This window comes from Dipteris shenzhenensis, chromosome 1 (genome assembly GCF_047967505.1).
Source record: "Dipteris shenzhenensis isolate YYH24624 ecotype China chromosome 1, Dip_SZ_1.0, whole genome shotgun sequence".
Classification (NCBI taxonomy): domain Eukaryota; kingdom Viridiplantae; phylum Streptophyta; class Polypodiopsida; order Gleicheniales; family Dipteridaceae; genus Dipteris; species Dipteris shenzhenensis.
In genome coordinates this window covers 65,284,038-65,356,126 of record NC_141596.1, presented here as the reverse complement: position 1 = coordinate 65,356,126, position 72,089 = coordinate 65,284,038, and the positions used below count along the sequence as shown (strand labels likewise).

The window sequence follows — 72,089 nt, the reverse complement described above, 5'->3', positions numbered from 1 at the left end:
TATTATCCTAAAGTTGCAGTAGTAATGAGGGCTTCCATTGCATGAGAAGATTTGTGACATAAAGCATTGATTCTTACACCAAGAAACCTTCTTCTATGCTACCTTTTGGATATTCTTTTTGCCTTATAAACCCTTTCAACACTTTCATGAAATGCTCCAAGAAGAATCTCCATTGACTATGCATAGTCCCTATATATGCCTATTGATCCAATAGACGGACAACTAGATGTAGTTCAATATACAAAATCATTGTTGGAAACAATTTCTCAATCAACATACTACTGTGATGGCCTAAATTCATTAGATCTATCAATGAATTTGTAAACTCCTTTGATGATATCCACCTAAAATATCCTCAAGATATTTTGAAATGTAGAATGGAAGAAAACAAATGCACTTCAATGGTGGATCAAGATCTTTAGAAACACAGATATGTATATGGAAGAAAGCAAATGCACTTTAATGGTGGATCATGATTTTGAGATGCACACATCACAAAAGAGCATAGCTTATTGATGGAAATCCTAAACTCCTCCGTTTGATGACCTTGAAGTGCTATTGGAAGCATGTACTATTGCAAATACAATGTATTAATACATGTGCAATGATAAAATATGCTAAAGAAATAATTATCTATCCTTGAAAATATAGTTTTCATCCAAAAAATTTAAAACAAAATATCCTAAGCATCAAAATAGCTAGATTAGAAAACGCTAGATGTTAAAAAAACTTTGAAACTAGTGTAGCATCGTATAATATGTCAATAAAATAGTAAAAAGTTTTCAAATATCGATGGTTATTGTAATTCTTTTGAGTGTAAGGCCCACTTTGAGGGCTTCACTAATTTCACTTGCACCTAAATTTTTATGTTAGAGCATGGTAGGGCATGATATTTACAATGTTCATGTGCTTAGTCACATGGGCCTTTATAGTCACCTTAGTTTCATCATTTATAGCCAGTACTATGTGTTGTTGGATGTGCTTTGCCCCCTATGGACCTATATATAAGGCCCCATTATTATTAGAGATAAGTTAGAGCCATACAAATTATTATCAATTAGGTTAACTAAACTAACTAGTTCGGTTCGTGTCTAACCGACAACTACACTAATGGGACTAGTTTAGTCAAGTCGACTGGGTTAGCTCAACTAGTCTCTCTTAGTTACGACTTTAAGTCCATTCACACCTAGTTAGGACTCAAGACACCCAAAAAAGGCCTAAAATTGACTCAAATTTAAGGTTCATAACTTGCTCATTTGGGACCCAAATTGCACCCAGATTGAACCATGGCTTCACACACAGAAACACCGCATGCTACGAGGAATTTTAAATCGCACCTAGTCTTCACGCATGCAAAGTCCAATCTCAAACAATATAATTTTCAAGTCTTTTTACCATTGTTTTTAGTCTCGATAGTCGCCATTACGTAGGCATTGATTTTGACCCATCGATTGCATATTGTTTACCATTATTAGGCAATGAAGGTCGAAATCAATTGCAGATTTCAAAGTCAAATGCACTCACTTTGAAAGATATAATTAAGCATTGTGTATGCAACTTAGATCTGCACGAAGACTAGCACTTGCATACTTTCATGAGCTTTCTTTGGCCCTTGATGATCTCCAAGAATTCAACCTCTCACCATTGACAAGCAGCATGGAGGACCTAAGGGTTGAAGAAGAAATAGGCAACGATGATATGCATCCTGCAGATTACTTTGGTGAACAATGCAACCGTAGCCACAACAATAATGGCAAACAACACTTTGGTAAATTGGAAATGCAAAAGCACAGTGGATGAGGGGATCCTGCCATGTTTCTTCAACTCTTTGATGCCGCATGTTGTGCTGGAGGTGATCAGTCAAATGAAACCAAAGCTGCCCGGTTCCCGATGGCCCTAATCGATGAGGCTTCGGAATGGTACCTCAACCTTCTCATAGAGGAAAGAGCTACATGGGCATTGCTATCTGAGAAGTTCAAAAGAAGATTCCAAAGAGAAAGGCTACAAGATGACCCCGCATTACAACTAGGCAATATAGCAATGTGCAAGAAAGAAAAGGTCAGAACATACTTAGGAAGAATGAAAAGATTAATAGCAAAGTGTGATCCCCATCTGGATGACAAGTACCTCATAGCATGGTTTATCTCTGGCTTGAAAAAATCCATTCGCAAGGACATGAAAAAAGTTAGCATTTATGCATATTTCAACAACGCTCATGAAGCTGCAATTGACATTGAGACAACATGACCGATTTTAATAGCGACAATGATGGCTATAAATCAAGTCATCGCGACAAGAAATCTTTGAAGAAGCCAAGCACTTCCAACAAAGATCGCACCAATAAGGACAAAGTGGAAGCCATGGCCCTAAGAGTAAAAGATGAAATGATGCAGGCCATCAAGCAAAATCGATGTGTCTCTTAGCCACCATAGTACCCATGGAGAGAAAATGTTTGGTGACCACACTGTATGGCCAACCATACAACCCATGAATGCCCAATCCTGAGGAACAGACTAAACCCACTAGAAGTGGCTCATCAGCCCCGACGGTTATGGTGTCCCATTTGCAATGTTGCAGGCCATGATGTAAATACATGTTTCTATAATATGAGGGTAGCACAACCTCGGCCCCAATAATACCAACAGTTGTCAATCCTAGTGTATAGACAAATGGCACTGGCACCTAATGCACAAGTGCCACATCTCAACCCACTCTCAATGAGAATGTATCTCAACTAATGAGGAATCCCAATCCTCCACAATATTCTCGGGCTCCCAATCTTGCTCCAATAGTTCCAGTGCAACAACTCTAACTTGAAGAGCTAGAACTTCATTATGAGTATGAAACAAAATACCCTATGTACTACATGGATGGTGCCAAAGGACTCATCCTAGTGTATGCTAATCAAGTAAGGTCCTCCACTCAACACCCATCAAGTGTTTTGGTTGTGGAGAAAACCACCGCATAGTAGAATACCCACACAAGGGTAACCCCATTACATTCCAACCTATGTGCAGGGAATGCAGAGTTGGGCATGCCTACATAGACTGCCACTAAGAACAAAGCCTCAACCATTGACGAAAGTAAAACTTGATGTACCCCTGGGGATGATAAGTGTGCAAAATCATAGTGTGGCAACACAAAGTGTGGCATCACAGTGAGTCTTGATCATAACAAGATAGTAGAAAGAAGCGGCATTGCAAAAACTCCTTTCTGCTCAAAAAACAAAGAGCCCTCTAGAAAAACAAGCCATGCCAATCCCACAACTCAGTGAGACCATGCCTAGCACATCCACGGAAAGTGCCACCCAAAGAGCTAAGGAAGCATACCCTAATGCTGAAACTGAGAAGGCTCGTTATCAAGCCTTGAAGCAATGGGTACAATAGGAGCAAGAAAATTTTGAGATAGACAGATGGCAATAGAGCAAAGGTTAGAGCACCACCCAGCATTAACACAGTGATTGATCCCAACAACTTCCAAAGGGTAATGGAGCAATAAACAAAACATCCCCAATTGGATGGCACTACACTAGCCAACTTGATAAGCTGCCCCATCACGATGCCAATTGGGAGCTTACTAAGAAATTGCCCTATAATGTGGGAGAGTTTCAAGGAATGGATCGAATCTTCACATTACTTCCCCCAACCTGAAGAAGAGGAAAATGTTATTTTAGTAAAATTCAGTGCTAGGGATGATGGATCCAGAGTAAACATTCTAGCAAGAGAGCTATATGATTAATGGGGCCTACATCTGGTGCAGAAGGCCACATTCAACATCTATCTAGCCGACCACACTAAAATGAAGCCATTGGGTATTGTTGACGATGTGTCAACAAAAATCGCTAGAGTTAGGTTCACTCTCCTATTTACTATCTTCGATCTTCCCAATAGAGCCACAACATACCAAATATTGTTGGGAAGACCATGGCTTCAAAAAGTGTCGGTACTCCATGATTGGGGGATTGATAGAATCATGATCCAAAATAGAGAAACCGCTATCAAGATAAATCTGGGAACAGGGAAATCAAACCCACTATTTCTAGAAATGTTGAAGACACTTCCTCCAATATAGCCACCAGTCATAGAAGGGGATACACAAAGTGACATCAATAATTGGATACAAACGTTGGCTACAATAGATAATTATAAAACAACCATCCAATGTTGCCAGATGCGGATGCCCAAATGATACAACTAGAAGCACCAATCTGGGATGATGAATCCAGAAGTAGTGGAAATGCCTATCTTCATGGCAAGCGTCAAGTGGGATAGTGACCTTGAAGAGGCCATAATAGAAGGCTACGGTGCAGACATTGATTGGGATATAGAAACAAAAGTTGACAATGCCACCTTGGAAGGCCAGGTATTTGACAATGACTTGGCAATCCTGCAGGCACTCATGGTCATAGAATAACCCACGATAGACCCTCTAGCACTAGCCAATAGCAATCAGTCCAAGAAAAAGAAAGAGGGTGTTCAACGCCAAAAAGGCAAGATAGAGCACTTCAACCAATTCAAAAGAATGCAGACCAGAGTGGTGGAATTGTACTTGACTAGGCCCACAAAAGCACCCGAGTCCCCAAATTTTGAATGGGATCCTAAAGGGCTTGAAGGTGCCTGTATGGCCAAAGAACCACTCCTTGGGAGTGCGACTCCTATTGAAAATCCATCACTAGTATCACAATGCAAAAAGCTTAGAAAGTTCAAACCCAATGTGAGAATGAAGAGTGAAATGATGAATAGTAACAAAAAAGAAGAACAAGGGAACATAGGTGAATTGGACCAAATATCTTCCAGTGGAGCTAGCAGCTAAGCAAGCACCTCAAAATGCCATGAAAGCCTAAGGGAGGTTCTCAATTACTTCAAAAACTACACCAAGGGAGAAGCAACAATAGCAATGCCTAGACCACTCAGGGAATCAGAGCTCATAGAACAGAGAATATTGAGGATACCCTAGTTTATGAAGGACCAGCCACCAAGACAAGGAAAACGATTCCTATCTTGGACAGAGAAGAAGAAAATCCTAGATACATTGGTGAACAACTCACTCTAAAAGAAGAAAAAGAATTAAAAGCGCTGCTGATGGAATATAGAGATTGCATGGCTTGGTCCTATAAAGAAATGAAAAGGATTTCCCTTGAAGTTGCAGTATATACCATACCAATAAGGAAAGATACAAACAAAAGGTATGTAGACCTTACAGGGCAAATCTGAAGTATGGCACCCATGTCTATGAAGAACTAGAAAAATTAATGGATGTTGGTTTCATTTATGAGATAGAGCATACCGATTTTTTATCACCAATTGTGATTGTTCCTAAGAAAAACAAGAAGCTTTGAATATGTGTGAATCTCAAGAATGTCAATGCAGTAATGATCAAAGATCATTACTCCCTACCATTGAATAAAATAGTTTTAGAAAGGGTAGCAAGAGCTGAAGTGTATAGCTTCGTGGATGGGTTCAATGGGTACAACCAAGTACAAATTGCACCTCAAGATTAGGCAAAGACAATGTTTTCCATAGAATGGGGCATTTTTGCATATAGAGTCATGCCATTTGGCTTATGCAATGTCCCATCTACTTTTCAAAGGGTCATGTACACCACCTTTAAGGAATTTCTCAACAAGTTCCTACAAGTCTTCCTCAATGACTTGTGCATACACTCAGGAAAAAAAGATCACTTGAAATGCCTTGAAGAAGTGTTAAAAAAATGCAGGGAGTATGGAATCTCTTTGAATCCTCTAAAATGCTAATTCCTAGTCACATAGAGTAGTCTTGGGACACATAGTCTCTCGACATGGGATTGCAACTGACATGGACAAAATAAAGATCATCATGGAACTTCCCCCCCACTAAATGCCAAGGGAGTACAAGTCTTCATGGGCCATGCCAGATACTATAAAAGGTTCATACTGAGGTATGCCATGATTGCAAGACCCCTATATAAGCTCCTAGTCAACTTCATCTGGATAGACGAATGCGAACAAGCATTCAAAACCGTCAAGTGGAGATTGATCACAACCCTTGTTCTAATGACACCAAATTGGGACATAGAATTTCATGTACATACTAACGGTTCTAATTATGCAGTAGGGAGTGTGTTATGTCAACTTGGCAAACACAACAAAGACTACCCAATATACTTTACAAACAAATGACTAAATGATGCAAAGGTGAATTACACCACAACAGAAAGAGAAGCCTTGGCAATGATCTACAGTGTGAAGAAATATCTTCTACATAGATCATCAAGCCTTATTATATCTTGTGAATCGGCCATGTACCACATGTCGGATTACTCTATGGCTTCTACTACTACAAGAATTCAATTTCAAAATCATGGTGAGAAAAGGAGATCAACATTTTAGTGCCAATCACATGTCACCATAAGGAAAGGAGAAGAGCCAGAAGGAATAGAAGATGACCTACTAGATGCCACATTATTTCAAATAGACGATGTGCCTGATTGGTGTGTAGACATCATTGGGTACTTAATGGCAGGAAGACCACCTCTAGAAATGAAAGCAGTGGATGCCAAAAAACTAATTCTAAAAAGCCGCACCCTATCAACTCATTGCAGGGCAACTATACAAGATGGGCAAGGACTAGGTTTTAAGGAGATGTGTGATGCCACATGAGATCATGCCAATTCTCAACGAAGCACATGAAGGCATTGAAAGTGGACATTTCCAAGGGGAAGCAACAGTAAGAAAAGTCCTCCTTGCAGGATACTGGTGGCCAACACTTTGGGCAGATGCCTATGAATATGTCAAAAGTTGTGATGTATGCCAATGGACTACTAAACCACAACACAAAGACTTCAATCTCCTAACAACAGTTGTTGCACAAAAACCATTTGAAAAATGGGGGATTGATTTTGTGGGTCCCATCCATCCAGCAGCAAAGGGAACATATGCATGCTACATCATTGTGGCCACCACCACTGATTACTTTACCAAATGAGTTGAAGCTAAAGTAGTCAGAAAGGTAGATGCTAGAAGCACAGCAAGGTTCTTGTATGAGAATGTGATTACCCCATTTGGATGTCCCATTGAAATTGTGTCAGATAGAGGCACACATTTTGTCAATGAGGTGATCCAAGAACTGTCTGGATTTATGGTGATCCACAGAGAGAGCACACCTTACTACCCCCAAGGGAATGGACAAGCCGAATCCACCAACAAAATATTATGCATTGTCCTCACCAAGGTAGTAGAACCAAAGCGTTCTGATTGGGCAGAGAAACTAAATGTAGCCTTAGGGGCATATCGAACCACACTCAAGGTCAGTACATGAAATACTTCTATTCAATTGGTGTACGGCCTTGAAGCTATGGTTCCACTAGAATTTGTAATACCTAGCCTACGCATTGTAGTACAAGAATGTGTGGGAGATCATGCATCGCTGAAAGAAAGACTCTACTAATTAGAGAAGCATATAGAGACCATATTAGTTGCCTATCATGCCATGATAATAGAAAAATGAAGAAGGAAGGCATGGTTTGACAGAAACCTCAAAGACAAAGACAAAGACATCAAGGAAGGTGATTTGGTTTTGTTGTACAATACAAAGTCCATGAGGGCAAGCTCAAATTTCTAGGTGAAGGACCTTATAGAGTCAAAAAAATGAACCCCATTGGAGCTGTGCTATTAGAAACACTAGATGGAGTCCAGTTCACAACAACAATAAATGGGAGTCGACTGAAACACTACTACATCAACATGCAAGCCATCCCCAACAATAATTAAGATTTCGGGTCTCCAAGTTTTTCATAGTTAGGACTAGATTGTATCACAAGCTCTCACTAGCATATGTACAACTTCGCACATATAGGTAGTTTCAATCGATTTCAACCTAGGGCTCAGAGGTGAGGACTGTGCCCTATGATTCCCTTCGCAAATTAAGCATATAGGAGGAATGCCCACCTCACTAGTCATGCATAGTGCACCCACACATTTCGAGCACCATGAATAAATTGCACAAATAAAAGCCCCAAGAGATACTTGCTTTGATCCACACACATGGCACCCTCATCACAAAAAGAGTAAAATGCATTAGCCACCCACAAAAGAAACAAGCACACTTAGCACATGGCACTATATTGGCACTGTCAAACTAGGACTTGATTTATGTGTGAAATGCCAAGGTAAATACAATCCAACCAATAAGATGGGAAAAAGGCCTACAACGCCATCAACAAAGCAACACCATGCCAAACGGCCCAAGCCTCAACCTCAATAGCCCTCGTCAAATCACCAACCTGAAGAAGGACACGATCCAAAATCACCAACCTAGAGGTTAGCACCAAAACGACCATGGCTAGTGGTTCTATACAGTGATACTGATGAGCAAATAAATGCAACATGCCAAGAAGATATGCCAAGAACCTAAGGATCCTAGAGTGAGGAGAAATTGAGGTATAGTAATCGACTATGCAGGATGCAAGTGTAGAACACCTTGATGACCAAACCAACAAAGAGCTAGCAACAGATGAAACAATACAGCTTTTATGGCATCGAGTGTCAACATTCACCATGTCACTCGATGCTTACAACTTCTTGTAGTCAAAGGGTCTAGGAAGTCTTTTTGTGAAGCTAAAATCCTTCTTGCCAACACCTGCTATGACAGAATACATTTGTCAATTCATTACATCATATAAAAGAAGAGAGTTGGAGAAAGATAAGTACGGCACAATAACATATAAAGAAAAGCCCTTACAGATCTACCTCTGTAGATCTACTATGCAAGAGGCTTTCTCATTTCTAAAGGCACAAGAAGAATATCCAAAGAAACATTTGGATGCAAGATTCTCTTAGATTCAATATTTATTCCCACCTAATACAAAGTCACAAAGTGAGGGAATATGCCATGATATGATTCTAGATCCCATATGCAAAGAGGCAGCTAAGTTTTTGGCTAACATTTTCAATCATACAAGAGTGAGAAAAAGTGATATGTCAGTAAAAACTCTTACACTTCTTTGTAGAGCAAAACTACAAGACTGGGCTCAACACATATCTTGTTGCTAACCAACTATGTATCCACCACACATAATGGCAAAAGCTACATTGCCCATCTATTGCCCATAATAATTGGGTTTGCAATAGAGTAAGAGGAAGACTCCACACCCCTCTCAACACAAGATAAAGAGGACTTTGAAACATTGATATTATCACTAGAATGGAAATTAGACCCTCCACCTACTCTCAATGCAGATAACATGGATGGGCTATAATCCGAACAGATTCTAGAGAATGACAATGTGGAACTCTGCTGTGGAACTCTGCTAGAGAATTCTGCAACTCAGTACAATCAAGCGTGGATATCCAAGAGGAGCCCATGCCACATAATGACTTTACAAGTGAGCCAAATAGCATGCCTCTTCAAGAATCACAAGTCACCAACGTTGATGACTCTACGACTCTAGAGTCACAACCCCCAAATGTCTCTAGTGATACCATACAACAAACTATTGTTCAAGGAATATATCAAAATTCCACACGGGCACATGGAGTCAACTGTATGTCTAATATAACAAGGACATAGCACATTGCAGATCATAGCATCACAGTCAACAGTTACAACAATGGTCACAAGTATTTGCTACCATGGCATCAGATGAGCAGGAAAGAGAAATGAAAAGGCAGATGCTCCCATCACTCCAAACCAAGTTGCAAAGTGCCGAGACTGAAATTATTAAGCTCAAGGAAAGCATGGCAGAACAAATGCAACAACAGCTCCTTGTACAAAATGCTCTAGCAGAAAGTAGAAAGGATGCCCTATAAGCCACGGTTTTTCTCAAGAAAAACACCTACAACTATCTGATGCCTTGATAAAAAAGGAAAAGGTCAAGTTATTCCTCTCCCAAATGCAAGTCACTTGTGATGATATCAAGAAGGAAATGGTGCACTTAAATGAAAGATTACTACTTAAAGAGGATCAACTCTATGCCATAATAGACACAAACAATGAGTTGCAAAATAGCCTCAAAGAAGGTAAACATCAAATTTAAGCACTACAGAAGGAATGCATGGCATTAAGAGAGATACTTGTGAACACCAAAATAGAACTGGACGCTCAAGAGCAAGAGATACTCCAACTCCACATGCTTAATGATCAATTTCTAGAGCATCCAAAAGCAGCTTAACAATTCAATAGTCTAAAGCTTGCATACACCTCCACATTGGGTAAGTATAAAGTAAGACACATGCATAGAGTGCCAAAATCAAAAGGCAATGATTTCCAAGTTGGAACTTCAACTACTAGGTCAAGCCAATGACCATGCAGAGGGGTCAGCACAAGATCTTTTGCTATAGGGCATCACTACATTATACCAAGAGCTTGTTGCAGTCCTCCAGCAAGGGAAAACCTAGAAGGAGGAATACACACACTTTGGAAACAATTGCAAATCAAGATATTACATGTAGTATCTGGTCTTGATTGGACCAGACCAATAAGCACAAAGACTCTTCAAGACTTATGCCAATAGATGGATGAAGACAAGAAGAATGTGTTCTATCTCTCAGTGCATGCAAATCTCATACGGTTAAAGGCAATACTACTATATGAATGGTTGATGGGAAGCCCCCCTCTTCGGGTAGTAGCCGGCCTCCTACCCTTACTGCAATAATCATCAGCAACTTCCATAGGATATAACTCCTAGAAAAATCCAACATTAAAGTTGTCAATGCCTACCAGAAGTGACAAAGATCTACCAGAGGAATATGTGGTCTACCTTCAATCTAATCTCCCCTATCTTGCCACTCTGTATTCTGATCTACTCACATCTCTCCCTAACTCCAGTACTATCCTCCATACCTTTCTAGGAATTTACACTAACCCATATTACTTGCCATGCCTCTTTGCCCATGCCTCTCAACACTATTGCCTAATCCAAGAATCTAACTCCTATCATCCAGTTTCAAGCAGGGGAAAGAGGTCGCAAAAGTGCATGACACAGTGGTGGGGAAAGCAATACGGTGAGGGTAGGCTAGGTTGAGAGGACTTGGGAGTTTCTGGGGGAGCAAAGGTCTGAAGTGAGGATTTAAGTAGTTGAAGGGATGAGGGTAGTCGAGGAAGTCAGGGGGTTGAGGCAACCCGACAATCGGGGAACCAGATGGTCGGTGGGGTTGGGGGGGGTTGGGAGGGATAGGTTAGGTGGGATTGGGATGGATAGGTTAGGGAGAGTAGTTTATAATTTCGAATAAGATAAGAAAAGGGCTAAATATGAATAAATAAGGAAAATGAGATTAATAAAAATAGGAGAAAGGAAAAGGAGGAATTAGGACATTAAGGCCTTTTCCCACTAGCAGTTAGGTTATGTTCTTGAGCTTAACATAACTATTTCTATTAAGTTAAAGTCAACCTTAAAATGGAAATAACATTCCCATTGGTACCCATTATGTTATGTACTAAGTGGTCTTAAATAAAACTTTCGGGGTATTTTTATACAAAATCATTTTTTTCATCAATCCAAAGTCAGTTCTTTAAAGCTAAGGTCACAATGGATTCTTCTTTTCAAGTCCTTTCAAACGAGTACTCATGTATAGTTCCGTGTTGATTTTGACCATGAAATTTTCTTAACAAGATTCTTGATTGAAGTATCATTCCCACTAGTCACCTTAAGTTAACCATTAAATTTTCACATTACAACTTCTTTCTCTTCTTGAAAGTCCTTAAAGTACCTATTTTGAAGGGGTTAAATTTACAAACATTTTAAAAAGCAGTTAGGAGACTTAACTACGTTCTAAAAATGTGAATGGGAATTCACACTAATGTGGACAATCCGTTAAGAGCCTTAAGTGGTGCTCCCTAAATAGGCCTTAAGCAAGTAAATAGGAAAGGGAAAAAGGGGGGAAATAATTAGGAAAAAGGAAAAAATTAGGAATAACTAGGGGGAAAAAGGGGGGCGAGGGGCAAAATATAAAGGAAACTAAAAGGGACCAACTAGGAATAAAATAGGAGACCAAAGGTAAGAAAATTAAGGACAATATTAAAGGAAAATAAGAAAAATTTTAGAAAAAAGGAAGAAAGAGTGAGAATAAATTAGGGAAGGATGAACAAATTGGGAATAATTAGGGGAGAAAAAAGAAAATAATTAGGGAAAAGATTAAAGAGGGGGGGTTCTAAGGAAATTTTTTTTTAAGGGCTAGAAAGAGAGAAAGAGAGAGAGAGAGAGAGAGAGAGAGAGAGAGATAGAGGGGGGGGAGAGAGGGAGAGAGATAGATAGATAGATATATATATATATATATATAGAGAGAGAGAGAGAGAGAGAGAGCATGTGTGTGTACACATGCGCGTGCATGCATGCATGTGTGTGTGTGTGTGTGTGCACGTGTACACATGTGCATGTGCATGTTTGGGCAGATTCCACTTGTCCTTGCTACCACTCTGCTGATGAGCCTATATAGCATTCTCTTTGGGACTACAAATAGGCGAGGATCCTTTGGAAAGGGATCTAAGCACCGTTATGCATTCTCCCTTCTTCATGACCTAGGGCCCAATAGCATGGCTTTCTCTTTCAGGGCCATAGGCATTTTACATGAGACATGAATCTTCTAGGGCCCTTTCCATTTGATGACATTTGGTTGAGTCATGTTCTTTGGATTATGTTCCTATCTCTCTATACAAACTTATGCATGCATTCGTGGATACTTCATGGGAGATTTTAGTGAGCATAGTAGCATGGCATATTTGGATATCCAAATGTATAGAAGCTTTGGATGCTTCCCAAGTCCACACAACATGTAAACTAGCTAGTATTTGGACAAACATGGTACACATTTTTATAGCCATTTTGGGGATATGTAAGGGCCTTCACAAGTAGCCTACACTAGGAGGAATGTTTTATTGAGGGAGTTGAGTGGCTTGCCTTTCTTCTCAAAAGCCCCCATAGGGTTGAGGTGGCAATCTTAGCCTCTACCTTGACCATTTTTTGGCTCTTTCATTATAAGAGCTTGATTTTTTTTGTTTCTTCATGCATCGCATGATGTACTTCTCCCTTGAGCTTTGTTCTTGGAGTTTGATTCATACTTAATAAAAGTCTCTCTAAAAAAAAAAACAAATTAAAAAGTATGAAGATGTGCTACTAACCATAAGGATGGCTTGTACTTTTGCTACCTTTTTCCACTCCTCCTCTACCCAGAGCCTTTCTTATTCCTTTTGCTATCTTAAGAGATCTTGCTCCCGTTTCTAGCCTCCTCTCTCTGTCTCTAGGCTTCTTACTCTGCTTGGAGCTTTCTGGCAGCCTAAACTTCTTGTAGCTTCTTGGCTGGTTCATCTTCATGGGCCTTCTTCGCTGCCTCTTCTTCCTTTTGTTTCTTTGTCGGCGTCGATTGGGTGGATGGTACTAGTAGTAAGCCCACGTCTCTATCCGCATCACCATATTAACCTTTTGGATGCATCACCAGATTAACCTTTTGGAATGGGGTCATTGGAAACGTGATGGATGATGGGCATCAAGAACCCCTCAAGAACATGCGGTTGCCAATCTTTTTTCCATGGTGGCAGATGCTAATGATTTTTCGATTAAAGAAATGTGCCTTGTTGGTGGGCTTTGGCTTATACAATCATAGGAGGAAGCTAGGGAGGACGGCTGAATGATGCTCCATCATTTGTACTTGTGCAAGTAGCGTGATGACTCAAGTGGCTTTTGCCAATTGCAGATCCCTTATCAGATTGAGTGGTACCCCTCCCCAATGGATTTTGTTGTTGTAGGGGGCCACTGATGCCAACCTCTTCTCCATGGCTCTTGGAATGGCTGGGAGATTTCGGGCAGGTCGAACGCTCTTTGAATCATCTCCACCATGAAATGGTAGTAGTGGAGTTTGCCATCTGCATGCACCCAGCTTGTCGCTTTGTTGTAGTTGGCTATGAACTCCACGGCTTGTCGGAGATTGAGGTGGCTCACTGCTGCGACTGTCTGTAGGTCTTGGAGGGCCATGTGGGCTACTGCATTGTGGTAATACAACTTATAATCCTTGACATTGTACCGGAACTACGAGTGCAAGACTATTCCTTGCAGCAGCTCTAGCCACTCTTGTCCCAATGGTGAAAATCTTGTCACCTTTACTCCATGTTCTGAGAGGTGTGTACCTCTACAGTATCCTAAATCCTTTGATTCCAGAGGGTCTATGTGGTAGAATTCTAGGCGAAGGACTCCAAATCTTGGAGTTGCTCTTGTGCCATTTGTCTTGGCCATGGGACACATATGGTACAAGAGGAGGAAGCTGTAACTAGTTGATGGAGAATGGAGGTAATCTATACGAGCTCTTCGACTGAGAAGAGATTGTGAGCCGATACTCAATGGGAGGAGATGTTAGACATGAATGAAAATGTCGAGTGGGGTGGTTTTGAAAGATTTTGGGAGTTGTGAGAATTCAAAGAAAATTTTGGCAGATTTTGGTACAACAGAAAGTGAGCTCCTAAAAATGAGGAAGGTTGTTTATATAGGGCACCTAGTAAAGCATTGAGTTGCTTTAGCAAATAGCACAACGACTGGCTGTATTATAGCAAAGAATAACATTAATTTGGATTTATAGCAATGACAACATTATTAAAGCAGCGATGGGTAAGCATTATTAAAGTAGTCTCTGGCTTTATTAGGATGGTATGTTGCTGTGTTAGAGGTAGGCGCTTTATCCATATAGCAATGGGTAGCGGTAATTATGGCAACAACTGGCGTTATCTTTTAGTGCAATGAGTAGCATTATTATTAGCACAGTGGGCCAGGAGCCGTTGCATTATCCTTATAGCAGTGAGTGAGGTAGTTGTTGCATTATCGGTCATTCGTTGCATTAAGATTATAGGAGCAACTCAAGTTTTGAAGACCCTCGTGATGATTTTGACTATGGGACTAACCTTGCTGGACTTCACCTTGGTGCATATGACGTGGTGCGGACAACATGGTGAAAGAAAAGTGAATAATATGACCCTGGCCATGTGTTAACGTGTGATTGATTTAATGATTAATGATTAGAGTGCGAGTGGACACAGGATGCCTACACACCTAGCTAGATGGACTGAGCGATATAGAGTGGTGGATTAAACAGTGGAAGTCAAAGACTTGACTTGACCCTGCTCTATTCTGTGACGTAAGACTTAGACTTGCTATTTTCACCTAGACCCTGTACATGGATGGTAGTGTTAAGTTTGGCAGTACCTAGCATCCCTCTAGGCAGCATTTTGCTCAAAGCACCTGTGAAGAGTGTGCATGAAGCTTGTAGAAGTGGTGTTGTGTGTTTGGTGGTACGAGCTTCCAATGATTGGAGAACCGCTTGGAGTTCATCATAGACTTGAGGAATCCATTGGTTTTCAGGTGTCTCGGCCAGAGCATTGCCATGTGCCTCAAATGTTATGGTCGTAGAATGAGTGGTGAGTTCTTGTGGATCCACCACGTATGTTGCCTTTGTAGGCATTGATGCTAAAGTTAATTGTGGTGCGGGGTGCCTTGAAACCCATCGAGCCTCAATCTTTGTCTTGAGTGTAGTTCCTGTGTTACTACCCCTTTTTTAGGGATAGCTTCTTGTGTGTCTGTCGCTACTCAACCCACTGATTCCTATAGCATAATGACTCAGGGATACAAGGGTGTGTCCTGTGGCTTCACCTTTGTTGTAGTACCCCTTGTGGCCCCCACAGTAGGTTCTTGTGGTACTACCTCTCTTTGAAAGGCAAGTTCTTGTGTAACTACTAGGGTCTGGGCCATAGATGATATAGGGCATTGCATGGTATCTCCCTAAAAGGTGCGTACTTGGGATTCCTTGAAGGTGTTGCCCTAATAGAATCCTTGAGCTTCCAATAATCGCTTCTTCAGTATCCATCTAGAGTGGCGCTTTTGCTGACCCTTTGGTTGTTGACATCTACTTGTCCTGTTTCCTTTCAAGCATGTAGCTTTAGCCTTTGTGGATGTAACGGGAGAGTGGGCATCCCAAATTGTACCTTGGCTCTTTCTTGGCAAAACCTGGGAAGAGGAAATGGTGTTAGAGTCCTTTGGGAGCCAAAATGAGCACTTTCCTCTATGTGCCCGTGATGCCACTAAGGTTGGAATATCATCCTCCTTGGGTATGGCTACAGTGGGAATAGCGCATGGAACCGTAGGCTCAATCAGTTGCTCACCAACCTTTCTTTCTTCAGACGATGACATAATTGAAGTCTTGGCATCAATTGAGATCATCGAGGTGCAGTCGTTATAAGTAAGGGTAGCTCTTGCTCTGCCCCATCAATCTCGCAATTGACTATCCAACACCATATCCTCCCTAGAATTACCTGTTCATCCATGGCACCTACTAGCATAACATAAAATCGACTTGCCACACAATGGTTGTTAACAGACAAAGGAATTTCAATATAACCAATAGCAGGGGAAAGATCGCAATTTATGGCACAACAATAATAGGTGTGGGTTTTAGGGTTACCTTGAAGGTCAAGATCTGAGTACACATGTCATAGGAGATCATATTATGGCTGGCACCTAAATCAATGAATGCAATTCTATAGGACCCTTGGTGCATGATTTCTACCATCCGATAGGGACCCATGCCACAATATTGTTCTTGTGCTTGGTTTTTCTAATGCTATACAGAAGAATGAGATCACATTCCTTTAAGTTCTTATTGCGCAAGTTGCGATCAAACTATTTTTTTCAGTGGAGCTTCTCCACTTTCATGCTGTAGGCGGCGGTCCTTAGCCTTGTATCATCAACCTTTTCGAGTTGCGTTCCCTAACTGGCACTCAAAGTTTGGGCATGATAATTCGATGGGCATTGCTACTTCCACCCCGAACGCAAGGTTAAAGGGTGTGTAGTTTGTTGCCACCTTGTAGGTTGTTTGATAGGCCCATAATGCGGCAATGAATTTATGCTCCAAATCACTATGGCTGGCCTCAACCATGCATGCCATGATTCGACACAAAAATTGTTTGAGCTTTTGACCTAGCTGTTTGCTTGCGGGTATTAAGGAGTTGACTTCTAGTGTACTATAAGAAACTCACTCATTAATATTCTAATTGCATCATTCACAAAGTGTGTCCCTCTCTCACTCACAATCTTGAGTGGGAGCCGAAGCAAGATATCACGTTTTCATATAGGAAATTCGTGGTGGCCCTCGCATCCACTTTCCTGGTGGCCTTCCCATTTAGTGAAATAGTCCGTGGCCACGATAATAAAGCTGGCCTAGGTGCCTTTTGCGGTGGGACTAATAGGACCAACAAAATCACTCCCCCACTTTTCAAAGGGCTAATTAGTGAGGACTCCAATCAATGACATGTAGTCCCGGCCATGAGGTATGGAGAGACATTGGCAAGGATCACAATGCTTGATGAAATTAACGGCATCTACAATGAAATTGATGGCATCTATGAAGAGTGTTGGCCACCATAACCTAGCCTGTAATACTTTATGAGCTATAAGTTCTCTAGTGAAGTGGCAGCCAACAATGCCACAATGAGATTCCTCTAGGACTTCCACAAATTCATCTTCCTAGATGCATTGACACATAATACCATCTTCTCCCATTCGGTAGAGTTGTCCAGCTATCAGTTCGTATGGGGCTACATCCTTAATTAGTTTTCTAGCCCTATCATTATTGAGTGTTTTGTCTTGGGGAAACCCATTTGTTAAGACGTGTCCAATTTTGTGTGCCCATTCAAGAACTAGGTCTACTAAGAATAGTGGGGCATCTAGGAGATCATCTTTGACTCATGTAACAAGCTCACCATTAGGGATCCGAGACATGTAATCCACCATGAAGTGTGTACATCCCTTTGTGAATGCTACCATAAAATCAGTTTCCAAAAGGATAAGCATCCATCGAGTGATGCGACCTATCATGCATGGTTTATTGACTAAGTAAAGGAGGTCCTAGTGATCAACTAAGAAGACAAACTTGTTTGCTAACAAGTAATGCCTAAAATTTTTAATTGCATAAACCATTGCCAAGCCTTCACATTCAGTGGTGGTGTAGTTCATTTCAGCATCATTCAACTAGAGACTAGCGAAGTATATTGGATAATCCAAATTAAACTCACTTGGCTATGCCAATATGCACCCCATTCCAAATTTTGAGGCATCAATGTGAACATGAAATTCTAAGTCCCAATTGGGTGCTCACAAAATAGGGGCTGATGCTAAGACCAATTTAAGAGCCTCATATGATAACTGACACTTTTCTATCCAATGGAATATAATCAGCAATTTGTACAGGGCGGGCAATCTCTGCATAATTGTAAATAAATTGATGATAGTAGCCCGTATGCCTAGTGAACCACTGTACACCCTTTGCATTTGCGATTGGAGTATTAACCCATGTTTCACCTAGAACTAACACTTTAGGGGATTGAGGGAGATTCTATAGAGATGATGTTTTTCAAATACCAATCTCAAATACTTCAGATGATCATCCCAATTAGAGTGAACACACATATCATCTAGGAATACTTCTAAAAAAGGCCTCAAGTATTTCATGAATGTAATGATCATTAGCCATTGGAATGTCGTGGGCACATTAGTGAGTCTGAAGATCATCACCTTTGAAGCATTAAATCCCCATGAGGAATTTAGTTTTATGGTGAATTTGGGTGCTATGGACACCTGGTTGCACCATGAGAATCCATCCCAGAAACTATACGCTTCTTTGCCCATGACTCTTTCTAGGACGTGCTTTGTAAATAGTAGTGGGTAATTATCCTTATGAGTCAAGGCATTTACCTTCTTGAGATCAATGCATACTCCAACTTTGTTGTTCTTTTTTAGCACTATAATGATGGGAGAAACCTAGTCTGTATGCTCGATCTCATAGATGAACCCTGCATCGATCTGCTTTTGTATTTCCTCTCAGATGATCATTGCATATTTTGGGTTCATGGGATAGGGTTGCTATTGTACCGGTCTAATGCCATCCATCATAGGAATAGTATGTTGCACTACTTCCAGTGACATTCCCTTCACATCTGTGTACTTCTAGGCAAAATAATCTTGAAAGTTATGCAACAAGGCAAGCAAGGCCTGCTCTTGCTTAGAAGTTAGGTCATCAGCTATGTAAACTGACATAGGGTCCTCTCTTGGACGGACTTCCTTGACCTTTGCCGGACCGTCATACCCATTTTGATCTCCTTGCTTGGCACACCTCTTAGCCTATTCCAATAGTATCCTACGGTCTTGTACCGTGTAGGCTTTAAAGTGGTTGGGGACCTAACGCAGGTCACTTTCTTCCTCATCCTCATCATCTTCTATGGCTTTTGGAGCAATTTTCTTTCCCTTACATGTTGTCTTAGGGTCTGTGGACTTTGAGGCCTTGGTCTTGCGCGGTGGTTTATCCTCTACAAAGGGCAATTCTGTAGAGAGTGCCTCCTCCACTTAAGGTAAACTAGGGGGGCCTTTAGTCTATTCAATTGGGCTCCCTAGTTTGATGAGAATTCGTGATGTCCCGTAAAATGAGTGCTCATCTTGGTCCTCACCTTTACATTTTTCATTGAAAGTGTGGAAGACATTCATGAGGGTGGTTCCCGAAGTCGTATCTGACTCGGTTGCAAACAAATAGCCGATCATGGGGTGTGCCTTCTAGTCTATAGGTTGACCCTCAAAATTTGCCTGTCCTTGTGCAAATAAATCTAATTAGAGGCCCATAGGCCTACAACGTGCATGAAGGGTCTTCCTAGGATAGCATCATAGCCATCTGGTGGCCCGTGGAAATCCATCACCACAAACTAGACTCGGTAGGTCAGACCAAAGGTTTTGATCTTTATGTCCCTTAGGATCCCCACTAGATGGGCTATCACACCATCAGCTAATTTCACAATTAGATTGTTGCTTTCCATCTTCGATTTTTCCCATTTTGCCTAGCATTGCTTCGTGATGATACTGATACCTGCTCTGCCATCCAAGATAGCTATGGCCTTCTTGTTTTGGCAAAACATCAAAATTATGGCGTTTGGGTCATTGCTCTCAAAGTACTCTCTGAATACTGGCCCAGCTTATTGAATGGTATCTTTAGCACATTCGGCTCTTCATGCAGGACTTTGACAACATCGGTGTCCACTGTCCACTTCTTTTGGGTTGACCATTTGCCCATTCATCCAATCAGAGAGATCTCTCCAGAGGATGGGATTTCCTTTTAGTAGGGATGTTATGGGCATCTTTATCTCTATGGATAAGAACGCAGTGGGCCCAGCCACATCTCGTGGCTAACCATTTGGTTCTCTACCCTTGGACTTAGGTTCTTCAAACCCATAAAAAGATGCTGTGTCCTCTTCCATGGCTTGAGGCCAAGTCCAGTTCCTCTTCAAACACCTTTTGTCGTAGTAGAGACTTCCGAAGTGCTATTTGCAATGATCTCATCTACCTTATCTAGGGTGGGAAGGGGCCTTGCAGCTCCCTTTGGCACTTGATGATTAGGGTGAACGGTGTCCATATTCTTAAGAGTCTTAAGCCATTGGCTCAAATCTCTCCTGGCAATTATGGACTAAACTTTGTGTCTCAACCAGGCGTTACTTCTCAGTGTTTGGGTCAAGGTATTTGTTTTGACAACCCACTAGGCTTGAATCCCATCTCCACAGCTGTGTCTCACTAGCCTTGCCTCTTATCTCATACTATGGTGCGGTGGTTTTCATGTTTGATCGGCCAGGTCCTGATGATGTTGAGGTGGAGACTGTTGCAATCTCTTCATTTGAGCCACTTTGGATAATGACTTGGTTTGAACCTTCCCCCACTTTAATTGCATTCGCCCAACCCTTGCCCTTAGACTGGGATGCAGCCATCCTTTCCTTATTGGCCTGCTTGCGGAGCTCCTTACTCATGGCCTTGGCTTGGGCCCACGTGATCACATTCAGTGATACTAAGGATACTCGCACCCTTTCAATACTTAGCAGGTTAATACTATCTTTTGGGTTGGGGGCCAGTCTAGGGGTCCTTCTCATAGGGTTCTCTTTATAGAGATCATCCACCCTGCAACTAGAACACAATGGGGTATTTGAATTGGTTGTGATCGGCGCAGATGTGGGTTGATCATCCTTGTATGGGAAATCCCTAAGCAAGTGAGGCCCTTGGCAGTTATAATAGGCTATGGCCTGGTTAGCAATAGTTTTGTATGGACACTCACTAGCACGGTGTGGACCTTGGCAAGTATAACACTAGATTGCTGGCTTGCGATTCATGGCATTCATGTCCTTGATGGCTCGTTGCATTGTAGGAGCCGTTTGATACACCAGAATGCTTTGCTCGTCATGCATCACATAATGAATGATATGACTAGTTTGATACAGAGGAATCTCATAGGGAGATGACTCAGGTGCTGGTAAGATGTAGTCAGGGTCCTCCCACGTGCTTGGTGGCTGCTCAATGATTACCTGGTTTATGGGAGTGATCCGGGGCAGTGGGGGTTGTGGACCTAGAATAGGTGGCAAAAGTGGCAAATTTTAGCTCGTATCAGCCCTTGGTTGACCTGGGGGGCTCCTTGTAAGGCTAATTGGCCCTGGATAGTGGTTTCTGTTGTTGGTACATGGCTGGGGGAATAGGCTTAGAGTAACGACATTGTGAAGTTTCATGATTTCCCTACCTAGCACAATGAGCGCAAAAGAGTGATGGCATTGCCATCAGACAAGGACACTCATTTGTTGGGTGGTTTCCTGTGCGTATCCCACACCACACATTGTCTCATCTTGGAAACAAGTGTGGATTACTCAGGCCTTCTTTGCCCAGTCCACCCTTGACTATTGGGCTACTCGATTCAAAAGGTATGTGGCTCCCTCATCCATGTTTATGCCCTTAGTTATTTGGGAGGCTTGCTTACCATCGATAGAGCTAATGGTCTTACTATAATGAGAAGTACTAATGAGGGAGCGACCAGTGACTTCTTGGGATGGGCCTTGTCCTTCATGTTATCATCCAAGAGCACGACAGTCTTGCTACACAGCTCAAAGGATGTGGGATTTAGGGTGAATAGATGGTCATGTAACTTTGCATCCCTTAATTCGATGAAGAATCGAGGCAACAGATGCTTGTCCTCTTGTGTGTTCACAATGAGAATTTAGATGTTTGATCCTTGTAATCTATTCTTGGAGGGTTTCATGTTTCTTTTTCTTAACTTCATACAACTGGTTGATCGAGCTCCACTTTGAGCCTGTGGGAGTGAATCTCACTATGAAGGCCTTCCGTAGGGTCTCCCAATTGATCTTTTATTATGGCCCTAGAGCTCTATACCACAGGCCTACCTTGCTGTCAAGGCTAAGCCCGAACGTGTTCACTTTGTCCAGGTCACCAATATCTCCAAAGGCCTTGCAGGTCTACTTGAACCTTTCTATTTGGGAGACTAGATCTCCTTCACCTAAGAACTTAGAGATGAAATTGGAGATTGTGATCGGGCAATTGCGTGAGGCATTAATATCCCTCCCCATGACTACTGGCAATTCCATCCCCCTTCCTAGCGATTGTACAAGGATCCTCATCACCTCATCAATGAGTACTGTTTCTGGCATGGGCGGAGGTGGTTGAGGGTCTGGCGTAGTGCCAAAGTTGGATGGTCCTTGGGGTTGATTATAAAAGTTTGTCGGGTTGATAGGGATCGAAATGGATTATCTTGCCTCGTGGGACATAGAGTTGACATACGTGGTGGACTTGAGTCTTATTGGTCTTACTGGTATGCCCTTGGTATGGGTATATTCACATTTGGAATAGGCCTATAGGATGATTTCATGGCGAAGGAATTACTCTCTGGAGGTCCTCCCCAAGTTGCAAATAGATTGGGACAAGGGGCCATTGATATTAGGAAGGTGTTATCCCAAAAGTCCATCTGATTGGCCCTATGTCCTTTAAGACTAGGAAGCCAATACCAGGGTGCCTAGGAATGAGATCTCGGTGGCCCTCTCAAACCTTAGGTGCATGTGGGGTTAAAGTTCACTGTGCCTTAACCCCAGTTATGTACAATACTCAAACACATATATAAATGAATGAAAAAGAAGATTAGGGTGGTTCTGCACCCACCAAAACTTGTGTGGATCTTTGTCTCTCTCTCTCCTTCTTCCGTTCTTGCTTCCGTTGAGAGCACTCTCAACTGGTATTAGAGCCCGGGTGATCTAGCTGAGCGTGCGTGAATGCTTGGAAGCTCAGCAGCTCTGTGGGAGGAAGGAGAAGCTCTGTGGGAAGCTTTGTGGGTGACTTTACTTGCATCCGAGTGTGCAGAGACCTTGGAGGAACATTTGGAAAAGTCACTTTGGCTTTGCGAAGTGGTTTTGAGAGCCTGTTAAGAGCTTTTCAAAGAAAAAGTCGTTTTTTGAGCTTTTCCCTGTTCCGTTCGATGACAGAGACTCCGTATTGACTTGTGGAGGCACCTATTGCTTGTTTTTGGTGTCCACATTACTTCAGGAGCTTGGAAACACCTTCATTCTTGAATCTGAGATCATTTCAGTGGATTTCTGACTCACTGTGTCAATTTCTGCGTTTTTTGCCCGGGTGTTGGAACTCAAGTTTGGAGCAACCATTTGCAGATCTGTCAGTTTCGGTGGACTCAGGAGGTCCTAAAACTTCTATGTTGCTCATCATTCGCACTCCGGTGGAGTTTACAGATAGCTCTGTTTCCAAAAACGTTTTTCAGTCCGTGTGTTGGACCCAGTGATTGAGACCACGGTTTCCAAAACCGTCTGTCCCATTGCGTTCCGGACGCCCAAAAACCCCTACCTATCAGTTCTTGCGTGATTCGGTGGAGGATTTTCAGAGTTATAAATCTCTGTGTATTCGATTTCGTCTCTCTGTTATGCATTTTTCATGCTAAGGTTTTGAAACCTTAGATTTATGCCACATGGCAGTGGATAAGTGTTGACTCCCATTTCTCACTCATCGGTTGGGATTTTGGAGTTCTGGCAGAAGAGAGATATTTGCAGATTTTCTTGCTGAGTCCGATTATGCAATGGCGTCCATGTTTTGAAGCATCTCAGGTTCTATTTTCAGTAGCGCTCATTACCGTGGGACTATGATTTCTTGAGCATACCTTATACAGATCACTCTGGTTGCAGTTTGAGCAGGTGCGCTCATTCGTGGTATGCATTGGGTTGCAGTGGATGATTTATAGGCCATTTGGATGCATTGCGGTCCTTGTTGGATGCGCTGATAGGCCCAAATTGCCTTGTGGGATGCTATTTTTATGGACGCTTTGCACATGGATGCTATTTTATGCTGAGGGACAGCTTTGACACATTGTTGGTGATGCACTGATAGTGCTATGCTCTCTTGGATGGGATATAATTGATGCATATGCCAGTGGACAGTGTTTATGCTTGAGTCATTTGGCACTTATTGGCATTTCCTTTTGGGCCAGATTTGCTCATATGGATGCATAGTATATGCACATGAGTCAGATGCATCTTTTGATGCTTTGAGTTTTGAGTTTTGGTGATATTTCACTCTATTGTGACATACATATTTGGGTGCACTTGGTATTTGGTGTGATTCTCTCTTGCAGGCACTAGCATTTGGGATTTTGCTTTATTTGCATCATGGCATCCTCTTCCATGTCTGAAAAGGAGTTTTTCAGCATTAAAAAGTTTGATGGGACAAACTTTTCTTTGTGGAAAGAACAAATAAGGGATGTGCTTATTCAAAAGAAGCAGATTAAACCCTTGGCAGGGATTGAAGCTAAGCCTGCAAATATGTCTGAGGATGATTGGAATGAGTTGGATGCATTAGCAAAGTCTACTATTAGACTTCATCTTGCAGAGTCAGTTTATTTCACAGTAGTAAATGAGCAGACTACGGAAGATTTGTGGAAGAAACTGTGTGCCACTTATGAGAAGGAAACTGCCTCTAATAAAGTTTACCTCATGAAGAGGTTGTTTGAGCTGCAAATGAAGGAAGGGGTCTCCATTGCTTCTCACTTGAATGAATTCAATATTATTTTCAGCCAGCTTCAGGCTCAGAAGATGAATTTTGATGCGGAGACTAAGGCAATATTTCTCTTATGTTCATTGCCATCCTCATGGGATACCTTCCGTACAGCTGTCAGTAACTCTGCACCTGGTGGAGTACTGAAATTTGATGATGTTGTGGGTAGCTTGTTGGCCGAGGAGATTAGACGGAAGTCTATGGATGGCAACAAGCAGGATGCAGCCTTAAATGTGCAAAGGGGCAGATCACAATTCAGGGGGAAGTCCCAAGAAAGAGGGAAGTCTCGTAGCAAATCCAGGGCACGGAACATTGAGTGTTATCATTGTGGCAAGAAGGGCGATATGAAAAAGGATTGCTACAAGCTGAAAAGAGAGCAAAAGGATAAGAAAAAGAATGCAAATTGGGGTGCAAATCAAAAGGAAGAGAGTCCAAGGGAGGACAAAGGAAAAGTGAAGATCGAGGAGATCAATGCAGTCACACGTGATAGTGACAATGATGTTCTCTTCATGTCTAGTTTATCTGCAGAGTTGCTTACCACTGCAGATGATGCATATTCCCAGGATTGGATTTTGGATTCTGGTGCTTCATTCCATGTTACTCCCCATAGGGAATGGTTCTCCACTTATGATAGTGGAAAGACAGGTTGTGTGCATCTTGGAAATGACTATGCATGTGACATAGTGGGAGCAGGTGACATAAAGTTTTTCTTGTGCAAATGGGTCTGCATTTGTTTTGAAACATGTGAGACATGTGCCTAAGCTGACCAAGAGTCTTATTTCAGTGGGTCAGCTAGATGATATTGGTTTTCACACCACTTTTGGCTTTCAGAGTTGGAAAATTCAGAAGGGCTCTATGCTTTTGGCCAGGGGTGCCAAGTGTGGGACTTTGTATCCCTTACATGTATCAGGGGTATTTGATCATGTTGTTGCAATAACCGAGCAGCCAAGCACTTCTCTATGGCATTGCAGGTTGGGGCACATGAGCCAGAATGGAATGAAACTCTTATGCCGTTTGGGTTATGTACCGCATTTGAGTTTCTCTGATTTTGAATTTTGTGAGCACTGTCTCTATGGGAAGCAGACTAAATCAGCCCATAAAAGAAGGGGAAAGAAAGAGTTTGAAATGCTTGATTTGGTGCATTCAAACGTATGTGGTCCCATGCCTACACGGTCATTAGGCGGGGCTGAATACTATGTGACATTCATTGATGATGCAACTAGGAAAGTGTGGGCTTATGCTATAGCTCGGAAGAGTGATGTGTTCCAGGTATTTCAGAAATGGCTGGCCTTGGTTGAGAATCAGTCAGGTAGAACGCTTAAATGCCTACGGACTGACAATGGTGGAGAGTATCTCTCTCATGACTTTCAGCATTTCTGTGATACTCGTGGGATTAAGAGGGAGCTTACATCCCCTCGTACTCGAGAGCAAAATCCAGTTGCAGAAAAGATGAACCGTACCATTCAAGAAAGGTTGCAATGCATGCTTTCCAATGCAAGTCTTTCTAGTGGTTTTTGGGCTGAGGCAATGAAGACTGCAGTGCATGTGATCAATAGATCACCTAGTAAGAGTTTGGATGGTGGTATTCCTGAAGAGGCATGGAGTGGAAAGAAGCCCTCTTACTCTCATTTGCGTATATTTGGGTGTGAGGCATATGCACATGTGCCAAAAGAGCTTCGAAAGAAGCTAGATCCTAAGTCTAGGAAATGCATCTTTCTAGGTTATGGTGAAAGTGGAGAGATGGGCTATCGTCTCTGGGATCCAGAAGCAAAGAAGTTCATACGCAGCCATGATGTGGTCTTCAATGAGAAGAAGATGCATAAGGCACCCATGAGGGATGTGGAAATGAGGAGAATCACTTTCCAGGATGTGAATCCACCTGCATATGTTGATAGGTAGCAAGCTGTCCATGCACCAAATGTGCAAGAAATGGTACAACCAAGTACTCCCACAGGTATACAATCAAGGGTAGATGATGGATCATCTATTGGTGGAAATGATGAGCCAAATGTGGCTGATATGCAAGTGGGACAGCAAGCTGAAATGCCCTTGAGAAGATCATCTAGAGTGTCTAGACTGCCTGATAGGTTTGTTCCAGGGATAGACTATGTGATGCTTACTGATTGCGGGGAGCCTTCTTGCTACAGAGAGGCTATGATGCGTGAGGATAAACGTAAGTGGGAGTATGCTATGCAATGAGAGATGAGTTCACTTATGAAGAATAAGACTTGGGACTTGGTTTCTTTGCCACATGGAAAGAAAGCATTGCCATGTAAATGGGTCTACAAAATGAAGGTCACAGGTGATGATGTGCCTAGGTACAAGGCCCGTTTGGTTGCTAAAGGGTTCAAGCAAGAGAAGGGTGTGGACTTTGATGAGATATTCTCTCCGGTTGTGAAGATGACCACACTTAGATGCATGCTTGGACTAGTGGCATCAGAGGATATGGAGCTTATGCAAATGGATGTCAAGACAGCTTTCTTGCATGGGGATTTGCATGAGGAAATTTACATGGTGTAGCCAGAAGGCTTTGAAGAAAAGGGCAAAGAGCATTTAGTTTGCAAGCTGAAGAAGAGTCTCTATGGTCTTAAGCAAGCACCTAGAGAATGGTATCAGAAGTTTGATGCTTTCATTCGGTCCCAGGGTTTTAGAAGGAGTGAAATTGATCACTGCCTCTATACTAAAAGGGCTAAGGATAGTAGCCTGATAATCCTGGCACTATATGTGGATGATATGCTATTGGCTAGCAAGAATACTTATGAGCTAGATGCATTAAAGGCCAAGTTGCATGAGGCCTTTGATATGAAGGATTTGGGATTTGCAGGTCATATTCTTGGTATGCGCATCACGCGTGATCGGAGTAGGAAACTCCTTTGGCTTTCACAAAAAGAGTATGTTACAAAAGTATTGCAGCGTTTCAATATGGAGGGGGGGAAGGCAGTGAGTACTCCATTGCCTCCATATGTGAAACTGAGTCATACAGATAGTCCCAAATCAGATGAGGAGAGGGCCATGATGGCCAAGGTTCCTTATGCATCAGCAGTTGGGAGTCTTATGTATGCTATGATAGCTACTAGACCAGACATTGCATTTGCAGTGGGAGTTGTTAGCCGGTATATGGCTAATCCAGGAAAGAGGCATTGGGAGGCAGTTAAGTGCATCATGAGGTACATGAAGGGTACCAAGGAGATGTGCATTTGCTTTGGTAAAGGAGACACGCGTGTACTTGGGTACACAGATTCAGACTATGCAGGGCATGTGGATAGTAGGAGATCCACTTCTGGTTATGTGTTCACCTTTGCAGGTGGTGCAGTGTCGTAGATGTCTCGTGCACAGAAGTGTGTTGCTTTGTCTACCACAGAGGCTGAGTATGTTGCAGCCACAAAGGGTTGCAAGGAGGCTATATGGCTTGATCGGCTAGTGGGAGATTTGGGGATTCATACAGGTGTACCGACATTGCATAGTGATTCCATGAGTGCTATTCAGCTAGCACGGAATCCGGTCTTTCATGCAAAGACCAAACACATTGAGGTCAGGTACCATTTCATCAGGGAGGTACTTGAGGACAAGCGCATAGAGCTTGTCAAGGTTCATACAGATGGTTCATACAGATGATAACCCTGCAGATATGCTGACGAAGAGTCTACCTAGTCAGCGGTTTGAGTATTGTCGTGTATTGATCGGCGTTGGATAGTATGCTCACTGGTTGTTCTCCCTTAAAGGCACATTGTCCTTTAAGTGGGAGGTTGTGGGGTTAAAGTTCACTGTGCCTTAACCCCAGTTATGTACAATACTCAAACACATATATAAATGAATGAAAAAGAAGATTAGGGTGGTTCTGCACCCACCAAAACTTGTGTGGCTCTTTGTCTCTCTCTCTCCTTCTTCCGTTCTTGCTTCCGTTGAGAGCACTCTCAGTGCATGTGTCACCTACTCCACCGGATCGCCCCATTGGGATCAGTATCTGTATCTTCCTGACCCTTAAGGCATTAGCCGTTGCTGGGTTAACCTTAGTGACGTGGACTGCATAAGGAATCTAAGAATGAATTGGGCATGTTTGTTTTGTGGATTTGGTTTCTCCAATTCTAAAAGGGATCCATACAATATTCGGGAGGGCATGTGTGATCAAGGGGTGTTAAAAAAACCCCCTACCTATGGATTTTATAACCTATATACACCCCTTCTATTAATTTTGAGATGATTTAAGTATCCCTTATATATGAAAATTTTCACTTTTTGAATTAAAAAACCCCTTATGTATGTAAAATTTTTGTAACTCCGTAAAAATATTAAACCCCTTCTGTTGAGTGCACGTGCTATCTTATATATTTCTTAGTGAACCCGCCCTGCCCCCCGCCCAAGGTGATAGTTGCATAATTGAAAGATAAGGAAGTCTTTCACATCTGTAGCATTGCACGGGCTGCATACTAATATGGAGGAAGGGGTCAAGCTGGAAACAAATAGTGTTGTTAAAGACCACAAGATGGAATGACAATAGGAAAGGATAGTACATTCATTAGGAGAGTAAGTGAGCCCATCCAGCTGGACTCTTCATAGATTGAAAGAACATGGAATGGGCCAATTGAACCAGATTTTTCATCATGGGAAAATGATGACAATGATCAAACCCTTTCACCATGGGAATATGATGACAATGATCAAACCATTTACAAGGAAATATATCATAGGCCATTACATCCACGCTAGAAGTTGATGCATCTACAACGCCGTTACATGATCCTCCTTGAATTCAATTGATTGTTTCACTTGATAGAAGTGCTGAAATATTAGATGTTGGTGAAGATGGAAGATATTTTTCAGGCTCTAATTCAGCATCGCGTGATAATTTTGAACGGATTTTGACTTTCTAGCATCATTGTTAGAGGCTGCCATGTGGAAGAAATGACAAAAATTCTTAATCCAATTGTGCAACTTGAACGATTTCACCTTAATGAGAACTAGAATAATGACGTAGCATCGTGCGCGTTCTCTACTAGTAATATTTAATGGCAAGTGCATGTGAAGAAATTCAGTGAAGAATACCTTCTAAAAATGGTTATTTTTATCATACTCAACAAATAACAATCTATTATGACAACTAGTCAGCACCACAAATTTTTTTTCCATGTTAGCATCATTAAGAAATTGACATCAAAAGTGTATATATGTTAATAAAAATAAAAAATTGAAACATTCACCATGATATGAAATTTTATATTCAAAATATTTAAAGTTTGACCTAGCTTTACATCTTTTATTCCAAAATTTGAGAGAATAGATATAAAGCCATACTTTTGCTTTGTCAATACTGTGAAAACTAAAAAAATAGCAAAGAAAACTTTGCCCTGTAAGCATCTGTTGTTTGAATGTTTGTAGGTGCTATCACATTATGTAACTTCCTCTTATATAGGTCCTGGGGCCTTTTAGGATTGACTCCTTTGAGGCTCAAATTACACTCATGATGCAATGGGATTACCTTCTAAAAGCATATCCTCTAGAGAGTCTAGAGAGGAAATCCATATGGGGAGTCCATGGATTTTAATTTTACTTAGCTTCTCAAAAATTGTTTTAACGCAATTGATCAATAAACTTTCAATCCTTGGATTGATAATTAGACTCAGTCTGTTCTTAAAAAGATAATTAGACATAGTCATGGCAACCACTTTATGTACCCACTTTTGGTCTTTTAAACATTAACATTGATTAATTAATTTACCACTAGTGAAAATGTCCATCCCACAAGAAAATTACATGTGCATCGATTATCATGACTTGTCAACAAGCACAATAATGAGATCAACCAAACATTATGACCTCTTCCTCTCAGCCTTGGGTGCAAGAAAATTTGTGTGCTTCAATTATCATGCCTTGACAAGAAAAATAATGAGATGCACAAGATGTTATTCCCTCCTCCCTCCCATTCTTGAAAGAAAATGGACAAGAATGGATCTAACCACTTTGTTCTTCCTTATACCCAATGATTTATGCATTCCTTTCTTTACATTGTTTTTGTATTTCTTTGTCATAAACTATTACCCTCTAGTATCTCTTTTTATTCATGAGGTCCTTCCCTTATTTGACACTATGCAAAAGAAAAGTCTTTAAGAGAGAAGTCCCTACTTGTGCCAAAAAGTCTCCTTTCGCGTGTGTGAACTTGATAGCCACTCCCATTCACTCATTGCACACCTATCTTTGATGTTACTCAACTTTGAATAAATGGATAGTCCATGCATAATTCTGGCTTAGGTCACATCCATATGTGTAGTATAATTTTAGCCCTTTTCTATTTAGCACTTCTATCCCTCTTAATTTTAAGAGTCAAAAGGCCATTCTATGAGCACATGCAATGAAGGCCCAATGCAAAACCTACTATGCTAAGCCATCCTAGAAGATTGACTAGCAAAGTTGTTGGGAGAAAAGATACTAAATATAAAACCTCTCTACAAAGGTTCTGTTAAAGTCACAACTTAGGAAGGATATCATGTTAAATACATTTTACTAATTGGGGCAACAAGGCCAAAGCATGATTTGGATGTAGGCAGGTTTTATGCAACAACTTTTAAGGGCAACCTCTAAAACCAAGGGAATAAATTTAACGTACATAGTCCATGCACTACCTTAAGCTTTAAGCTAGTGCATGGAATCTATAACGTAAGTAGCATAATTTTATTGGGTTTTTTTTAGAGTGGGCCCTTTTTTATTCAGTTCTAAGATTGTCACAAACAAATCATGCTTTCACCCAACCAGCTTAGGTCATTTATGTTTTCAATCAAAAGTACACTTCTTTTATCATAGACCACCTCACAAGAAGCATCTTAATACTGCCCAAGGTGGGCATCCTCCCCAAAAAAAAAGAAAAAAAGAAGAAAAAACATACTTAAACATCCCCACGATTCTATTACAAATCTGTGGACACATGTATGTGTGGGCAAAGACATCTTACTATAACTAAGAGGCCTAACATTCCATAGGGTAATAATTACGATTTTTGCCAACTTTTTTTGTGATCTTGTAATCATCTTCCTCTTTAACATTATTTAAATGTGATTTCTTGTGGAGTTTGATCCTCAACACATTTCATGCCCTTGGATATTATCCTTAGGGAACCCACTACCCAAAAAGAGCAACATTCTCTCCCTTATCTAGACTTCCACACATGTTTAAATATTGGTTTTTAACAACATTACTACACTAAATATTTTTTAAAATTGTAGACGCACCGATAATGACAACTCAAAAATATTAAAAAGTACTAATATCTAGTGCATACTTTGTTTATGTGTGAATTTCCATTTGAAAGTTAAAAACCTTGGAAATACAAGTTTTGAAAAAATAGTAAACATCTAGCTCAAACCACGTGTTGAGTTTTACAAGTCTTTGAAAATTGTTTAAATGAAGTTGTGAATTTGTTCTTATGCTCTAGCCTTAAAGATTGTCTCTTTGCCTTGCATTGAGGCAAATTCCTAAAACACTCTCTTTTGTTAATTTTGCTTAGCCAAGCTTAGGCAACCCCTCACTTAAACAACAAGAATACCTTTTGAAATCAACTAGGCATGCCACATGTGTCACATGATGGTTGTTCTCCTAATCTTACACAACAAGTAATGGTAGTGGGGTAAAAGGTTTTTATGACATGGATGTGTTTGGGTACGGGGAAAGAGTAGAGACACTTTGCCACCTCATATGAAGTGATGACCCTTGGAGGAGTACATATGGTGTATGCACCACATGGTTGCCATTACCTGAAGTGAAGGATGCTAACACCATCTTACATGAGCACAACCCACAACTAGCCTTAAGGAAAATAGATCCCCCCCTTCCCCTCACCCTCTCCCCCCCCTTAACACACACACACACACGTGCGGCCAATTGCGAGGGGCACATTGCTCATGGGCTATGCTGACAGGTAGCAAGAGTCTTCTCGAGGCCGAACTACATGAGTTGCTGTTGCTGCACAATAGATGAAGAACCCTAGGGGAAATTTGTGAAAATTTGGCATTAGGATGTTGGTTGTATGGACACCTTGTCTTCTAGGAGATGTAGGCATAACATGGTTCCCATTATGTGAAACCAACGCACCCGTCAGCACACACAGGGTGAATTCACCCGAATTGCCGTGGTGGTGCTCCATAAAATGCCATTAAGAGTGAAAGGATTTCAATTATGCGCCCTTTGAGAATGAATGTAAAGGTGAAATGGGCAACAAGCTCATCAATCTTGTGTCTCCAAAAGGACGTGCAAAAGTCAAGACTCCACACTTACAGGAACGTTCTTTCCAATTAAAGTTGTTGTGGTCGGCGAAGACGCTTCTGCGCAGGCCTCTCAAATCTCTCGTCAACACACAACCATTGGAAATCTCGCCGACGGATCGATCGATCGATCGAGAGAGAGAGATTGATTTGAGCGAAGCATTGGAAATCGAGAGAGAGAGAGAGAGAGAGAGAGAGAGAGAGAGATTTGAGCGAAGCATTGCAAATCAGAGAGAGAGAGAGAGAGAGAGAGAGAGAGATTTGAGCGAAGCATTGCAAATCTCGCGGAAGACAGCGTAGAATACAAAGACTTATCTCCGAGAGAGAAGGAGCTGAGATCGGACGGCTTCATCTCTGCTGGCGAAATTAGATCTGTCCAGCTTCGGATCTATGCTGTTCTTCACATAGGCTCGATCACACTGCGCTCTGTAGGCACAATTCACATTTCTGCGGCATAGAATCCAAAGCGGCTTGCTCAGAACGCATCCTCAGCGCTTCCGAATCGCAACATTTGGCATCGCAATTATTGTCAGAATGTGCGAGATGGTATACTGATCCACGATCCCCCTGGTTGTTGCTATGCAGGAGCACGACCTTTTGCAGTCCTGGAGATGGCAAGTAAACGAACAGTCCATGACAACTCAAAGGTTTTTTCGCGCAGTTTGAGAAGATGAATCGGTCGACAAGGGTTTTTCTTTCAGATCGCTACAGATTTGCTGGAATTGCCCCAGAAATCTTCAATCCATATCCATATATGGCTCTTGTAGATCGCCGACCGTTTCTGCCGCGCCCGCTACTTTTTTGCTCCATAACTCTCAAGTGCATCCCTCATCTCCTCGTACACTAGTGATCCCGTATTCAGACCTTGATTCTCGCTACAGATTTGGCCGCATAATCTTTCCACTAGACGTTCTCGGATTTGTTCCACTAGCTCTTCCGACTCAAGAAATCGATTGCCTGATTAGTCTTCTCTTTCACATGTTCAAATTTTCGTCTGGAAATGACTCCAATGGACGACGCCCTTTCCTTGGAGGCGGAGGCAGAAAAGGGCCTGGTTACGAAAAAGAAAAAGAAAATTTCGTTGTGGCAGAAACTCCAGAGGAAATGGGTTTCCATGGTGCAGCCTTTGCGGGCTTCCATACGGCTCCGAAGAAAACTCCGTGCCTGTTTTTGGTCCCGGCAGAATCTGCATTCACATCACAAAAGCTCGGATCATTGGCATTTCTACCCTGAAAAGAACCGACTGCAGAACGGCAAACATATACAGCACTCACATGTGCAATTTCACTTTCCCCATCCCAAAATAAGGATGCAATTCCATGGGCCTTGCGTTCTTCACTCGCATCCACGTCCCCATCGTTTCCACTCTGAAAACAGGTCAAATGAACAGAAAGAAAATTCCCATTCCCTTCCGCTTCCAAACGATGTTCCAAAGGGGTTCTTGGCTGTGTACGTGGGTGAAGAACATCAGCGGTTTGTGATCCCTGTGTTTTACTTGAATCATCCCCTTTTCGGGGAGTTGCTCAAAGGAACACAGGAGGAGTACGGCTTTGACCAGAAGGGAGCTCTCTTCATACCCTGTGAGGTTTCGGACTTTGAGCTACTACGATCTCGAATTGGAAGAAAGCATTGTTGCAAATCAAGGTATTTCAGCTCTGAAATCCAAAATGTTTAATATGTTGCTGCATCCACATTTTGTTGTCTGGTTACAGATCTGCTCCCATGATTAGCAGCCGATTCGTTCACATGCTGTGAGACTTCTTTCTTCACATCTTCTTGACTGATTCTTCACATCTTCTCCCTTTAGGAGTTGTGTTTTTAGCCTGCCCTTCATATGCTGTTGCTTCTGACAAAGCTCTTCTTGACAGGTTGCTTCTGTTGGGCTGGGAACAATTGTTTAAAGTTGTGTAGTGATTGTTGCTTGTTCAGGAGAAGGCAATGCGTGACAGATGGTGACCAGGAAGAGCATGGACATGTGCAGCGTCTCCTTCCTATGAATTACAGAGGTGCTCTGCATTCTAGTGGCAGGGGCAAACCGTGCATGAAGCAATTCCCCTGCTCCTAATAGTGATCAGGGCATGAAGAAACTGGTCCCTGTTGGGGTTACATTCTCAATCCTTAGCCTAGCTAAAGTGTATATTTAGTTCATCCACAAGATCCCCGCACATTAGCATTGGGAGATTTCTTATAATGTCTGGTTAACTCTTTATAGAAGGCTTCTATGTGTCTCATCCATATCTAAATTGGCTCCATTTGCAGCTTATATTTCCCATTGTTTGAGACTATGTGTGGTCTTTCACGTGCTGCCTATCTTCAAAAGTAGAATATTTAGGATACCAAGGACATCGTCCTCACTCATAGTAATGGGGTCAAGAAGCTAGGTCATAGGAGTGATAATTGGAGCTGACAATCCTTGTTCACAAATAGAACATGATAAATCCTTTACGTGAGCCTACATATTCATTTTGGGAATTCTCAATTATTTGTTTACTCTTATTATGCCTTAAATGATTTCTCCCGCTTATTATACCTTTTATGTGGGCATCCATTGCTACATTAGTTCAATGTGTACCTCTAATGCCTTGATTATGCTTGTATTTTCCATGTATAGTCTATCCTCAAAAGCATATTTGACTAATATATCTTAGGATCATAGGATTGTTTTATTGACATGACAAAAGCAATGATTATGTTCACAATTTTGGATGGAGATGTACATTCACTTGGTTTTCATAGTTATATAGGTGACTTTCGGAATCCAAATGAGAACCAATTTGTTAAAAGTTAAGATCATAAAGATTGCATTGAGCCACATGCATGTCATCTATGCATTGAGCCACAAGGTTGGAGATAAAGTTTTTGAGTCTTGAGAGCTCACAGAATTAAGACTTAAATGCGAGATGTGAAGGCTATTGGCATTTTTTCAAATACTAAACTATAACTAAGGGCAAGATAAAGCAACATGATTATATAGAAATAGCTGAAGCATCCTCTCTATAGCCACCAACCATATGAAGAAAGAGACTTGTAGATATGATAATAATTCGGATTTCATGAAAGATCCACATCATTGGAATATTTGCAATGACAATACATGGAGGTCCTCCTGGAAGTCCTATAGATATATTTGCAAGTGAGAGCTAGTGTCACTGTGTGGAGGCTCATGTGTGTGTGTATTTTCAAGTGCTTAGTTGATCATCCCTATATACATGTGACAACATATTTTGAGCTGCAACTATGGTTTTTATTGTATCTTTAAAAGAGAGAGTATATGATACATGTGATATGTTTAAAAATGGTGGAGAATGGAAGAAATGAAAGATATATCTTCAACTTATGCTCCTAGAGTTACTCGGTTAGAACATTATTGAAACCATCAAAAAACACAAGAGATAGTAAGAGCAACATACTGAGCATGGGTATAGATAGGTTTTGTAAGTCTTAATTGCCTTTTATTGCAATTAGTAGTAACCCAAGAACATGGCTAAAAGGAGAAATCTAGCCAGGTTTTTAAAAAAATGGATGGTTTGAGGTGACGTGGGATGTTGGTTCAAACTATCATACATAACTTATTAACGAATCGTAGTATGTTTTTGAATATAGGGCACCCTTCAGGCATTGTGACTTGCAAGCTTATTTTTAGGCAAACTCAAATTAAATTGACATCCATGCTAAATCTATTGATTTTAAGAGACCAAGCCACTTTGAGTTGTTATTCTAGTTCATTCATTCAATCCAAGTGGCAAAAGAGAAGGGGGAAAAAATCACTCCATAATGCCATTTGTTAGGCATTTGTTTGAGACTCCTCACAGATAAAAGAAATAGTTGCGATATCCCATGCTTTGGGTTAAGTGGATGGTCCTCTATTAGTCAAATAATGTAGCTACACCTCCACACTATGTGATGGGGTGTGTTTGACCTTCTTCAAAGTAACCCAAATGGAAAGGTTAGAGTTAAAACATGAAGGACTCTTATGCCCGTACACTAGGTGAGCCATCATCTAAGAGGGTAAGTGACCCTATGTATGGAGAAGGGAGTTGGTCATGACATTTCATTCATTCCGAATGTGATGATTTCTATAAATAATTAGGAACCACTCCATCCAAATGCAAGAGACATACCACAATCATAAAAAATCAAGCAAAAAAATGATTTACCAATGGAGAACTTTGCATTAAAAGAACCTTGTGCATGTTCAACATTCATATTAGTTGCTTTAAGAACTTGCATTCTAACAAAGTAGGAAATAGAAACTGCTTTCTATGTGCTAGCTAGCTATAGCATTACTTAGTGCCACTTGATTTTAATGGTATGAATCAAAATTTTTACACATATTGATTGTAGTTCTACCCCTCTCTTAGGGTTTCTATTGGAAAATGTTAGTACCAATAAAATACATCATTATTTAGGCTCACGCACTTGTTTGCAATTGTTATCACAAAGAAAGTTTGTTAGCTACTAAAGCAGTTGTATATAAGGTAAAAATAGGTACAAAATAAAAGCGGGTATATATTTTCATGTATAAGGTGAAAAAAATTCCCATGTACTATTGGAAGGACCCTACTAATGCACCTATGTATAAGGTAAAAATAGGTACAAAACAAAAAGGGTATATATTTTCATATATAAGGTGAAAAAAGTTCCAATGCAAAATCCTATCTAAACAAGTAATTCTAGAGTGCCAAGTCTTTTAGCAATACCTTTGCTTATGAAGACTACATAATCCCACATAGCAGATGCATATTATATGTCTAATAAGCAATATTGTGCATCTGTCTATTGAAAAAACCATTATTGTTCATTATGGTGCGTTTGCTTATTAAAAAGACTTCAACAAAACCACATCATACTTTTGTATATATCCATGAGTGAATTCAAATAAGTATAGTATTATTATTATTATTTAATATCATTTATTGCAATCACTAAGTCCAATAACAATATATTATTTAAAGACTACTACAAAAGAAAGTACTATATAATAATATTGTTATTATTGTATGAAATAATTATAATATAATATATAGAGTATCTACTTTGAAAATATATTCTCGTTATTATCTACCAATGGGAGGGGAAGGGATTTTCTTTTTTAAAACTAATTGCCCAACATGTAGCACGTGGGGTCCACCAACATGTAATGTGTGCCACATGTTGGCCTTCTTAAAAAAAAAAAAAACTAACAATGGGAGGGGAGGGGTTTTCTTTAAAAAGAAACTAATCATCCAACATGTAGCACACGCCACATGTTGGCTTCCTTTTTTTTTGGCCAAGGCAACATGTAGGAGGTAGTGAAGGAGGAGGAGGAGAAGGCAGTACAAGGAGGTGGTGGATAGTGTTGCAGGAGGGAGGAGAAGGCAACGAAGGAGGTGGTGGAGGAGGAGAAGGACATAATGAAGGAGGTGGAGGGGAGGAGGAGGAGGAGAAAAGGACTAGGGAAAAGGGAAGGAGGTTGTGAAGGAGGCAGCAGTGATAGTGAAGGTGGTGAAGAAAGAGGTGGCCATGAAGCGTTTTTTTACAAAAAAAAATAATTGCCCAACATGTAGCACACAATACATGTTGCCTTCCTTTTTTTTTGCCAAGGCAGTGTGTAGGAGGCGGTAAAGGAGGAGAAGGAGAAGGTGGTAGAAGGAAGCAATAGAAGAGAATTGGAGGAGGGAGGAGGCTATGAGGGAGGTGATGAAGGAGGAGGCGCCAGTGAAGGTATTGAATAAGGGGGCAATGAAGGAGGATGAGGAGGTGGTAAAGGAGGAGTAGGAGGCAACGAAGGAGGCCATAAAAGAAGAGGGAGGTAGCGAAGGAGGCCACGAGGGAGAAAGAGGAGGTAGCAAAGGAGGCCACAAAGGTAGAGAAGGAGGTAGCAATGGACGCCACAAAGGAGGCAATGAAGGAGGAGGAGACCATTGGAGGAGATCAATCGAGGAGGGAGGAGGAGGAGAGGGGGAGGGAGTACCTTAGAGGGGCAGGGGGAGAAAAAATCTTGAAGTCAATGGGAGCTTGAGTGGTAAAGATTGTGATAATGATGGAGTAGTGCTATGAGTTTTGTATAGCTTTTAGGGTTTATTTTTTGTTTTTTGTTTTTTAATCTTTAAAATCTACATAAGAGGCACTTCTTCTTCCTCCTTTATTCCATCGGTGAGAGTTTCTATGCATGCTTACAATGTATATATCTATTATGGAAAAAAAGAAAGAAAGTACAAGTTAATGGCTCTTAAACATAAGGTGTATGCTCTTTACTTATAAGGTCTATTGTTTTTAGAAAAAAATTCAAATCTCAAGTCTTCTTGACATATAACTCATTGTAAGGGAAAAAAAATGAAATGAAGCAACAAGTTTATTGCTATCCAACATATGGCATGTGCCACACCTATAGGGGGTCTGTTATTTGTGGGAAATAATTCGAAATCTCTAGTTTTTTAAAAATGACCTCATTGTGAGGATTAAAAAAAAAAAGAATCAAGCATGTACATTTTGCATATGCCACACCTACACAGAGAGAAGTCTCTTATTCTTGAAAAAAACATCAAAAACTTGAGCTAAAATATGCTTCCAACTTTGGAAATTCTTAAATCACTTTGATACCAAAATCTCATATTTGAATTTTTAAGATTCAATTTGATAACAAAAAAAGAGGGTTTTTTCAAAACACGTTTCTAGATTTTAATTTAATACGATTTTAATACCACAAAATGAGGTCTTAGGGCTTAAGGTTTAGATCTTAACCAAGTAACTTTTAGAAACATTAAATCCTATTCTATTTTTCCATTGCTAATCTATTTTCTCAACGTAGGCTTTCATTTTGCAAGAGGGTTGTTGCATGGGAGAAATGAAGTGGTTGCCTTTAGACAAAGTCTTGATCCCATGAAAGTGTGTCATGTTTTTACATTGTGGTGATAGAAGATGTGTGCTGATGATCACCAAGGTAATTTTCCCTAAATTATGATTAAAATATTGACATGGAGACTTTAAAACATGGGTGATTTGTTACAATGTGAAATTATTGATATGTAAGCAGAAAGAATTGTTTGTCTAGAGAAGTATCAGTAGTTGGAAAATTTAAGGGCTATGTTCATAATATACTTTGTATATCAATTGAGGTATGCTCATAACTTTGTATATCAATTGAGGTAATTAAGTTGGCATGTCAAGGCATAATACAAAAAGCAATGGATAGTAGTTCATACTTACAACTTCATAACACTATCACATGGGGGGTACCTTTCTTAAAAGCACCTTTGTGTAAAAAGGTCCCCTTCAATGTGATGGAAGACAAAAGGATGTACTACCAAAATAATGGAAGATGGTGAAAATCCTACATCACAAAAAAAAGACACGAGAATGTACTACCAAAATAATTGAAGATGGTAAACCTTGGATCACAAAGGAAAGGGCTTGGTGGGGTAAGTGATGCACTATAGGGATTGATGATGTTAGTAACATTGACCATGAAGTTATTATTGGAATTGAGGATATAGATGTTGCTTGTGGGATAATTGATGCACTAATAGGGTTTGATGAGATAGTGATAAATTTAGTGACATTAGCCATTAAGTTCTCACTAGAATTGAGAATATAGATACCATTTTTGGGATAACTAATGCACTAACAAGGATTGATGATAAATTTAGTGACATTGGCCATGAAGTTCCTACTAGAATTGAGGATATAGATCCCATTTGTGGCATAAGTGATGCAATAGCAAGGATTGATATATTAGTGACATTGGCCATGAAGTTCTTATTGGAATAGAGGACATAGATGTCAGTTGTGGGCCGATTGATAACAATAGTGACATTGGCCATGAAGTTCATACAAAATTGAAGGATATAAATAACACAACTTCTATAAATAACACAACTTCTTCAACAAGTAAGATTGAGTAAAGTTCTTCTAGTGTCAAAATTTTCCATTGAATGGCAATACTCTAGACTAGATTCTTGTATCCCTCTCCTAGTCCATTCAGGATGACTTGAACCATTTCTACTGGATTCATAGTCTCTCTTGCTGCTCTGAGTTGATTGTTGTAGTCTTTGATCCTGAGTACGTAAGCATGACCAGTTTCGCTGCTCTTGCAAAAACTTTGGTTGATTGGTTTTCTGAGTGTGAGAATCCTGGAAGTGTTCTTTGACTCATAGAGAGCTGCGAACATATCCCATGCTTCTTTTGATGTCTTGATGGTGTTGAGTTGTCCTAGCATGACATCTTGCACATTTTGCTTGATCAGATGATATGCATACTTATCTTTCTTATCCCATTTTGCCTGTGCTCGGGCAATGGCAGGATCTGCTACAAGTAGTGCGAAAACTGTTTGTGTAGCTTGAGATCCCACTATGGATCCCGTTGCTGGTGGTGTGACAATAGGTGGAGTAGAGCTATTGATGTGGATGGATTGTCCAATGGTCTAGGTGTAGATCCATCGACATACTCCCATTTGTCCTGAAGTACAAGAATGGTCTCCATTTGGTATTTCCATGTGTCGTAATTGGAGTTGTCTAGCTTAGCAGATGCCTACAGATTGAGGTTGCTAGATGTAGACATGGTGCACGAAATGTACTCAAAGTGTCGTGAAAATCACTGTCGGAATGAACTGCAAAACACTCACTGTGGCAAGTGAAATCTGAGCTGTCGGCGGTGAAGGTAGAATTGCAATATCTAATCCGATTTGAATTACAAGGCTTGTGTCAAATGATGCCGGGAATAGCCAAGAGGCTTTACAAGGCTTGAAATAAAGTGCACAATGCTGTGAAGTAGCCAAATAGGCTTTACAATGATGGCATGTGTGTGTGAAATCAAATCATGTGCTATTTGCCCATTGATCAATCGGTCAATGCCTCTGAACACTTTGAAGTCTGCTCACTGAACTGATGAACGTCAGGTTTCAGGTAATGTGATGATGTGAAACCGTATGTGAGCGTAGGGACTGACTTCGAGTAGGAACTAGTCGAGAATTTTGGGCATGGCTTAGATTGGCAACTTGGAGAAATTCAAATCGTCTCCTCTATGGCGATCTACTCTACTTTGATCTAGATTGACCCAAAACAACCATCCACTTTCTCTTGTTCTCCGGTGCCATTCTCTCTTCAACAAGCATTCCTCTACTTTCACCACGACGAGCCATTCCATTCTCTCTTCGACAAGAATTCCTCGTTGCATCACTGTTGTTGTGATGCTCTTAAACTTTCAAGACAATAATCTCCTTTCACCTTTTATTCGCTTGTTCTCAGTTTTGTTCATTTTTGTTAATGTCTTACTATTTTGGTGTGTGTTTCTTTGACTTTGCAAGTATTAGAGTGAGGATTTGAGATGGCAACCAAAAGCTTTGGTCATGCCACTAGGAAACGGTTTGTCGCTCTACTTGGCGAAGATGTGGATGTACAAAGTATCTCTTTGCCACGAAGACCTACCTCACTAATCTTATGTGTAGAAGTTTCCAATATTGTGAATGTGGACGGTAGTTGGAAAAGGATAGCAGTGGCAAAAGGAGATTGGGTTCTAATGCAACACAACAAGCGGAGAAAGCAACAATCACCTAACAATTTTTGGCTTCTTGGAAGGGCAGAGTGAAAGAATTTAGAGTAAAAAAGGAAGGCACAAGATGCATCAGAGAGGTTTGGATACAAATAAAGCTATTGACTCCAGGTATTACTTGCAACCAAAAAAAAAAAAGTTGACATTTGATGTATTAATACAAAATGATTACAAGTATCATCTGTTTTTCTATTATTGCTCAGAATCTCTCTCTTGACTTTTTTATAGTGGAGACTCCTTCTGAGAATCTTCCACATGCTGCTCAGGTTGCTGCTGCTGTGGATCCTGCTACTGTACATCCTGCTGCTGCACATCCTCCATCGGTACTGCCTCCTCGTGCATCGACTCCTGCTGTCCCTACCTCCTCGTCCATGGTCTTGGGCTTGGGCTTGTGCTACTTTGATGTCCCTGCCTCCTCGTGCATAGGCTCGGGCTTTTGTGGTAGCTCTGCCTGGAAAAGATCAACTGTAGGTTCTCCTTCCACATCCTTCGAGAATTGTTTGACCAGCTCAACAATACTGACACCTTCTAGAATATCTTCTAGATTGCTAGTGATAGGGACATTTTGAGCCTCTTGTTCAACCCAGAGATCCTCAGGGCCTTTTGAGCCCTCTCATATATGGATTGTTTGGTCTGGTGCTAGACAAGGGGAAGAGACCTCTAGCAGCTTTAATATTATCTTTGCTATGAAGCTATGTACATATTCAGAGCCAAAATTATCCTCTTTCATCTGCAATAAAAACAAAGAATGTTTTCAATCTTTTTTATATCAATGCATCGAATTTAGAACTTCTTAAATAGTATGCAATAAAAGTACTCACAAATTCAGGATGTTTCTCTGAAAAGTATGTGTCCATCATATATTTTGCACTTATTAGAGTCCTCCATCCCCAAGAGAAAGGATTCTCTTGTTGTGGTGTCTGTTTTATCAAAATAGAAAGCTAAGATGTATATTGGACTATGAAGAGTGCAAAAATAAGAGGGAGATAAAGATAAGTGACAATGATTATTGTACTTGCAATTGCATTGGTTGAGTTGAATCTAACATCTTTAAATTTGGATCATGAAGGTCTAGTGCATCCATTAGTCTTTTGAGACAGTTGCAATAGGAATGAAGGACAACAAATTTTAAAATTCATACTTCTGCATGTAAAAGCAATATGGCTGACTTTTCAAGAGAAAACCTAAAAATTGCGTTTTAGAGCAGAAGTATGGGGAATGATTAACTTACAATTCTAAATCCTGGTGGGTACTGTGATGCCAAAAATTGATATTTTTTATTTGGCATTGGTATTGTTTTCTTCTATGTTTTATAAGAGTTTGAGTATCAAGTGATAGCCTAGCGGCTCTCACTTATTTCTATTTTCTAAGATATTGTATGGGATTGAGAGGATGAGTGGAATGGATCATTGTAAATACCATGTGTATGAATGATAAATACCTTGGTATGGGGTGAGAGTTATTTGTGTATGGGATATTATGGGGTTTGTAGAAAATAGGAAGAGTGAGTCATATAAAGAGGTGGGCTCATGTCCATGTGTTCCAATAATATAAGAGAGGCCACATGCCAAGCATGTGGAAGGCATGTGGAGGAGTGTGGAGTCAAGAGGAGTCCTTCTAGAATTCCTATGTGGAATAAGGAGGATGTGGACAGATGGAAAAGAGAGGGTCCCTATGGGCTCCATGTGGGGAGACTCTTGACTTTGTCAATATATTAAGAGTCTTGAGCATCTTTTGATGGGACACATGGAAAGAGTAGCCAAAACGGACATGGATGGTGACATACGGGCTTATGTGATTGATGGGGAAAGGAATCTATAGGCAGCAATTGTAAATGGGTGAAGCAGGGTGACAAAATCTCTATAAAAGGAGCCCTCCTCTCCCTTGTTCATCATCTCTTCCACCATTAGGCCTCATGTTGCTATAGCTCTAGTCTCCTCAAGCCTCTTCCATGAGCCTTCTCTACCTCTTGTAGATATTCTCTTATGTAGACTCTTGAGTCCATCTCTCTCTAGTTCATTCTCTCTCTATGAGTAGTCTTGGAGCTTTCGCTCCCTCTTGTACGTATGAAACCTCTTCTTCTCCCTTGTGTTTGTAGTATTTTAAGTTACATTAGAGTGGAGTCTCACTCTATTGGTAATGAAGGTCACTTCAGGTTCTCTCTCTTGAGTGTCTCTTCCCTTTTTCCATTGCTTTCTCTTCCAAAGTGCTCAGAAGTGTTGTTTATTCGGTCACTCATTGCGCATACATGGTTTATCTATTTCCCAAGCCACAAAGGGGGCTATTCCTTCCCTCCTAGGCAACCTCTATGGGACTTGGATCGTTGATGAAGTCTAAGCATGGAGGTAGTATTCTCCCAAGTTGGCACCAGTAGAAGGAGTAGGTGTTTTTGATGACAATTTGACCCTCTATCAGTATTCTTCAATTATTGTATTAGATGTTAAACCAAAAATCTATGACTCTGTGTGTGTGACTGTTTCTTTTTCAGATAGTTTTTACTCCCGTCTAGTAAACTGCCCATATCTTTCCGACGGCTTCTCTGTTTCTTACGAAACTTATATCAGAGCTAAGCCCATTCTAAGCATCTCAATATGTGACTGAAAATTTTATATCATGTCTCTGCTGAAAGTTATGGGTCTCTGTGTCTTATGACAGTTTGGAGAGGAGGTGCAATGTTTTCTCGAAACTTACCCATCCAACCCAATCAGCACCTTCAAACTCCTCAATATATATCAGTTCATGTCATGTTGAGCCACAAGATCTTCTTTCAACAATGTATCGCTCTTCTCTTTGGTGCAGATCAGCTTGCTGAGATTATGACCTCTGCTGATCCTTTCCTTCTCCCTATGCTTGAGTACAACATCACTTGGGATGTTACCATCTTCATTCTCATCTAAGGGAGGATAGTATGGTGTGGTCTCTTGGTATAAAAGCTTTTTTTTTTAATGTCCCCTTCCCAGTGATGAATATCTCTATCACTCAGTTTGAAAGCAATAGGAAGTGAAAAGGTGCGTGAAGTTTATTACCCCCAACTTCATGTCACATCTTTTTGGTGGAGATGCCAGGTATGTTTAGTATTGGAGTCATCCCACCTTACTAAATGGTCTCGGGTGTACTTGATTGCATGTTATGCCTAGTATAGGTATGTGTTTTTTGATGTGATAAAGAAGATGCCTGGAAGAACTCCGTTAGAAGAGATTGTAGCCTGTTTAAGAGAAGTAGAAGATTGTGAAGGTGATGATCAAGCTATTCGCATGGTCATCATGATCATATCCTTTATGTTTGCACTCTTGAATATGTTGGTGAATCGACAATGCCGGCAGTAGGCACAATGATAGATTGGGAATTGTTTCATGCACTGGCAGCTTGGTGTGAAGAAGAGTTGAGTCTTTGGGTAGTTTTTGACTATAACAGTGGAGTGGTGATTCTCAATGCTTTCAACTTCTTTTGCAAATGATGAAGAGTACAATATCTTGAAGCTGTTATGTGCACTTACAATTGTGAGACAAGGGTGATTCTTGAATGCATATATACACAATGTTTTCATGGTGCTGGTTGGTGGTCACTTATTTTTGAAGATTTTGTTGAGGATCACATTGTGGAGGGTTTTCAACAAGTAGTTATGCATAATCAGTTGGTCTTGGTATATTAAGTCTCTGTGGGATCTTGTTTGGGATATTATTTGGATCTTGGTGTTTCCTTTTTGTGTTTCATCATGGTGAAGATTCTAGTGTTTCAAGGGAACCAAGGGGAAGACCCGGAGTCTTATCTTCGGGATTTTGTTCGAGGATGCTGGCTTTTTGGATGGTCCATGAAGGATCAAGCGGAGATTTGGCCTGATTTTCTTGAAGGTGTAGCCTTGAGTTGGCATAAGGCCTTGTTGGACTCTACCAAGGAGGACTGGAACCAAGTGGTGGCTTGCAATGAAGTAGTGATTTGGGGCAAGGGAGTCGCCAAATTCTTTGATGTTGCAGTTGGACCCGTTCTATCAAGGAGAGGGTGAGATGGTCGCGTTGGCAATCCGATATGAAACTTTATGGACAAAGTATGAAAGGGCAGCTTTGCGAGCTGTGGCATCTACATCATCAGCCCCTCAAAGTCTCGTAGGGATGGAGCACTTAAAGATGAGCAAATTTGTTATGGCTTTGGAGCCTCATCTTTACTCAAAAGTAATGAGTAAAGATCCAACAACATACGTGGAGGCACTTTGTATTACGACCAAGAAAGAAGCTTCTCTAAAGATCGAATCCTCTTTTGTGACTTCAACAGCTTCAACTTCTAAGGTGGAGGTAATGGGCACTCCTCAGGTACCAAAGTCCTCTGAGTTAAATCATAATATCTCCCAATTGATGGCAAAGTTTGCTGATTTGAAATTGCATATGGTTAATGCATGACAACCTAGAGCACCAAAGAGTGAAGACAGGCCTCGAGATAAGAGTGGGGTCACTTGCTATGAATGTAATGAAAAAGGTCACTATCATCTCGAGTGTCCTAGATTGAGAAAGAAAGAAGAAAAACAAGTATCCTTGTTAGAAGCTTCTTCAGGGGATGAGGAAAGAGAGGTAATGATGGCTAAATGGGGGCGTGGTAAAGCAAAAGAAGAAGAAGAAAGAAAGGAAGAAGTAGATGAGGAACATCAGGAAGAGGAACGCCGTATTAAGAAAAAGAGGGCATTTAGAAGGAGAATTAGCCAGTCAGACTTTCCTTTAGGACAAGGCATTGGAAGCTATGACTTGTTGTCCGACCTTAAAGAAAAGGAAGCTCATATAACCTTTGGTCAATTACTTGCTTTGTCTCCGAAACTATGGAAGGAATGGGGAAAGCTAGCAAGCACAAGAGTGTCAAAGAAGAAAAGTACCATTCCTATTGTTCAAAAGGTAGATATAGAGGTTCGTGATAATGTACCTGTGGTTGATATGATCATTGATGGTCAAGTGATTTCTAATGTTTACATTGTTTACATTGATGGGGAGGTGCATCGATTAATGTCATGAGTGAGAAGACCATGATGGATGCTGATTTAAAATACTCTAGTACTACCTCTCCTTATCGCATCAAATTGGCTGACAACACTAGGGTTAAGACCTTGGGAGTTGTGAAGAATCTAGCAGTGAATGTATGTGGGATTTCTGTGCCGACTACTTTTCAGGTGATCCCTACCAAGCCAGATGCACGTGCCTATCCATTGATTTTGGGAAGGCCTTGGCTACGCAAGGTGAAGGCTGTTCAAAAGTGGGACTAGAGAATTGATTTTGTAGGGAAATGATAAGAAGGTGTGCTACAACATTAGAAGTTGCAAAAAGGAAGTTGTCAAGGAGGAGTCTTCAATGAGTTCGAGCTTTGACTTAACCGATGAAGAAGAACAGATAGGGTGTAGCTCCGAGGAGTTCAGCTCAGAGGGTGAGGTGGAAGGAGTGGCCTTTGGTCTTTGTCTTGGTGCTAATCAGGATGAGTCAGGAGGGAACAAGGTGGTGGTACAAGAAGATCCTATAGAGACACTTCATGTGGAGGATGTGGAGCACACTAAACGACACCAACACAATGAAGAGCTTCTTGGTGATTCTCTATCAGGTAGTGAGAAGCTCCAGTACTTGGATATGTTAGATGAGTTTCCATATCTCTTTGCAACAAGCTATTCACAGGTTCGACCAGTCTCTCTTGTGGAGCACAAGATTGAGTTAAAGCCAGAAAGCAAGCCAGTTGTGCAACGCTTAAGGCGATTGGGGGTGATCCAAGCTAAGGCACTAAAGAAAGAGGTAACACAACTACTTGAGGCGGGATTCATCTTTCTTATTGATGATTTAGAATGGATATCTCCTGTAGTTATCACACCAAAGAAAGGAAATAAGTGGCAGGTTTGTGTGGACCTTCGTCCTTTGAATGCATGCACTAAGAGGGATCATTTTCCTTTGCCATTCCAAGATGAAATACTAGGCCAAGTGGCAGGGCATGAGATGTATTCTGTATGTGATGGGTATTCTGGGTACTTTCAAATTCGTATTCGAGAGGAAGATCAAAAGAAAACATCATTTGTCACACCTTGGGGAGTTTTTTCTCACAGAGTGATGCCTTTTGGATTGACCAATGCACGAGCTATATTTCAAAGGTTCATGAGTCAAGTGCTCGAGCCTTACTTGGGAAAGTTCATAAGGGTGTTTTTGGATGAATTTTGCATTTATTCTCAGCGCATAGATCACATGGAGAAGTTAAAGATGGCCTTAGCTAGGATTGATGAAGCAAAAGGGTGTCTAAATCCTAGCAAGTGTCATTTGGCTCAAACAAAAGTAGTCTTGTTGGGACATATTGTGTCTGAAGAAGGCCTACAAATGGATCCTAACAAGGTTCAAGCAATCATGGCATTGCCAAGTCCTGAGAGTGTCACTGGTGTTTGCAGAATTCTAGGAAAAAGCAAGTATTATCAACGCTTTTGTGATGATTTCACAGAGATAGTGCATCCCATGAACTTGTTGACAAGAAAAGGAGTTTCTTTCCAATGGGGTGTGGAGCAACAAGAGTCTTTTCAGCAACTTAAGGAGGCCATGAGTAAGGGCCCAATATTGAAGCCCCCTGATTGGTCTCAAGATTTTTATGTAAATCCAAGTGTATCTTTGCATTCAGTTGGTGTTGTATTGCTACAAAAAGGAGAGGCAGGTAAAATGCAACCCATCTATTATGCCAGCTGACAGCTTACAGAGGTGGAAATAAGGTATGAAGAAATGGAGCAGCAAGCCCTCTCTTTGGTGTTTTCAGTCAGAAAGTTTCGCTCCTATTTATTACCTCGGCCATTTTTCTTCCTTACCTCTTAGTCTATATTAACATATCTAGTTCGCAAGCCTAATCCTGGGGGGAGATTTGTCAGAGCTTCAAGAGTTCTCTTTCTCTTTTGTCACTGAAAATACCACTAGGTCCATTATGGCAGATTTGCTACGGTAGGATCTAAGAGAAGAAAAGAAATATAAGGAGGACATTAATGATGAAAAGGAGACACCACCAACAGCTTTTGTCTTGTATTTTGATGGGGCTTTTAGTCCTTCAAATCAAAGGGCAGATGAGTTAGCTACTTAAGCCATTGTAGTACAAGACCAGGGGGAGGTTTCTTTGGTAAACACTGGATGGCCAGAACTGCAAGATGTTCAGCAATATGTGGAAGAAGGCATGTTTCCTCAAGGTTTAACTCCATAACAAAAGCAGAGATTGGTAAGGAAGGCTTGTCCCTATACTATTGTTGATGACATTCTTTATAAATTGGGAAAAGATAAGGTGCTCCGTTGGGTGGTCCATCCCATGGAGACTAGGAGAATCCTAGAATGTGTCATGAATGCTCCGGTCATTTTGCTTCAGCGAGCACAACTAGGAGATGTGAGAGAGGAGAGCACACACAAAGGAATACGGAGACACCAATGGTGGTGGAGCAAAAGCTCCTCCAGCTTATTCCTCTATCATATATATATGAGTATACATGGGCACTGTACAAGTGGGTGGGCACACTGCCCTTTACCCCAACAACCTCCCACTTAAAGGCAGTGTGCCTTTAAGGGAGTATAGTACACATATAATACAATCAGCCATAGGCTGAAAAACAAGATGACCACACCATCATCCTATGCCCATCGGCACTTTACAATGTGCAAAGTGCATAGAGGATAAGCTGCTAGCAGACATCAAGTTTGCAGGATAGAAAATGACAAGCTGTAGATGCCTGTCAACCAAGATCTCATGCCAGATCTCACTGGGAGAGTGAACTCTCACCACCACGTGCTCCTGTGCTAAGTCCATAGCACTCGAACTGTCACTGTGCAGAGAAAATGTCTCTGTACCACCTGTGACCATAAGCACATAACCTACAATAGACCTCTGCTGGTATACCCAACCTGCATCACCTGCATGCTGCTCCTGGAAGCATAAGGACCTGATGTCCACAACCGCTTCCCTACTGCCAAAATCTACCATAATCATGCTACCAACTCCCACTGCAACGGAAGCAAGAACTGGAAGTGTAGCCCTAATAGCAAACATGTGAGAACCAAGTCTCAACACAGTCATGGATGCATGAAGTACTATGGCTACCATATCAACCATAACTTGCTGCTCAACTGATCTGTGATCGTCAAACCTACTGTGTTTCAAGTATGGAGCCAATACAGGCAATGGAGTACTCAGTAACTTCCCCCTCTCCATACTGAAACAGCCAAGGATCTGACAAACATCATCAAGACCATGCAGCTCCCACTACAAAGCATCCTTGTCCATAAGGAACCATATGGCAAGTAACCTCAGAAGGATAGCGACCTCCTGAATACTGAGACCATAACCTGTCTCACTGCGCATCACATCCTGAGCTCTCATAACGGTATCAAACCTATGTGAAGCCAAGCTCGAGGGGATTGCTTCTGGCCATGGAGGCACTTACGAAGTAAACATATCAATGATTCCTGCCCATGCGCAATATGACCCGAGTCAATAACTGCAGAAACCACATCTGTCCTGGCATAACCAGCCAATGGATCATACCGGGCATCATTAGCCAAGGTATTTTCCTCACCATGCATAGCCTCATCCTCATCTGCAAGAGGCACTCCGCATCCTGGGAGTAAACTGTAACTGTCCATAGAAGATGCATCAACAATCTCCATAGGAGTATAAACTTGTGGAATACTAGAGACATCTGACCGTCTCTGACCAAAATCAAGAAGTAATCGTGGCTGTCCCAACTTTATAACCTGCTCACCGTGGGAAAAACCTCCCACTCCAAGGGATATGGGCTGTCTCTGCATAGAATTCGGAGGTATCAGTGCACTTACACCCTCCTGGAACACCACTCTCCTGCTATCCACAGTCCTGGGCTGTCTAAACATAGCGTCCTCTCTAAAATAGACATTATGGCTGTGTATCAACTCTCTAGTTGAAGAATCCCATAACCTGTAGTCCTCACTGGACTCACTGTATTCAAGGAAGATACACCTCCTGGATCGGGAACCATGAGCATAAGCCTCGCACCCAAACACACGTAAATGCTCATAACATGGTGCCCTGCCTGTCAAGAAGTCAAATGGCACTCTACCATTCAGAGATCTCCTGGGTGACCTATTAAGCAAGTATGCAGCTGTCTTACATGCCTTAGCCCAATAGCATTCGGTAAGACCTGCATACCGTAGCATGCTACAAATCCTGTCCAATAGAATCCGATTTATGCCTTCTGCCAAGGCATCGTGAGCAGAAAGATGAGTGGTTAACACCCTCTTGATACCAAGTGTATCACATAGATGCTGAAATCTAGGAGAGGTAAACTCTGCATCACCATCAGTCATCAAGCTCAATAGCTTCTTTCCTGACTGATTTTCAGCATTACCTAAGAAGCGCTGAAATGTATCATATACATCATGCTTCTGCCGAATCGGATATACCCATATGTACTTTGTAGCAGCATCAATAAATGTCACAAAGTAAGAGGCGCCACCTAGTGAAACGGTAGGCATAGGCCCACAAACTGCACTACTATGAACCAACTGCAATGGCTCAAGATACCTCTCACTAATTGTCTTCCTCACAAAGGAGGATCCTGACTGCTCAAAGTGACTTGCCTAAATGCCAATAATGCCCTTGGACTGAAGTGAGATCCCAATCACTTTTTGTATTTTACTGTGAGTTCCCAATTCACTGTTGTGCAAGAGAAATTCCTACAACAATACCTCACAGCCACTTTGGGCAAAATAACACGCTGTCCCTGTCTTTGAACAGCGATATCTTTTCACTGAGAGACCGGATGCCAAAGCTGTAAACAGCAAAGTTGTAGCTGGTAGAAAGATCTACAACTTGTCAGTTGACCTCAAGAGCCAAATCCTTGTGGATTCTTAGATATTCTCACCTGAAAAACAGCTTCCTGCACATTGGTCACAGATAGATAGTAGACTGCAACTATTTGTGGTTTTGCAGAGGCTGTAACTCCTGTAGCTTATACCGGATCAACTTGCTTCCAAAAGGAAAGTTGTAGTATTTTCTTTGAACTACAACTTTCCAATTCGGCACAAAGTGCAATTCCGCACCAGAAAAGAGATATTCAGTCCTGAAAATGACTGTTTTGTCATAAAAACAGCAACAACAGCAATTGTAATGTCTTGACCAATGGCAAACACAATGCCATAAAATCAGCCCCGAATATGGTATCAAATCAGCCCTGAAAACAGCTTCAAACAATGCTCATTTGACAGGTTCTCTATACATCACCGTACCACCGTATGTATCCAACATAGGCAAATAACCATGCATCCAACAAACTGTCAATGCATCTCAACCAGGCATGTACCACTGTCAAAGCATGTGTCACTGCCACTGCCAAAGTGATGTATCTGCAAAAAAGATATACAACCCACTGACTAGCTGTAACGGAATGTTCACAAGGACTAAGATGCACCAGAGTATGTCCGTACAAGGACCCAAATGCACAGGAAAACACGAGCTAACAAAGCTCAACTGCAACCAAAAGAAGCTGCATAGTGCACAAGCACATATCCCACACAATGTCCACAAGGCGTACTTCTGCAAAATGTCCCGCAAAGAGACCAAATTCAGCCAATGCTCGGCTCCAAGACCTCAAATGCAACATCGGCTATCTCCCAGGCATACGACTGCATCAAACATGCAATCCAGAGGCTCCCCAACAGCTCCCAGATGAGCTAGAGACAATGGCAAAGAACTATGCCAAGACTGGAACCTGCAAGTGCCAAGAATGGCTATGGCGCCAAAATAAGACCCAAATCTGCAGGGAGGAAACCTCGATGTGAGGTTATAGGTAGCACAATTGTAAATTTTTAGGAAGCCTGGCATCGACGGAATCGCAATCGGAGGACTGTGCGAACTCCACCACAAGTTGCATATGCAGCTCTCCAGCGCTCCTTCACGGTCTCCTACGCCAAAGAAGTTGCTCACCAACCGACTCCTGGCTCACAGAATAGCAGCAACAATTGCTCTTGACGCCTATCTACTAGCTGCCCATGATAACCAACGCCTCCAACAAGCACACAACGGCCAGCCACTTGCTGCAAAGGATGCATCAACAACCAACGATAGGCTCCCACGAGACAACGTCAAGACCAACGGACAGTGGTCTCCTTCCAACGCTAGGTTGCTAGAGCACTGGAGCACTGGAAGATAACCCAAAGTGATTCTTGCAGCTGCATTGTAGAGCAAACAGATTTGGATGATGTCTACTCAAAATCTCTCTGTGAATGAGAGAAGCAAGCTCTCCAAAGCTCCTGGTAGATCTCTCGAAGCAGTGCCCATTCTCCTCTCACCGAGCTCCTCGTACCTCTCACCGAGCTCCTCGTAGATCGAACGCCATGGGCTCTGATACCAGTTGTGAGAGAGGAGAGCACACACAAAGGAATACGGAGACACCAATGGTGGTGGAGCAAAAGCTACTCCAGCTTATTCCTCTATCATATATATATGAGTATACATGGGCATTGTACAAGTGGGTGGGCACACTGCCCTTTACCCCAACAGGAGAATTCTTAATGCAGGTTACTTTTGGCCATGCCTCCATAAGGATGTATATGAATGGTGTCGAAGTTGTAAAGTATGCCAAAAGTTTGGAAGGCAACAGTTGATTCCTAGGCCCTTGAAGCCTATTCCAGCATATGGACCATTTGAGAGGTGGGGGTTGGACTTTGTGGGACCACTCCCTCGCTCAATCTCAGGACAAGCATTATTTATTGGTGGCCACAGATTATGCGACTCGGTGGGCAGAGGCCAAGGCCACAGTCAATAGCAAGGCAAGCACAATTGCAAAATTTCTCTTTGATCAAATTTGTTCATGCTTTGGTTGTCCTTTGGAAATTCTCACTGATGGAGGGACCTCTTTTAGAAATGAGCTAACTGAAGATGTGGTGCATAAGCTAAAGATAAATCATAGCATGTCCATGCCATACTATCCCCAATGTAATGGCTTGGCAGAGAAAACAAATGGATTGTTGTGCAATTCAATGGAAAAGCTTGTAGACACCAAGAAAAGGCATTGCGATAGGCACTTGGCATAAGTTTTATGGGCTTATAGAACCACACACAAGCTAGCTATTGGGTTTACACCATTCCAACTAGTGTATGGAATAGAAGCCATTTTGCCCATTGAATTGGAGATATATAGTCTTTGCACTGCTGTTGCAAGAAAAAAAGGACAGGAGGATGCCTATGCTCAATGCTTGGTACAGCTAGAAGCCTTGGATGAATAAAGATTACAGGCCTTACAAAACTTAGAAGCTTCTCAAAAAAGGCACAAGGCCTGTTTTGATACCAAATTACTCAAGAAGAAAGATATTGCAGAAGGAGATTTGGTCATGAGATTTGATAGCTGTCTTGTCAAGCCACTAGACAAAAACTTTATCGGCCGATGGAAGGGACTGAATTGAGTAAAAAAGAAGTTCACAAATGGAACCTATCAACTTGAGGATGTTGATGGCATGGTGATACTCGGACGCACCAATGAGTATCGCCTTCAATTCTTCTATGATCGACTACCTTGAGGGCCAGCATACCCTCTCTGTCACTAGAGAAGATCTGCTGGGGGGGGAAAGATGTGACGCCAAAAATTGATATTTTTTATTTGGGATTGGTATTGTTTTCTTCTATGTTTTATAAGAGTTTGAGTGTCAAGTGATAGCCTAGCGGCTCTCACTTATTTCTATTTTCTAAGATATTGTATGGGATTGAGAGGATGAGTGGAATGGATCATTGTAAATACCATGTGTATGAATGATAAATACCTTGGTATGGGATGAGAGTTATTTGTGTATGGGATATTATGAGGTCTTTAGAAAATAGAAAGAGTGAGTCATATAAAAAGGTGGGCTCATGTCCATGTGTTCCAATAATATAAGAGAGGCCACATGCCAAGCGTGTGAAAGGCATGTGGAGGAGTGTGGAGTCAAGAGAAATCCTTCTAGAATTCCTATGTGGAATAAGGAGGATGTGGACATATGGAAAAGAGAGGGTCCCTATGGGCTTCATGTGGGGAGACTCTTGACTTTGTCAATATATTAAGAGTCTTGAGCATCTTTTGATAGGACACATGGCAAGAGTAGCCAAAAAGGACATGGATGGTGACATACGGGCTTATGTGATTGATGGGGAAAGGAATCTACAGGCAGCTATTGTAAATGGGTGAAGGAGGGTGACAAAATCTCTATAAAAGGCGCCCTCCTCTCCCTTATTCATAATCTCTTCTACCATTAGGCCTCATGTTGCTGTAGCTCTAGTCTCCTCAAGCATCTTCCATGAGCCTTCTCTCCCTCTTGTAGATATTCTCTTATGTAGACTCTTGAGTCCATCTCTCTCTAGTTCATTCTCTCTCTATGAGTAGTCTTGGAGCTTCTGCTCCCTCTTGTATGTATGAAACCTCTTCTTCTCCCTTGTGTTTGTAGTATTTTGAGTTGTATTAGAGTGGAGTCTCACTCTATTGGTAATAAAGGTCACTTCAAGTTCTCTCTCTTGAGTGTCTCTTTCCTTTTTCCATTGATTTCTCTTCCAAAATGCTCAGAAGTATTCTCCCAAGTCGGCACAAGTAGAAGGAGTAGGTGTTTTTCATGACAGCTTGACCCCCTGTCAGTATTTTGCTCATAACTTTTCGCTCGGTGGTCCGATTTGGACGAAACTTATATCAGTGTGAAGCTCTCTTAAGCAGCATCATTATATGTATTTAGTTATTATATTAGATGTCAAACCAAAAATCTATGACTCTCTAAGTGTGAATGTTTCTTTTTCAGATAGCTTTTACTCCTGTCTAGTAAACTGCCCATTTCTTTCCAACCGCTTCTCTGTTTCTTACGAAACTTATATCAAAGCAAAGCCCATTTCAAGGCACATCTCAATATGTGATTGAATATTTTATATCATGTCTTTGTTAAAAGTTATGGGTCTCTGTGTCTTATGATAGTTTGGAGAGTGTTTTGAGCTAAGTGTAAAGGTGTCTATGAAGGAGGTGCAATGTTTCCTCGGAACCTACCCATCTGACCCAATCAACCCCTTCAAACTCCTTGATATATATTATAGTTCATGTCATGTTGAGCTGCAAGATCTTCTTTCAACAACGTATCGCTCTTCTCTTTGGCACAGACCGGCTTGCTGAGATTATGGCCTCCGTTGATCCTTTCCTTCTCCCTATGCTTGAGTACAACATCACTTGGGATGTTACCATCTTCATTCTCATCTAAGGGAGGATAGTATGGTGTGGTCTCTTGGTATAATTTTTTTTAAAAAAAAATGTCCCCTTCCCAGTGATGAATATCTCTATCACTTAGTTCAAAAGCAGTAGGAAGTGAAGAGGTGCGTGAAGTTTATTACCCCCAACTTCATGTCACAGTACCCTTTAAGGAGTTGAAGGTATAGCATAACTTTTGCTATACATCTATATGCATGAAACTCTAGTGATTGTTGCAAGAGAAAGAAATAACATGAGGGGATTAGACAAGAGGGTGTAAATTTAATTTGAACATATCAAGATTTTGTCAATAGAGGGTAGTAGTGGAAAAGGTCAGGGAACATACTGTGAACAATATGGGAGGAGAATCATATCAACCACATCCAAGTTGTAAAAATGAAACCACTTGGAAATGCTTTTGGTTGATGTCTTGTTATCCTTGAACTTGAAATATATAGCTAGATCAACTATATACATAGAGTGCTGAAGGCTCCAGTGGATCTGACTCTTCAAAAAACTACAAAAAAATACTTCACTTAGCTTATGAAAAAGTGAATCCTACAAAGACATAAACACAATTGACCTAGAAAGATATACTTACTATAGTGTTGCAAGGATGATTGTGCAAGTGACATGTTTTTCTTTTTGTGCTAAAGCCATGCAATCTTCTGTCAAATCCCAGGTCAGGTCATCATTCACAGTCTGGATAGATACTCGGATCCTTGCTCCAAGTTGTAGGAGCTTCTGCTGAATTTGCACCATCCTCACTAATGTCTGGGATTGTAAGATAGACACTGTTTCTTTGACTCTCTCCCTGAGGGACTCTTAATAAGCAACCTTGCCTCTGGTCTCATGTTGGTGAGTGACCTCTATGATCTTGATTGCATCTTCTTTAGGTTTCCTGGCTGGAGGTATCAACAAGATATCTCTCATTTTTAGATCATCCCAATCCTCTACATTAAGATCTTGTCATATCTATACGTAACCCTTACAAGTGTTTGGATGTCTTTTTTCATGATAGTGACCTTGTGTGCATGTGCTGCTACCATCATTATGTCCATGAAAAATTCTATAAACCACTCTTCAGCAGCTTCTTGGAGAGCAAGCAATGCAGTCCTTTGCCATCTAAAGTCCACATGCCAGTTGATGCATATTGCCCTCACAAGCCTCTGGAATGGTGCCATGGGTACTGCATACCTTATGGCTTTCTAAGCCTTCCTGATCTCCATCAAGACAGATTTGCTTTGTCTCACTCTCTTCTTCCTGTTCCTTGCTAGCATGTGCATAGGCTTCCCCTTTTTTGAGGATTTTGATCTAGATGGAGCTGTGGCAACCCTTGCAATGTCAGGTGCTTTCCCTTTTCTTTTGGCTATTGCTTTAGTTCTTGCCATAGTCTATTGTGTTCTTCTCCTAGAAAAAAACCCAAACATAACAAGGAAATAAGCCACCCAAGAGTTTGCTTGAAATCGCATTTTTCAGCAAATATCAATTTACATACTTTAGCAACACACCATGCAAAAAATTTGCTAGAAAAGGCGATATGGAGGAGAAATACAAAGGAAAAGTTGAAATTGCATTTTTGAGCAAATTTAGTTGAAGCATAATCTAATCAATCAGTTGGACTCCACCATCCTCCTAAACCCTAGAATGTAGATGAGATGTGCTCAACAAAAGCAACTCATAGAGTGTCTTTGAGAGAAAGCTATGGAATGGTCATTTCACCTTAACAATAGGAAAAACCAATGACTAGTGACAGATTGCTTACCTAGGCTTGTGTGTAGAGCTGGAGCTGGTGAGATTGGAGCTGGAGCTGGGGAGGTGTGAGATGGAGTTGGGGAGGTTGTGGCTGGAGCTGCAATGGGTGGTGGAGCTAGTGAGGTTGGAGCTGGAGCTACAGTGGGACTCTGTGATGGAGGTGGTAAGGTAGTGAGGTTGGAGCTAGAGCTGTAGTGGGACTCTGTAATGGAGGTGGTGATTTGGTGAGGTTGGAGGCAATTGAAACTAGAGATAGGGATGAAATGAGGGGTAACTCTACTTAGTGGAAATTTTGTCTCAAAATCTATGCAAGCAATGATGAGGAAATAAATGCACACATACCTAGAAGATCATTTTTAGCACGTGTGGCTAACAAGACAGATGTGACACACATTGAAAACTGTTCCCTTTCCTCTTATCTACACTTTTCTCCATCCCTCTAGCAGTTTTGATCTACACTTTCCTCCATCCCTACATCACATCCTTATCTGCATCATTGCCATCATCCCCCCCCCCTTACTCCCATCATCCCCCCCCCCCTTACTGCACCTGTGCTAGAGCCATAGACAAGTCACTAGGGCCAACCATGGCCATAAAAAATCCAGGTATTCATTTATCCCACTTTGGAATTTGCTATATTTGTGGGCAGTAGTGTTTTATTGATCTGTGATTGTCTAGACCTCACCTTTCCTTAGATCCCAGTCCTTGCTCCATAGAGGACAATAATATTTTCTAGAAAACGTGATTTGAGGCCCTGTTAACACCCAATATCACGTTTATCCACACAAAACATGCTATATGTGCTAGTATTTGATAAAAAACGTGATTTGGAGCAATTTTCTTGAGCAAACTTGAATATCGTGTTTTTGAGCAAATTGTTCTGCAAGAGTCTGTAGAATGTTTGAGAAAGACCAGTTTACAAAAGGTACTAACCTTATTAGTATGTAGATAACAAGAGCTTCATGAGTGACAATTTGATGGTTGTCAGCTTGATGGATCTTGAGCTTTAGTGGGCTAGTGTGATAGAGTTGGTGAGGTTGTGGGTAGCAGTTTAATGGGTGTCAGCTTAATGGGTTGAGCTAGAGTTGTAGTGGGTCTGGATGATGGAGGTTGAGCTAGAGCTATAGTGGGTCAGTGTGATAGAGCTGATGAGGATTTGGGTGATAGTTTTGATGGGTGCTACCTTGATGGGTTAAGATAGAGCTGTAGTGGGTTTGGGGGAAGGAGCTGGAGCTGTATTGGGTCAGTGTGATAGAGCTGTTGAGGTTGTATAGCACAAGCCTCTAGGGAGGAAGATGAAACTAGAGATGGAGATGACAAAGGGAATGATTAAGTCTGGCAGCTTGGTCTAAAAATAGGTGCATGCAATCACTAGATACTTAACTTACTAGTACCTTGAAGACTGTTTTTGGCATGTATGGCTGACAAGTGTGTCTTGTATAGATATATGTGCCATCTCCTCTTACCTTCACTTTTCTCCATCCATTCAATAGTTTTGAATCTTCATCTTCTTCCTCATCTTCATCTAGGCAACACTTTACACCTTGTCTTGTCTCCCACCATCATCCCCACCTACCTACAGTTGTGTCCCTTGTTTACAGGGACCTGTAGAAGAAGATGAGGAAGAAGATGAGGAAGAAGGAGACATAGAAGGGGGCGAAGAAGGGAGCGAGGATGCAAAGAACTTAGATTAGTCGTAGAAGTAGTGCTAGCTACTCTTTTTTGTACTTAAAGCCACTAGCTTGGCTTCGTGCCTCTCTTGTATATACACTCCTCTTATTTTTTGTACTTGAAGCCACAGGACGTGGCTTGGCTTCGTGCTATATGTACATACAAGCACATTTTGAGCTATGAATTAATATATACTCTTTTTATTTTTTTGGCTTTCAATTTTCTTGTGCAATGTTCTATCAATTAATGCCTCGTGAACTAAACGTTTTGGAGTTGTAATGTTTTATTCGGAATTATAATCATTAGCTATTGACGTGCTTGCAAGAGTGCTAATTAAAATGCGGTTGGTTGTAAGAATTGAATTGCACAATGTGGAAATGGGATTCTTGTAACTACATAGCATACACAACATACATAGCATTCTGTTCAAGCACACAAAATTCTGCTTTTATTAACAAAAAATATTCTGTAGAGCATCTATCAAAGCGTCTATAAGCGCGTCTATATACGCATCTCTCTGTTCAAGAGGGCATTTATTTGTGCGTGTATGGACGAGTCTATAAATGCATCTCTGTTTTTTTTAAATTTCTAGCAGAGCATCTATTTGCACATCTATAGGCACATCTATAGGTTATATAGATGCACCTTTAGATGCAGGTCTGCAAACGCACAAATAGACACGTCTGTAAGTTTTTTTTTAAATTATGAAAATGCATTTGTGTGTGCATCTGTAGGTGCTTTGTCTTGTTATGACTCTCCATATAGATGAGGTCTACTATGTGGACTTTATCAAGACTTTGAATGTAGGGGATTGCATCCGTGTGGTTAACTTCTCTGTCTATGTGAAGAATGCGAGGAATGATGGAGGGACATTAGATTATACCTTAACATTTGATCCCTTCACTTGTCTTCAAAGAATTCCAAACTTTGTTTCAGAGCTATACTTCCTTCCTGAGCATTCTATCTCTAAGCATAAGGAAACTTGCAAGGACTTGATAAATAAAGGTGAGGGAAATCAATTGCCATTGGCAACATTGGCTGTTACCATTATCAAGTTGGGGGCGCCCTTCAAGCAAAGAGATGAGCTTATAGTAGGCGATAGTGCTTTGGTTGATGATCTTATCACTGTAAGTGATTTGACTCCTTCATGTTATTTATTCAATTATTTGCATAATATAATCATGTGAACATCTTTTTGGTTGAAACTCTTTCCAAAAGACAAATGCACAGTATCAATAAAGTCCTGCATAACACCAATATAGCATATATGTATGACACACTGCTCTCAAGATCGATTTTAAAACCGAGCTTACACAAGGAAGAGAAATCGGAAACAACAACATGGAATCACATACTTCTCTCCAGATTGGTTTTAAAAGCGATCTTGTACAGTTAATAAATAATATCACGAAGATAGCAACTTTTAAAAACAGAATTATAGAAGAAATTCTTACAACCCATTCTTTTCGTGCTTGGTATCCTTTAGCGGCTCCAACTTTAGGCTTCTCTGGTCTCCCAAATGCAACCCACTAACTCCATAGCTGCTTCAGTTTCTCTGCATAAGGCACATCCTTCATGTTCTTTTGAAGTTCCTCATTCACCTTTCGTGAAATTAGAAGACACATATGCTTTGTACAATTCAATACTATTCTTGCAGTTCTTCTTGCATAAACACCTTTGATTTCTTTAACTGCTAGAAAATCACTCAATTGCAAAATTTTAGCTGCTTCAATTGAGTGCTAGCCTGATAGCACCCAATAAGCATAGGTGTGTATGTCTTTAAGCATCACATTGGTTAGTGGCAAATCAGTGTTTGGATCATAAGGCATCACATCTGCTTTCCTAGAGCAGTCACTTGGATTTATGCAGAATTCTTTGACCAAATTGCAAACGTGTTGTTCTACTAGGGGCCTATACATGTAATCAGTTGGTGCTTATGTACAATTTAAAACAAGGATTGAGAACCCATCTAGACCAAAAGGATAGTACTGTTGAAAATTGTGTATCCCGTCTCCTTTCTCCTTCCAACCAATAATGTCCTCTTCTGATGGTGCTATCCTCAATGGCTCTGCTTCAGTGATAGTCGCCAAGGCTCTTTCATGTATCTCCTCAGTATTTTCTTGTTTTACATTACCCTCACCTATTTGACCAATTATGTTGATAGTGTCAACAATCATGTCCGAAGTTGTGTTTTCATCAATCACAATATTCCAACCCATTTTTTGCATGGAATCCTTCTTGTCCTTCTTATGTTTTGATTCATCATAATGTGCTGGTGGCAGGTAGTAGACTTTTAAGCTGACTTGACGAAGATGGCCTCATCACCTTCTTGACCCACTATACCCTTATTTACTCCTGTTACATGCCCCACATCTTTGAATTCCAAAGAATCATTTCTTTTAACAAACAAGTGGACCTTCTTAAAAGGTTTTCCACTTTCACTATATGTGTCCACATACCATCCCCACTGTGGATCATTGCAACCACTACAAACATCCTAGGAGGGCTTGTTCTTCCTGCTTGTTGCACTCCTATCACCAGTATTTCCACTTACTCTCTTTCCTTTTGACTTCTTAGTCGACATTTCGGTACTCTTACCTGCCATGTCCTATTTCACAACACAATGTCAAATCAAGAAAAACAAAACACAAATAAAATACCAAACACTACCACCTTTAGAATGACTAAGATTGTAAGCAGCTATCAAATTTAAATGCCAAAATTTAACATTAGCATTTGAGCTCAATTCCAAGATTGGTTTTAAAACTGATCTTTGGTGACCTAAAAGGCCTTGCCTTTGATCTTCTTAGGAATGGAGAGATAACAGAAGAAAGGAAGGAAGGGAAGGATAACAGAAAAAGGCTAGGTCTTTCATCCGCTAACCAAGACTAGTCTTAAAACCAATCTTGGTGAATGAAAACTTGGATTTAGAGGTGACCTTGGATTTGAAACAATATGGCTTTGCTCTTAATATTCATATCAAACATCAGTTTTGAAACCAAGACCGGTTTTAAAACCGATCTTGGTGAATGAAAACTTGGATTTAGGGGCAACCTTGGATATGAAACAATATGGCTTTGCTCTTAATCTTCCTATCAAACATCAGTTTTGAAACCACTACTGATTTTAAAACTGATCTTTGATGGGAAGATTAAGAGCAAAGTCATGGTCCTTCAAATCCAAAGAAGATTGATTTCAATGGAGGACAAATGCTTTCACTTTCCTCCCTTTGATCCCCCAACCAAGACCGATTTTAAAACCATTCTTTGATGGGAAGATTAAGAGCAAAGTCTTAAGCCAGTAATTTGAAGTTATGGTAGCATGTATGCAAGCCCTTTCACTACAAGTTTATCACATGCATGCATGGGGCAAGCTAGCAATAGGCTTGATGCATGTTACATTGTCTCAGGTTTGATTAAGTCTCCCTTTTGATAATAGTACCTTGCATTATAAGTTTCATGGTAAGTCAACTCTTCAAACTTTTTTCCCAACCAACTGCTGAGCGTGTTCTACAATCTCAAGCTTTAACTCATTTGAGTAATCTTAGATGCTGCTAACAATGGGTGTCTTGACCACGACAAATCAATAAAATATTGAGGAAAAGATGCCTTGATCAATCACCACCTTATATCTATATGATTGTCCTTGTATGGAATTCCAAGGTAAAGAATTAGAGGATGAGGTGGAAACCCTTTGCCCTTCATTCCCTCAACCAAAGATCGATTTTAAAACCGATCTTGGTTAAGGGGATGATTCAGGGCAAAGGGTTTCACCTTCACCTTTAGCCCCATCCTCTATTCGAAGTTAAGCTTAACAATAGATTCCATTCTAGTGAAGAAAATTAGACAAATATGTAACCCCAAACTTAGGTACAATATAAATGCTAGCATCCCCAAATTCACCTACATAATATTTGAACCTTTAGCTTGTACAAAAAGCTTCAAGACTAGAGAAATTTCAAAAAACTTATTTGAATGTTTTCAAAATTTGAATTCTGGACCAATTACTAAACTTTTTTTTCCTATCCTCCATCAAGATCGATTTTAAAATTGATCTTCGTGTAAATTTTGAAATTAGAGTTAAGGGAGAAATTCAAAATTTGTTTGAATTCTTGAGAGTTAAAAGAGTTCATACTACTATATTTAGTATCTTAAGAGAGAGAGAGAGAGAGAGAGAGAGAGAGAGAGAGTATCAGAGAGTGACATCAAAGAGAGAGAGAGAGAGAGAGAGAGAGAGAGAGAGAGAGTGAGAGAGAGAGAGAGCATGTGTGTGTGTGTGTGTGTGTGTGTGTGAGAGAGAGAGAGAGAGAGAGAGAGAGAGAGAGAGAGCGACCATGAGAGAGAGAGATAGCATGAGAGAGAGAGAGTGAGAGAGAGAGAGAGAGAGAGAGAGAGAGAGAGAGAGAGAGAGAGAGAGAGAGAGAGAGAGAGACTGACCGTGAGAGAGAGAGAGAGAGACAAAGAGGAAGAGCGTGTGTGTGTGTATGTGTGTGTGTGTGTGTGTGTGAGAGAGAGAGAGAGAGAGAGAGAGAGAGAGAGAGAGAGAGAGAGAGAGAGAGAGAGTGAGAGAGACTTAGACAAAGCGACCACCTTATCTCCGAAATGATGCTAGATTCCCATGGCAATGGAGCGTGGAATGACAACGACCTCCCAAAGCTTGATGCAAACAACAATGTCGTTGAAGTCCAAGAACAAGGTGCAGATGAAGACGTCATCCCTGCGCGTGATGCGATCTTCGAGAGAGATGAAGTTGTTGATGTAGACATTGAGGGAAATGACGGTTCTCAGCATGGACAGGACAACGTTGTTGAAGTCTAAGAACAAGATGCAGATGAAGACGTCATCCCTGTGCATGATATGATCTCCGAGAGAGATGAAGTTGTTGATGTAGACATTGAGGGAGATGGTAGTTCTCAGCATGGACAGGACTCCGAGAGAGAGCGTGAGGGTGATGCAGACTCCGAGAGAGAGTGTGAGGGCGATGGCGATGGCAAACTCAGACTGTGTGCAGAAGACTCAGAGCGTGAGGGCGATGGCGATGGCAATGTTGCAGCTCACGGTAAGCTACTACTCCAATAGCTTAGGCCTTTAGGTTTAGGCTTACGCTACTGACTTAGTCTAGGCTAACTAGTTAAATTAGTTTAGGCTAATTAGTTAAGGTTAAATGTTAATGACTTAGTCTAGGCTAATTAGTTAAATTAGTTTAGGTTTAAACCTAAACCAATTAGTGTAGGCTAATTCAACGTTAGTGACTTAGTCTAGGCTAATTAGTTAAGGTCAAATGTTAGTTTAGGTTTAATTTAGGTTTAGGATAATTATTAGGCTAATTAGACAAATTAGTTTAGGTTTAAATGTTAGTTAAGGTTAAATGTTAGTTTAGGTTTAAACATCAGTTAAGGTTTAAATGTTAGTTAGTCATATTAAGGTTAAATGTTAGTTTAGGTTTAGGATTAAACATTAGATTAGGTTCAGGATTAAACATTAGTTTAGGTTTAGGATTAAACATTAGTTTAGGTTTAAATATTAATTAGTCATATTAACAGTTAAATGTTAGTTAGGGAGTTAGTTAGGAAATTTAAATAAAATGTTAGTTAGGGATTAGTAATTTAAGGCATTAGTTTAATAAATTTTAAAGCTAAATATTAAAGCTAACACCATTAGTTTGTTAGGGAGTTAGTTAGGAAATTTAAATAAAACGTTCGCTAGGGAATTTAAAACATTAGTTAGGGATTAGTAATTTAGGGATTAGTTTGAAATATGTTTAGAACCCCATAATAAAGCATTTAAATATATTTTAGTTAGGATACATAAAACGTTAGTTATGGAATTTAAATAAAACATTAGTTAGCAAATTTAAACCAAACATTACTTAGGGAGTTGTTAAAATTAATCATTTTTAGTTTAGGATTAGGATAAATTTTAAGGTTTAAACTTTAGCCTAATTAGTCATATTAGTTAATTCAAATCAAACGTTAGTTAGGGAGTTCGTTAAAACGTTAGTTAGGGATTTAGTGAAAGAGTTACCTAGTATTTAATATATTTTATTTATTCCATACACATATTTTATATTCTGTAGGGTTTATTTATTAAAACGTAGGTAATATATATTTTTTATAACATTATATTTTAAAATATTTTAATAAGACGTATGAATATAAAATAATTGAATTAATAATGGATATAATATGGAAGAGATTTAAAATATGTTTTCGTATTCTGTTAGTATTTTATTTAGTAAAACATATTTGTAATAGATAAAAGTATGGACAAATGGAACTTATTATGAATAAATTATTTTAAAATAAGTTATTATAGAATATTTCAATATTATTAAGAAGAATATTTCTAGTAGAACGTATTAGTATAAGTAATTTTATTGTGTTTGGACTATGTATCTTAGTACACTTTAATCATTAAAATATGTTTTGATAAGGAGAAATATATCAGATATATTTTTAAACCCATAGCATTTAATTATATTTTAGTTAGGGATAAATAAAACGTTTGTTAGGGAATTTAAATTAAATGTTTGTTAGGATAAATAAAATGTTAGTTAGGGAACTAAAATAATATAGTAGATAGGGAATTTTAACAAAATGTTATTTAGGGAGCTAGTTAAAATTAATCATTTTTAGTTTAGGTTCAAGATAAATTTTAAGGTTCAATTAATATAAGTAATTTTATTACGTTTGTACTATGTATTTTAGTATAGTTTAGTTAAAATATCTTTAGAACCCCATAATAAAACATTTAAATATAATTTAGTCCACACCACGGATGAGAGTCCAAGACCGGTTTCAAAACCACTGTCCCATGACGAGAGATGTAGAATGGTTTTAAGATTCAATCTCCACAGGGCATGATGGAAACCATGATCAATTTTAAAATCGATCTCAAACTTTCACGTCCACAACATACATGAGAGTCCAAGATCCGATCTTGAAGTTTTCCATGATGGAAACAAAGATTGTCCTTAAAATTGATGTTGGTTTCATCCTCCACATGACATGTTGGAGGCCATGATTGGTTTTAAAACCGATCTTAAACTTTCATCCTTCATCCGACCTTGAACTTTTATCCTCCACCATGCATAAGACTCCATGATTGATGTTAAACTTTACCATGGTTGAGAGACGAAGATCGGTTTTAAAACTAATCTTCATGTTGGATGCCGAATGGAGGAAGAGAATTTGAGTTTGTTTTTAAAACCGATCATGGTCTCCATCATATCATGTGAATTGGATGCCGAATGGAGGAGTTTGTTTTTAAAACTGATCATGGTCTCCATCATATCATGTGAAGGTTCAAGCCAAGATTAGTTTCAAAATTGATCTTGATCAGTGATCCTCCAACTCACCTAAGAGTCCAAGATCGCTTTTAACAAAAATTTAATCTTTTTCATCAAGAGAGACCATGATCATTTGAAAACCAATATTGGCTTCATCCTTCATATGACATGGTGGAGTTTGAGATCGGTTTTAAAACCGATCCGAACATGAGAGATCAAGATCCAAATCGGTTTTAAAATTTCAACCTCCATTGCGCATGAGTGACCACAATCTATTTTAAATGTCATCTACTTTAATCCTTAACATGCAATCTGTACCAGATCAATTTCAAAACCGTTCTTGATAGCTCATCATCCATAAGACAAGAGAGACCAAGATTGGTCTTGGAAATTATCTTAAACTTTCATCCTTGGTCAGGCATGAGGGATGAAGATCAAGATGAATATTGGATTTAAAACCAATCTTGAACTTTTCTCATCCATCGTGCATAAGAGATCAAGATTGGTTTTAAAACCGATGTTAAATTCTCATCCTAAATCGGGAATGGGAGACAAAGATCAATTTTGAAACCACCATTAAACTTCCATCCTTCATGAGGCATGAGAGATTAAGATTGGTTTTTAAACCGATCTTGAACTTTTATCGTCGACCATGCATGACAGTTCAGATTGGTTTAAAAACCGATCTTGATTTTTCCTCCTCCATTGGACACGAGAGACAAAGATCGACTTTCAAACCAATCTTGTACTTTTGGCTCCCAATTAGCATGTCAATGAGAGAGAGAGAGAGAGAGAGAGAGAGAGAGAGAGAGAGAGAGAGAGAGAGAGAGAGAGAGAGATGAATTATATAAGATGATGATGTTGGACACATGAACATTCTATACACACACACTGAGAGAGAGAGACAGATAGATAGATAGAGATAGAGAGAGAGAGAGAGAGAGAGAGAGAGAGAGAGAGAGAGAGAGAGAGAGAGAGAGAGAGAGAGAGAGAGAGAGAGAGAGAGAGAGAGAGAGAGATGAATTATATAAGATGATGATGTTGGACACAATGTCATGAACATTATGTAGGCAAGCTCAACATTGGTGATGTGGTGGAACTTAGTATTAGTGGCACTGTTGTTGCACATACGGTTCAGTATTCAACAATGATGCAAGTGGCTTGTGTCAGGGTGTGCAAATTGGGTTTCATGTGTATCTGTGTTAGTGGATGTTTGTTTTGATGCAAACATTGAACTTCCTTTTCCAACAATGGATATAGAGATGCAGTGGGAAGCACTATTAGGTGGGACAGGAAAGACTTAAAGATCTATGATAAAAATAGCATTGTAGAGGAGGTCGACGTGCATGAACATAATGTCAGTATGCAACTTAGCAGATCAGATAGATATGATGTACAGGAGACATGGAGAGAGCAAAAAGTTCTTCTATGGGCTAAGGATAAGACACACACCTAAAACGGGGGTAGTGTTTCTAGTACAACCAGATGAGGTTTTAAACTTCGAAGAGTTAGGTGAAAATGATGTTGGAGTGATAGTGGAAGGTAATATGCCACACTCAGAGAACTTGAGTAGTGAAAAGGTTAAAGTTTCTATTCCAGTACTACTAAAGACATGGCTAATAGATCAAATCACATTTGAGGATGGCTCATTGTTACAACCTTTAGTATATGAAAGATACATGGATGGTTGATTGAAAATTTCCAAAGCATAGGATGGGAGTGGTAGTACTTGCCTAAATGTCGAACCACTTCACACAAAAAGAAAATATCATATGATTAACTGCAAGCCTAGAGAGGAAATTGAATGCCATTTGACAAAGAAGTGCATGCATGAAGATGTTCAACAAGTGGCACTTATAGATTGTTGTAAGTTGAAGTGTGCTAGATTGCAGATCATAATTTGGTTATGCAAATGAGAGTGGAATTTTAGAGCATGAACTTGGAGAATCAAATGGCCTATATCTTCAATAGCTTCACTAATGCTATGTGGATTGATTCAAAAGGTGTTGTGTCACACCTGTTTAGCTTTGATGGAAGGGAAATATGTTGCAGGGCATGGTATGAATCGCACAAAATTTCTAAAACTTCATACCATAGGTACAAGGAGCAACATAATGTTGGATGCACAAATGCCATGCATGGAAACAAAGGCATCATTAGAAAAGGGTTGGATCATGTGGAGATGGCAAGAGCTATATTACATGGCTTTGTGAATAACAATGCTGAAAGGATGCCACATAAAGCTAGAACAACAATAGATGGCATGAGAGAAACATAACTTGTCATTCTAGATATGTACAAACAAGTGAACATAATGCATGAGATCAACCTGACCATGAAAGAGCTAGGGTACAAGGAGGTTCCAAAGTCGACCTTTAATAGAATTTGGAACACAAACTTCAAGCATGTCTCGGTTTCTCATACAAGCGCATTCTCAAAGTGTAGCATTTGTAGTGCAATCAAGTTGAAATTGGGTACTACTAAGATACCAGCAGAACGTGAAAAGCTCTTTGTAGAGAGGAGGGAGCATATGAAACAACAAATGAGTTGTCGGCATGTATATTCTTCATGGTGTTACAAATTAGAGAAGGACCCTCAACAAGCCTTATGCATCATACATGATAAGATGGATCAACAGAAGACAGCCATACCAAGGCTCAAAGTTAGAGCAAAAGATATCGATAAGTCATATCAGTTGCCAGTATCACTGACTAGAATGCTAACACATGGACATGGACAAGAAGCATTTTTTGCTTGGTCTTTGGCACACGGACCCAAACTTTACCGTGGGATCATTAGCACTATGTTTTCATAACTTGGAAAGAGAAGATAAGCATGAGTATGGTGATCTTGTACCCAATTCTTTAAATACTTCAAGCTAGCTCCTAAATTGTGTGACCTCAAGGATAGCAATGGATATTCATCTATCAATGGATGGGAAGTCAAATCCTCATGCTCAACAAGTGCTTGTAAGCACATATAACACATCCACTTTAGCTTTCAAAACTCTTCCACCTTGCCTCTTGTTGCAGTTATACAATTGTGGATCAGAGAACAAAAACAGATATGTTTTTACATACCTATCTTTGCTGGTGGCTAGGTGGGTTTTCTTAATGATAGAGATGGGTTTCTTAATGGTTGGTCATACCCATGAAGATATTGATGCATTGTTTAGCTGTTTTTCAGAGCAGTTGAGGACAAGTCATTCCCTGACTCTAGCACATCTTATGAAAACCTTCAACGAGTGCACAAGCTCAAGGCCACGACGGCATAGGCGGGCCATCGAAAGCCCGCTCTTGTCCCGTCGCACCGGCCCGCGCTGACCAGTGCCCCGCGCCGAGCGGCGGACCAGCTCTCGCCGTTCCGCATCCGACCGGGGCGCACCCGCAGCCTCCATTCGCTTCCCTCCCAGCAATTTCAAGCACTTTTTAACTCTCTTTTCAAAGTCCTTTTCATCTTTCCCTCTGCCCCTTTTATGATGACAGAGGTTCCAGACTTTAAAGGGTTTATTGATGGTTACTTATGTGAAGGCCAGGATAAACTTATTGGACATTCAAAGCCACTGCATTTTCATTTTTTCATGCAAGATGACATTCCAGGAATGCAGTACAAAATGAATCACACACAAGATCATTGGATGCCAAAGGGTGGTGGCATAGAGTTGTGGAAAAGAGATACTCTTGGAAAACCTTTGTTGCCAGTTGGGGAACCACTAGTACTTCCAATGTGTGAGTACTTAAAAGATAGTGCTCAAATGGTGAATGGCATAAAGGACTATATAAAATATTGGAACAAGCATCGCATTGGCAAAGGCTTACATTACGCCAATGATATAGTATTGAGAAAACATGATCAATGCATTGTCAGAATCTGCATCAACTATGCAAAGTCAAGATATAGGTTCAAGCTTTTGGCCACATACAACACATGCACCAAAACAAAACACCAGCATTGAAAATGAAGGTTTCATGGGTTTAAAGGCATTGGAAGACCACTACTGTGGTCCACAACATAACAAGCCAAAATATACATTCCAACCTCTTATAGATGTAAAAAAGGGTGACTTTGTTCTTGTGAGGCCAAGTGACAATATATATCCAATTTGGTTGGGTGAAGCCGAGTCAAACATTCAATCCAACACTTCCTCTAAAGAATACAACATGGTATTAATACAGTATTGGGAATCATGTTCTCGTAAGAAGAATGGAAGTGAGGAAGAAATGTATGCAAATTGTTGGGAGAAATCTTGGATGTGCAATGACAAAGATCCCACACGTTGGGAGCAAGCAGACTCAATAGTATGGAGTTGGACACCAAAAGGAGGGAAGAAGCCCAAGAAGATCAAAATTCCACCTATCGTGGGTGAGAAAGCAGAAGCAAGCCTAGAAGGGTTGATCAAGTAAACAATAAGAGTGCAGATTGAGCTAATACTCAATGGTCTTAAGGTTTTGTTTTGTTTAAATATTGGCTTGGATTGAGTAGTTTAGCTCATTGTCTTCCTATTGCTTGAGCACTTTCATGTGTTCAATTCTTTGAAGTTGGCCCTG

General features: G+C 40.6%; 1 protein-coding gene across 2 annotated transcripts; it reads left to right on the top strand.

Moving 5' to 3' along the window:
* The first annotated feature begins 33,364 nt into the window (after positions 1-33,364).
* On the top strand, positions 33,365-35,512 carry LOC147906219 (uncharacterized). 2 transcript variants are annotated; one of them, XM_087377213.1, is made up of 3 exons: positions 33,365-33,538; positions 33,696-34,754; positions 35,040-35,512. In XM_087377213.1, exons 2-3 carry the CDS (start codon positions 34,111-34,113, stop codon positions 35,173-35,175), a joined length of 780 nt encoding a protein of 259 aa, XP_087233339.1. In that variant the 5' UTR covers positions 33,365-33,538; positions 33,696-34,110; the 3' UTR covers positions 35,176-35,512. The 2 variants fall into 2 exon arrangements, with proteins under 2 accessions (XP_087233339.1, XP_087233331.1); XM_087377205.1 differs by having other exon boundaries at positions 33,365-34,754.
* Positions 35,513-72,089: the final 36,577 nt, after the last annotated feature.

Bases quoted from the DNA above. Each gene is read 5' to 3' on its own strand.
- LOC147906219 (XM_087377213.1), top strand. From the start codon at position 34,111: ATGACTCCAATGGACGACGCCCTTTCCTTGGAGGCGGAGGCAGAAAAG. The intron at 34,755-35,039 runs GTATTTCAGCTC...TTGCTTGTTCAG, and splicing joins AAGCATTGTTGCAAATCAAG to GAGAAGGCAATGCGTGACAG.